The 72,089-nt window shown below is 45.3% G+C and overlaps 1 protein-coding gene across 1 annotated transcript; it reads right to left on the bottom strand.

The window, feature by feature from the left end:
- Positions 1-28,124: 28,124 nt before the first annotated feature.
- Positions 28,125-65,126, bottom strand: LOC147107598 (immunoglobulin superfamily member 3-like). Its single transcript, XM_086007398.1, has 4 exons — positions 64,736-65,126; positions 55,889-56,305; positions 55,503-55,505; positions 28,125-28,324 (listed from the first exon to the last, which is right to left on the bottom strand). The coding sequence occupies exons 1-4, from the start codon at positions 65,124-65,126 to the stop codon at positions 28,125-28,127; spliced, it is 1,011 nt and encodes a 336-aa protein (XP_085863524.1).
- Between the last annotated feature and the right edge of the window lie 6,963 nt (positions 65,127-72,089).

The following is a 72,089-nucleotide window of genomic DNA, read 5'->3' as shown; positions in this document are numbered from 1 at the left end:
ATAGTACCCTGAAAGTCCCTGGCATTGGACACCCACAGGAGCACATCTACTGCCTCAGGAGAAACTATCTGGGTATGTCTGTTCTTTCAGTTGTGTCATCTTGTGACACATGAGCTGAATGGGCAATCCACAGTGAGTGCAGATCTGCCTGTGCCTCTTAAAGTAACCACAATCCTGAAATTTAACTTTTCAGGGCTATTCTGAGCTGTCACAGGTGATTGGATAGGAGTGACCTTTTCCTATTGCAGCGAAGGCACTCGTAAGGTCATCTAAACTCTGCTAAGGCACAAACCCTGCTATGTGGACTTTGGCACAAAGCCATAGGAGCAGATATCCAGGCAGCAAAGCTTCTTTGACATTTGGGCTCCGTCACGTCAAGCCATGGCATACAAATATGCAAAAGGATATTACTCAGTGCGCAGATAGTGCATCAGGTCAAGCTAAGCATGCTCTTTGATAATGCCAGGTATCAGGGGAGCTGCTATAACTCTTAATTTCAACACTCAATCTGTTCCCTGGCAACAGCAAGCTGGATGGATGGCTTCTGGGGAATTCCAGCTATCCTCTTTGACCGTGGCTGATTACACCAGTTGCCATGTCAACCAACAAGGCTGAGAAGCAGTACAATGAGGCCCATGCCAAAACTAGGGTGCTCACTGAGCAGTGATTTGGAGCCTTGAAGCAACAATTGAATTGCCTAGGTCACAGGAGGGGGGAGGCACATTATAGTACACCAGAGAAAGTGTCTAAGATAGTGATTGTGTGCCTCTCATAATATTACAATTGAGAGAGGCATCAGCATGCAAGGACACCAATGATTTGTCCAGAGGATGAGAAAGATGAAGAGGAACCCAAGGGTGTGACTGCTGAGAATGAAGTATTATTGATAGGCACCCAGCAACCTCAGCGGATCACTGTCACATACTTCCGCTGAGCTCCAACATTGTTACTGTTGAAATATCTTGGGGGCAATGATGACTCTCCCTTCCACTTTTCCTTTGCTATTGCCGATGCTGCCCTGCAGCTTACAGGAAAGCTCCTGTAGTTCACTGGAGCTGTGGTTGCCATGTGTTTCTTAACAGTCAACGACAACATTCCTGTAGAATCTCACTGATCCTGGTTGCCTGTAAGAGGCTAGCCATCCTGCTGTTACAGGAAAAACATGTGCCAATCTATCTAATCCCTGAAACCAAATTTCAGAGTATTATGCATGTGACTATAGAGGAGGTGATGGTACTAGTGTCCCTATAAGAGTCAAAATTGGCCTTGACAGCTTCTTGCACTCTGACACTTCCACGCAGCTGTGTTGTAGGTGCTAAGGTGACACACATCATAGCTCTGCTCTCAGGCAAATGATGTCATATGCACCATATAACCAGGCATCTGGGAAAATCCCTGCTCTATAGCTGGTTTGCCTACATTTGTTGACATCTGGAGCATACACTCCTGTAGAGGATCTAGTTGTGCACTCAAATGGTGTTCTGTGGAAATGAGTGGCATATCCATGCTCATAAGATGTTCCAGCATCCTTCATTCCTGGGGAGCTGCACTGAGGCCGCCATCCTTAGGCAACACAGGTGACATGGGCCTCAGCAAACAGCTTGCTGGTCTCTTTGAAGCCTGCATTGAATGCACCTCTTGACCTCTATGCTGCCATTGGGTGAGCTGCACGCTTGCTGAGAAAGTGAGTTGCAAGGACTAAGGGAAAGGTCCTGTGAAAATGTAATTAGGGGTGACTGTGGTTCTGTGAATGCATCTGCCTGCTCACTCCTAGTACCCTGTGATACCGGGACACTGCCTTTATCAATTGAGACAGGAAAAATAAGCCTGCATAATACAAAGTACTTGTAGTCATAGCAATGCCATTGATATAGAAGGGGCCCTACGTGCTTTTGAAGGCTGAACTGACCTAGCATCCTTTTATCAGTAATCATTGTTACACAAACACAAATTTCTGGGGGCAACTCCAGTGAGTGTTACAGACCCAATAAATCCTAGTATGACCTTTTCCCAGGGGTGCAGGGATTTCTCTTGGTATAGGCAAACACTTGCTCCTGTCTGTGTCCTGGCATTATTTGAAACCTTGGCCTGCAACAAGCAGAATGATGGCAAGATCATTATAGAGCAGAGGTTTGCAAACTGCAGCCCCCAAACCAGAACAATTTGGCCTTCAAAACCAAGGTATCTCCGTCCTATTTGCAATTATATTTCTAATTTCTATTAAAAAAAATAGGACCTCAAAGGTAGTAATCTCAGGATTGCTACCAGTGCCACGTGCTAGTCAGAGTAGAAATAGAAGGATATTTCAGATGAATACGTGGCTAGAGGAATGGTGCAAGGGGGAGGGATTCAAGTTCCTGGGACATTGGAACCAGTTCTGGGAGAGCTGGGACCAGTTCAAACCGGACGGTTTGCACCTGGGCAGGGCTGGAACCGATGTCCTAGGGGGAGTGTTTGCTAGTGCTCTGGGGGAGGATTTAAACTAAAATGGCAGGGGGTTGGGAACCTGAGCAAGGAGACAGAGGAAAGGGAAACAAGTATAAAAGCAAAAGATAGGAAGGAGAAAAACAAAAGTGGCAGTCAGAGAAATCAACGGTTTAAATCAAACGTGGCCACAGTAAATAATAATTCTAATAGGTCTAAGAGCGTTAAAAAAACAAGCCTGAAGGCTTTGTGTCTTAATGCGAGGAGCATTCGTAATAAGGTGGATGAATTGGCTGCGCAAATAGAGGTAAATTAATATGATTTGGTTGGGATTATGGAAACGTGGCTCAAGGATGGCCAAGGCTGGGAACTCAACATCCAGGGGTATTCGATATTCAGGAGAGATAGGCAAAAAGGAAAGGGAGGTGGGGTAGCATTACTGGTTAAAGAAGGGATTAACACAATTGTAAGGAATGGTATCAGCTCTGATGATGTGGAATCTGTATGGGTAGAACTGAGAAATACCAAGGGGCAGAAAACGTTAGTGGGAGTGGTACATGGACCTCCAAAAAGTAAGGCGGAGGTTGGGGATGGCATTAAAAGGGAAATTAAAGAAGCGTGCAATAAGGGCACAGCAGTCATCATGGGTGACTTTAATCTACATATAGATTGGGCTAACCAAATTAGTAACAATACTGTGGAGGAGGAATTCCTGGAGTGTTTATGGGATGGTGTCCTGAACCAACATGTCGAGGAACCAACCAGAGATCAGGCCATCTTAGACTGGGTATTATGTAACAATAAAGGATTAATTAGCAATCTTGTTGTATGAGGCCCCTTGGGTCGGAGCGATCATAATATGATCGAATTCTTCATTAAGATGGAGAATGAAGCAGTTGACTCAGAGACTAGGGTCCTAAATTGAAATAAAGGAAACTATGATGGTCTGAGGAGCGAGTTGGGTAGGATTGATTGGAGAATGTCACTGAAAGGGTTGACGGTGGATAGGCAATGGCAAACATTCAAAGACCGAATGGATGAGCTACAGAATTTGTTCATCCCAGTTTGGCATAAAAATAAAACAAAAAAGGTGACTCAACCGTGGCTTACAAGGGAAATTAGGGATAGCATAAGATCCAAGGAGAGGACATATAAATTGGCCAGAAAAAGCAATAATCCTGAGGATTGGGAGCAGTTTAGGATTCAACAAAGGAGGACAAAGGGATTAATTAAGAAGGGGAAAATAGAATATGAGAGTAAGCTTTCAGGGAACATAAAAACTGACTGTAAAAGCTTTTATAGATATGTGAAGAGAAAAAGATTGGTGAAGTCAAGCGTAGGTCCCTTGCAGTCAGAATCAGGGGAATTTATAATGGGGAACAAAGAAATGGCTGACCAACTAAATACATATTTTGGTTCTGTCTTCAAAAAGGAGGACAAAAATAACCTCCCAGAGAAGCCGGGGAACATAGGGTCTGATGAAAGGTTGGAACTGAAAGAAATCAGTATTTGTAGGGAAATGGTGTTAGGAAAATTGATGGGACTGAAGGCCGATAAATCCCCAGGGCCTGATAATCTACATCCTAGGGTACTTAAGGAAGTGGCCCTAGAAATAGTAGATGCATTGCTGGTCATCTTCCAGAACTCGATAGACTCTGGAACAGTACCCATGGATTGGAGGGTAGCTAATGTTACCCCACTATTCAAAAAAGGTGGTAGAGAAAAAGCGAGGAATTATAGACCAGTAAGCCTGACATTAGTAGTGGGGAAAATGCTAGAGTCCATTATAAAAGATGTAATAGCAGAGCACTTGGAAAGCAGTGACAGGATCGGACAAAGTCAACATGTATTTACAAAAGGTAAATCGTGCTTGACTAATCTACTGGAATTTTTTGAGGATGTAACTGGTAAAATAGATAAGGGCGAACCAGTGGATGTGGTGTATTTGGACTTTCAGAAGGCTTTCGATAAGGTCCCGCATAAGAGATTAGTGTGCAAAATTAAGGCACATGGGATTGGGGGCAAGGTATTGACTTTGATAGAGAACTGGTTGACGGATATAAAGCAGAGAGTTGGAATAAATGGGTCGTTTTCTGAGTGGCAGGCAGTGACTAGTGGGGTACCGCAAGGATCGGTCCTAGGACCCCAGCTGTTCACAATATACATTAATGATCTGGACGAGGGAATTGGATGTAATATCTCCAAATTTGCAGACAACACAAAGCTGGGTGGGAGGGTATGCTGTGAGGAGGATGTCGTGAAACTCCAGTACGATTTGGACAGGTTGGGTGATTGGGCAGAAACATGGCAAATGCGCTATAATGTGAATAAATGTGAGGTTATCCACTTTGGTGGCAAAAACAGGAAGGCAGATTATTATTTGAATGGCAATAGATTGGGAGAAGGGGAAGTGCAAAGAGACCTGGGTGTTCTTGTGCACCAGTCGCTGAAGGTAAGCATACAGGTGCAGCAGGCAGTTAAGAAGGCAAATGGTATGTTGGCCTTCGTAGCAAGAGGGTTCGAGTACAGGAACAAGGATGTCTTGCTGCAGTTGTACAGGGCCTTGGTGAGACCGCACCTTGAGTATTGTGTGCAGTTTTGGTCGCCTTATCTGAGGAAGGATGTTCTTGCCATGGAAGGAGTGCAGCGAAGATTCACCAGGCTGATACCTGGGATGGCAGGAATGACGTATGAGGAGAGATTGTGTCGATTGGGCTTATACTCACTGGAGTTTAGAAGATTGAGAGGGGATCTCATCGAAATCTATAAAATTCTGTCAGGCCTGGACAGACTAGATGCAGGAAGGATGTTTCTGATGACTGGGGAATCCAGAACCAGGGGTCATAGTCTAAGGATAAGGGGTAAGCCATTTAGGACTGAAATGAGGAAGAATTTCTTCACCCAGAGAGTGGTGAACCTGTGGAATTCTCTGCCACAGAGGGCAGTGGAGGCCAGTTCATTAAATATATTCAAGAAGGAGTTGGATATATTTCTTGAGGCTAAAGGGATCAAGGGATATGGGGAGAAGGCAGGGGCAAGGTACTGAATTTGGATGATCAGCCATGATCTCATTAAATGGCGGAGCAGGTTCGAAGGGCCAAATGGCCTACTCCTGCTCCTATCTTCTATGTTTCTATGTCTATATAATTTGCGAGTTTGTCTTGTTTGAATTCTGTGGGCCTGGAGGTTTGGAAAGGGCTGTCCTTAGTGCTGCTGCCTCATTGATGGATAAATCCTAAATCAGAACACCAAGATGTGTTAGTATCAGCAACTTAAGATTTTTGCAAATTAATAGGAATGTGAATTTAAAATTGATATGTGGCCTCCCAGGCTTCATGGTATGCTTCTATGTGGCCCACACAGCTTGGGCACCCCCTGCTATAACAGCTATTATTGGCATAAAGAGTACACTTTGCCTGTAGTTAGTTACGTCTGTTACTTTGGTTAACTATTGTGCAAATTTTCAGAGTTCTATTTTCACATAATTAAGCACAAGCCACATAGGAAAGAAGTGATTAGCTGCCATTCTCCAATTTTATAATTACATTCCGCTCTCATATATGCCCAAAGTGCTCAGCTGTTTCCTGCAGCAGATTTCTACTGCTTATATGTTCATTCATTAATAATTGTAGATCCTTTCTCTTTATGTGGTGTGCCTTTGAAATGACAGCTTCGGTCACTTTTTATCTTGTGGCTTACGACATATGTCAGCTGTGCTTCTAGCAACAGGATGCATCTAATCCTGCTGGTTAACCACACCAAAAGATCTCTTTGTATTATACTGTATAATGGACAATATCAAGGTCATTGATATTGTCAAATTTCTTTGGAGCCTTCTTTAATGTCTTTCTGGTTTGTGGACACAGCATTTAAAACTCTGTGTCACCTCCTCGAAACTTTGGAACAGGAGTAGGCCATTCAGCCCCTCGAGCCTGTTCCGCCAATCAATTAGATCGTGGCTGATCTGTACCTTAACTCTTACCCGCCTTGGTTCCATATGCCTTAGTACCATTGCCTAACAAAAATCTATCAATCTCAGTTTTGAAATTTTCAATTGACCTAGCCTCAACAGCTTTTTGGGGGAGGAGAGTTCCAGATTTCACTACCCTTTGTGTAAAGAAGTGCTTCCTGACATCACCCCTGAACTACCTAGCTCTAATTTTAAGCTTATGCCCCCTTGTTCTGGACTCCCCCACCAGAGAAAATCGTTTCTTTCCATCTACCCTAACAACTCCTTTGATTATCTTAAACACCTCAGTGATATTACCCCTTAATCTTCCATATTCAAGGGGATACAAATCTAGTCAATGCAACTTGTCCTCATAATTTAACCCTTTTAGCTCCCACCATGAAGTCAGCAGACCTTGGTAGTGGCATAACCTACTGACCCAAAGAGAACCCACTGGTGAGTCAGCACTTCCTTGACTAGAATAGTCAATAGCCAGAAACCAGGTGAGATCATCTCTAAATATGCAGATAGGGCTTCGATGATGCCATCGGGGCCTATAGTAATCTGGGATGTAATGTTTAAGTTATCCACCAGATGGAGCCAAAGAGTAAGGTTTCACATTCACCAGTATTTAAGGTAATGGGTCATGTACTCAATGTCCTGGTACACCAGTTATTAAGGTAATGTGGCATTGCATTATGGGTATGACTCAGAGGGGAATCCTCCATCTTGGCATCGTGCAGTTAGAAATCCTGTGTTTTGCCTGCCGCCTGTAAGAGCTATGTCTCTCTGCTACACCGTGTAATAAACAGTTGGGTTTTGTTCCTTATATCTCGCTTATCTCAGTTTCGGACCTTACCACTCGGATATCACATATTGGCGACGAGGATCAACTGATCACATCGTGACGGAGAAAAAAAATAACAGAGCGCTGAATAACAGATCATGGCTGCTATGGTAGGAAAGATCTCTGCTTTTGATGTTCAGACACAGACCTGGGATGAGTACTGCGAGGTGCTGATGCATTTCTTTGAAGCAAATGATATAAATGATGTTGGAAAAAGGAGAGCTATTTTGCTCACTTCCGTGGGAAGTCAGACGTATAGTTTCATGAGAAACTTATGCAGTCTTGCAAAGCTGGGAGACAGTACATTTGCTAACTTAGTGGCCTTGCTGAAGAACCATTTCAATCCCAGACCGAGTGAGATTGTACAGCGTTTCAAATTTAATTCACGGAACAAAAAACCGGGAGAGACTGTATTGGATTATGTAGTGGTGTTGAGAAAATTGGCACATGATTGCAATTACGGGAACAACCTGAAAGACATGCTGAGAGATAGGCTGGTTTGTGGGATAATGGATGATCGTATGCAGAGGAGATTATTGTCCGAGACTGGGCTTACGTATGAAAAAGCGTTGGAACTTGCTCAAGCCATAGAGACAGCGAACCGAGATGTAAAAGAAATACAAGGTTCAGACTGGGCTACTACAAAGCAGGTTGGAGATCAAGTTATTGTGCGCAAGTTAAATATGCGTCAGAAACCACAACATGAGCATGTAAAGGCATGTTATAGATGCAATGGCGATCACCTGGCGAAGGAATGCAGGTTTCTGGAGGGAAACTGCCACGAGTGTGGGAAAAAAGGACATATAAAACGTGCATGCAGGGCAAAAGCAACCATGGAGGAATACAAACCAAAAGGGGGAGGAAAGCAAAACCTAGGAAGAGAAGTGAAAAAACAGGGAGCACATCACATCAGCGGAGAAGCTGAGAAAGAAGACGACATGTTCATAATGCATAGTATGGTAGAGAACATTCCAAAAGTGGATCCTATCGCTTTGCAACTGACAGTAAATGACTCTAAGGTCATCTTTGAAGTGGATACAGGATGCGGAGTGACCATAATGAACAGGGAGGAGTACTCAAAATTGTGGAACCGTGCAAAAGTTCCAGAGTTAAAGTCTTGCTCTATGCAGCTTAAAACATATACCGGTGAACGAGTAGTGACATTGGGTACAGCTACTGTAACTGTGCAACACAGGGACACCATGGAACAGCTACCTGTGGTTGTAGTAGTGGGTTCCGGACCAAACTTGTTAGGTCGGTGCTGGATAAAAGAACTTAAATTAGATGGGGGAGCAATAAATCAAATAGAGGGAGGCAAACAGTTGTCTTTGCAAGAAGTGTTGATTGAACATGAGAACATGTTCAAGGAAGAACTTGGCACATTTAATGGCCCCCCAGCTAAGGTTTATGTAGACAAGGAGGCACTGCCAAGGTTTTTTAAACGACCTGTGCCGTATGCCATGAAACCGAAGGTAGAGGCTGAGCTTGACCGTCTTTTGAGAGAGAACATTCTGGAACCCGTGAAATGTTCAGAATGGGCAGCTCCTAGTGTACCTGTTTTAAAACTGGACAATTTGGTAAGACTCTGTGGAGATTATAAATTGACAGTAAATAGGGTGTCTAAACTAAAACAGTGTCCTATTCCTAAAACAGAGGATCTCTTTGCAAACCTGGCTGGAGGGAAGAAATTCATGAAGCTGGATATGAGTCATACATACTTGCAGATTACACTAGATGAGGAATCCAAGAAGTATATAACCATAAATACACACAAGGGTTTGTTTACCTATAACCACTTACCATTCGGTGTCTCATCTAGTACAGCTATTTTCCAGAGGACTATCGAGGGTGTACTGCAAGGGATCCCACATGTTTCAATCTACCTGGATGATATTCTGGTGACAGGAAGAACCGACCAGGAGCATCTGAGCACTCTGAGAGAGGTACTACAAAGATTGGATAAGGCTGGGTTACGGCTCAAGAGGAGTAAGTGCACTTTCCTGGGGAATGAGGCCGTGTTCCTGGGAAACAGAGTGGATGCCACCGGGCTCCATCCAATCAAGGGGAAGGTACAAGCACTGCAGGAGGCCCCAGCCCCTACCAATGTGGCTGAGTTAAAAGCTTACCTGGGACTGCTAAACTATTATAACAGATTTTTACCAAACTTGTCAACGGTGTTAGCACCTCTTCACAAACTTCTGCGCAAGGAGACACAGTGGCAGTGGGAAGAGGAACAGAGGGTTTCATTTGAACAGTCCAAGAAACTGATGCTGTCCTCGGATGTGCTGGTTCACTACAATGCAGAGAAAGACATCATTCTCTCTTGTGATGCTTCACCTTACAGGGTGGGGGCAGTTCTTTCACACAGCTTGGAAGATGGAACTGAAAGACCAATAGGGTTTATGTCTCGAACTCTGACACCGGCAGAAAAAAACTATTCCCAGTTAGATAAAAAGGGGTTAACAGTAATGTTTGGGTTACAGAGGTTTCACAAGTACATAAATGGCAGGAAATTCACCATATGCACCGTTCATAAACCTCTTCTATCTCTTTTTAATGAGATGAAAGCAGTACCACAGATGGTGTCACCCTGGATCCAGAGGTGGGCAGTGGCGTTGAGGGCATATGAGTATGTCATTGTTTACAAGGCGGGCAAGTACCATGGGAATGCAGATGCCTTGAGCTGTCTTCCACTGCCAGGTACACCTATCCGTGCAGCTCCAGAGGACAGAGTTTTGATGTTGGAGGACACGGACACGGCAATTGTGACCGCAGAACAAGTAAGGACATGGACCGGTAAAGATCCAGTACTGTCTAGAGTCCAAGAATATGTGATGAGGGGTTGGCCACAGCATCCGGAAGGGACTGATTTCACACCTTACAGTGTCAGGAAGACAGAGCTGAGTGTGCAGGATGGTTGCGTGTTGTGGGGAGCACAAGTGATTATTCCACAGCCAGCACGACAGTCTATCCTCGGGCAACTACATCAGTGTCATCCTGGAGTTTCGCGTATGAAAGCCTTGGCACGGAGTTACTTGTGGTGGCCAAAGCTAGATGAGGAGATAGAAAATCTAGTCAAGACATGCAGCACTTGTCAAGTACACAGGAAGGCACCAGCAGCGGCTCCTCTCCACCCCTGGGAGTGGCCGGATAAACCATGGAGAAGATTACATGTAGATTATGCGGGTCCATTCATGGGAAAGATGTTCCTCATAATCATTGATGCACATTCCAAATGGATGGATGTGTATCCTGTAAATTCTGCTTCATCTACTGTTACTATAGACTGCCTGCGTAGGAGTTTTAGTAATCAAGGGCTACCGGAGATCGTAGTAAGTGACAATGCCACGTGTTTTGTGAGTACCGAAACAAAAGAGTTCATGAGAAACAATGGCATAGTGCACGTGACCTCAGCTCCATATCATCCGTCTTCAAATGGACTTGCGGAGAGAGCCGTACAAACATTTAAGGAGATGTTGAAAAAAAGTGCAGAAGGGAGTTTGGCAGCCAAGGTGTCACGAGTTCTGTTCAGCTACGGAATAACACCTCAATCTACCACAGGACTCTCTCCTGCTGAGCTGTTGTTAGGACATCGACTATGCGCCACTCTTGACCTGGTTCACCCAGATCTAAAACTGTCATACCTGTCTGTGTCTGTATGTGTATTCCACTAGGTACAGGTCTGGACATGCCTCGGCTGACTCCTCCCACTATTCCAGGTATATAAGTGACTACCTCCCAGTCCCTTAGTATTCTGGACGGGTCGACCACTCGAGACAAGACCTTCATTCTTTAGTTAATAAAAGCCTGATTGTTACTCGCTCAACTTCAGTCTTTTGAGTAATTGATGGCGCATCAATTTTATTAACTAAATTTTTTATAATGGAGAAGATCCTCACACCAGCATGCCTGGACCTGGACAGTCGGGAAGCGGACGCTTCCACCAAGTTTGCTCACTGGCTCACGTGCTTCGAGACATTCCTGACTGCCTCCACTGCGGTCGAAACGGATGCGGACAAACTGTCTGTCCTGTTCTCCAAGGTGAACCACCGAGTGTACTCAGTCATCCGGGATGCGACCTCGTACACAGCCGCCCTCCAGCTCCTCAAGACCCAGTACACGCGCCCTGTGAACGAAGTATACGCTAGGCACCTTCTGGGGAGTCGCAAGCAACAACCTGGGGAATCGACAGAGGAATACCTCCAAGCACTGTCCGTGCTTGGCCGGGCCTGTGGGTGTAAGGCGGTAATGCCCACTAAGTACACGGAGGAACTGATCCGGGATGCCTTCGTAGCGGGCCACAGGTCCAACTACACCAGACAGCGACTGCTGGAGCAGAGTGACCTCACCCTCGACAAAGCCTCCGACATCGCACTAACGCTGGACGCAGCCTTCCGGGGCATGGATGCCTACTCCTCTGCACCGTGGACGCCGCGGGGAACGACAACCTGGGACACGGTAGGACAGCCCCATAGCACCGTGCCACCCCAGCCACAGCCCAACAACGGCCCAACTACCGCAGCAGTGTCCCAAAGCCAGACAGCAGTATCCCAAGGCCAGAAATGCTACTTCTGTGGCCAGGCCAAACACCCCAGAGCGCGCTGCCCGGCGAAGAATGCAACCTGCTCGGGCTGCGGGAAAAAGGGACACTACGCCAGCGTCTGCAAGGCCAAAGCCACCCCGAACGCCAGCAGCGCCGCGTGTGGGCCGTGCGAGCCGCCATCTTGGGCCTCCCCAGCCATGTGCGAACCACCGCAGCAGCAGCCATCTTGGACGACTCCAGCCACATGGGAATCATGGGCGCCGCCATCTTGGACACCAGCCGGGACGCAGCAGACCGCCAACCCCCCCCCATCTGATACTCGCAGCGACACACCGACCCCTACGCTGGCCTCTGTGACGCTGGACCAAACGAGACCGCACCAGCTAGCTCGGTCCAAAATGGACGTTAAGGTAAACGGCCATGCAATAAACTGCCTTTTTGACTCCGGGAGCACAGAGAGCTTCATCCACCCCGACACGGTGCGGCGTTGCTCTCTCCCAGTCCTGCCTGCGCACCAGCGGATTTCTATGGCCTCCGAGTCCCAGTCAGCGGACATTGGCGGCTACTGCGTGGTGACACTAGTAGTAGACGGGACTGTGTTCAATAATTTTAAACTCCTGGTCCTGCCCGACCTCTGCGCTGCCGTTCTACTGGGGTTGGATTTCCAGTGCCACCTCAAAAGCGTTACGATGGCGTACGGTGGCCCCCTCCCCCCACTCACAGTCCGCAGCCAGCAGCCTCCAAATTGCCCGCCGCGCACTAGATGCAACCTCTCCACACTCAGAGTCCCACCCCCCCCACTGTTTGCTAACCTCACCCCCGACTGTAAGCCCATCGCCACAAAGAGCAGGCGATACAGTGCCGGGGACAGGGTTTTCATCAAAACCGAAGTGGAACGGCTCCTGAAGGAGGGGATTATTGAGGGCAGCTCCAGCCCCTGGCGAGCCCAGGTTGTGGTCGTTAAGACCGGCGAGAAACAACGCCTGGTCATCGACTACAGCCAAACAATAAACCGCTACACCCTGCTGGACGCCTACCCACTCCCCCGCATAGCTGACATGGTCAACCAGATCGCGCAGTACCGCGTCTTTTCGACCATTGACCTGAAATCAGCGTACCACCAGCTCCCCATCAGCCCTGAAGACCGCCAGTATACTGCTTTTGAGGCAAACGGCCGCCTCTATCACTTCCTTAGGGTTCCCTTCGGCGTTACCAACGGGGTCTCCGTCTTCCAAAGGGAGATGGACCGGATGGTCGATCAAAACGAGCTGCAGGCCACTTTCCCTTACCTAGATAATGTGACCATCTGCGGCCATGACTTGCAGGACCATGACGCAAACCTCGAGAAATTCCTCCGCACCGCCCAACTCCTGAACCTGACATATAACAAGGAGAAGTGCATATTCCGCACAGACCGCCTCGCCATCCTTGGCTGTGTTGTAGAACACGGGGTCATCGGTCCCGACCCGGACCGGATGCGTCCCCTTATGGAACTCCCACTGCCCCACTGCCTAAAAGCTCTGAAGAGGTGCCTAGGGTTTTTTTCCTACTACGCTCAGTGGGTACCCTACTATGCAGACAAAGCCCGTCCGCTGATCAAGTCCACCTCTTTTCCCGTGACGGCAGAGGCCCGCTTAGCCTTCCACCGTATCAAGGAAGACATTGCCAAAGCCACCATGCACGCAGTGGACGAATCCATCCCCTTCCAGGTGGAAAGCGATGCGTCCGACTTCGCTCTGGCCGCCACCCTTAATCAGGCGGGGAGACCTGTGGCATTCTTCTCACGAACCCTCCAGGGCCCGGAGACCAGACACTCCGCGGTCGAGAAGGAGGCCCAGGCTATCGTGGAGGCTGTGCGTCATTGGAGGCACTACCTGGCCGGAAAACGATTTACCCTGCTCACTGACCAGCGTTCAGTTGCTTTTATGTTCAACAACAAGCAGAGGGGCAAAATCAAAAATGACAAGATCTTGAGGTGGAGAATCGAACTTTCCACCTACAATTACGAGATCTTGTACCGGCCTGGGAAGCTCAATGAACCCCCAGATGCCCTATCGCGTGGCACCTGCGCCAGCGCGCAGATCGATAGGCTGAGGGCCCTCCACAATGACCTCTGCCACCCGGGGGTCACCAGGTTCTTCCACTTCATCAAGGCCCGCAACCTGCCTTACTCCATTGAGGAGGTCAGGACCATGACCAAGAACTGCCAAGTCTGCGCTGAGTGCAAACCGCACTTTTATAGACCTGACAGAGCCCACCTGATAAAAGCCACTCGCCCTTTCGAACGCCTGAGCGTCGATTTTAAAGGGCCTCTCCCCTCCTCCGACCGCAATGTGTACTTCCTCAACATCATTGACGAGTACTCCCGGTTCCCGTTCGCTATCCCCTGCCCGGACATGACCAGTGCCACGGTCATTAAATGTCTGAACAGCCTCTTCACCCTGTTCGGTTTCCCCAGCTATATCCATAGCGACCGGGGCTCATCGTTTATGAGCGACGAACTCCGCCAGTACCTGCTCGCTAGGGGTATAGCCACAAGCAGGACCACCAGTTACAACCCCCGGGGGAACGGACAGGTGGAAAGAGAGAATGCAACTGTTTGGAAGGCTGCCCTACTAGCCTTAAAGTCTAGGGGCCTTCCGACCTCCCGCTGGCAGGAGGTGCTCCCCGATGCGCTCCACTCGATTCGGTCACTTCTCTGCACTGCCACCAATGCCACCCCTCACGAGAAAATGTTTGTCTTCCCAAGGAAGTCCACATCGGGGACATCGTTACCGCCATGGCTGACGTCCCCAGGGCCGGTACTACTGAGAAGACACGTGAGGGCCAATAAAACGGACCCCCTGGTCGAGAGGGTCGACCTCCTCCACGCCAACCCCCAGTACGCTTACATTGCGTACCCGGACGGGCGGGAGGACACAGTCTCCATACGAGACCTCGCACCCTCGGGGACCGCTGTAACCCACTACCCATTACCACCCCCCCCCACGACCCGATATCCAACCCCAGCAGCCGGCTCGCCTTGGACCGTCACCCATGAGGACTACACTCCAGGGCCCCAGCCTACACGGGACGCGACGCCGGAAGCTCCACCACCCCTGCCGTCGCCACGTCGATCACAGCGGCAGACAAGACCTCCGGAGAGACTCCAATACACGAACTTTTAAATACACTTCACCCCGCCGGACTCATTTTTAAACAAGGGGTGAATGTGGTAAACCACTGTCATACCTGTCTGTGTCTGTATGTGTATTCCACTAGGTACAGGTCTGGACATGCCTCGGCTGACTCCTCCCACTATTCCAGGTATATAAGTGACTACCTCCCAGTCCCTTAGTATTCTGGACGGGTCGACCACTCGAGACAAGACCTTCATTCTTTAGTTAATAAAAGCCTGATTGTTACTCGCTCAACTTCAGTCTTTTGAGTAATTGATGGCGCATCAGTCACGAGTTCTGTTCAGCTACGGAATAACACCTCAATCTACCACAGGACTCTCTCCTGCTGAGCTGTTGTTAGGACATCGACTATGCGCCACTCTTGACCTGGTTCACCCAGATCTAAAAAGGAAGGTGGAAAACCGACAAATCAAACAAAAGGAGAACCATGACAGAAGGACAAAGAGCCGCAGTTTTGGAGAAGGAGATGCGGTCCTTACCAGGAATTTCAGTTATGGTCCAAAATGGATTCCTGGCGTCATAGACTCAATGACCGGTCCAGTATCATATACGGTCATGGTGGGAACTGGTCAGGTAGTACGCAGACATGTAGATCAGATACTGACCAGACAAGGGGAAATCGAAATGGAGGTTCCAGAGGAGATATCGGTGGACAAGTTGGCCCCCAGTTATCCAAATGCATCAGTGGTACCACCACCACGAACAGAGCCAGTTCCACCTGGACCCCTTCGTCGAGAGGAAACCATCGTAGCAGAGTCAGATACTCTGAGTACTGCTCAGGAGCAGCAGGTGGCTCTACCACAACCAAGCAGGGACTTGACTGTAAGACATTCACCAAGGCCTCACAAGCCACCAGAGAGATTGATGACGACCTGCTAGATTCATTCAGTATGGACTATCGTTAAAGGAGTTTCCTTATGGGACTTTTTAAGAATGTTGTTAAGAAATTAATGTTCAACTTAAGAGGGGAGGGATATAGTAATCTGGGATGTAATGATTAAGTTATCCACCAGATGGAGCCAAAGAGTAAGGTTTTACATTCACCAGTATTTAAGGTAATGGGTCATGTACTCAATGTCCTGGTACACCAGTTATTAAGGTAATATGGCATTGCATTATGGGTATGACTCAGAGGGGAATCCTCCATCTTGGCATCGTGCAGTTAGAAATCCTGTGTTTTGCCTGCCGCCTGTAAGAGCTATGTCTCTCTGCTACACCGTGTAATAAACAGTTGGGTTTTGTTCCTTATATCTCGCTTATCTCAGTTTCGGACCTTACCACTCGGATATCACAGGGCCCTATCTGACTTTTTAACATGAGGCCTGAGTGGGGGACCAGTGGTGACTTCCCCGCAGGGCAAAACCTGCTGGGAACAGCAGCCAAGGACAGATGGGGCTCAGTAAGGTAAGTTTAATTATTTTTTTTACGGATTTCCTTGTGAGCCAGGAGGAGCAGTAGTGTTTCTCCAGGCCCCACAAGAAAAACTGGGGCCTTCGCTGCCACAGGCTTCCTTTCGCCCTCCTCACCCCCCCCCCCACCAGACTGGGATTCCCCTCCACTTACCTTGTGTGGGGACTGTTCCCCCAGGTCCCCGGCAGTAGCCTGCTGCCCAATTTTAACGGCCAGGCAACTGGTTCCCGCTGACATTCAGCTGTTTTGGTTCAGATGTCAGCGGGTGGCATGTTAATGAGGCCCGGCCATTAAAATCAGTCTCTCTGCTGCTGCTCCAGAACAGGCTGGCCGCTCGCTTTGCTGTGTTCCCGTCCAGGAGTTAAAATCAAGCCTGAGGTGCGTAATACAAGGAGAGAACATCTTGCAAAATGCCTAGCAGCTGCATACAGAGTAGCTTTAGCAGAGCTGTGGAAGCAAGTCACTAATTTAGTAGAAAATGATCATTAATAAATATTGTGTGCCACATGTAGTACACACAGTGAGGCCATATGGAGTTTAACCAAAACTGGGCCAAGTTCTGACAGGGTAAACTGGCCAGGGCAAGAGGTCCATTCTACCACCACGTAGGTTCATCTTATTTCAGACCAAGTCAGAAGCTGCATTTATATTGTCTGGAGATGTCCGAGAGGTGGAATACACTGCCCTCCTAAGACAGCATGGATGGGGTTGGGGGTTGGTGGATGTCAGGGGTTGAGAGGGGGTGTGGGGGAGTGAGGTCTAAAATTCTTGCTTGTTCTAAACATCAATTTTCCAGGAGCAGCAAAATATAGCCTACTCGCACTGAATTTTGCAAGGCAAATTTCTTCCCTTCATTTTAATGGACATTCTGGGCATGGAAAACATGTGCAGGAAGTCAGGCCTGCAAGCTGGTTGGCTGAAAATTCAGTGAGCCAGCAATGTTTCTGCTGAACATATGAAAAAGATGGACAAAAAAAGACCAGCTGGTCCATCGAGCTTGCCCCATTCAGCCATGTTGCAGCTAAGCATTTTGGCTTCAATGCTCCCCACTAACCAGCAGCTATGTAATCTTCTGGTCGAGGAAAAATACCCTAGACTGATTCAATGAGAAAAGAAATAGAGCAATAGATTTGGAAGATCATAATTCATTGGAATTGTGCTGCAGCAAGTGCCACAAAAGGAGACTAGCCCAGTTTGGTGCCAAAGAATGGCCACCTGTAAAATCTCAAGTGCAAGTTAAATGGATCGGGATTGCTAAGTGAATGAATGCAGGCTTCTAGGTCCACAGTACCTGGGAGAAAATGAGGAAAAGGTTCCATGACATCAGGAGAGGCGCCAACATAAGAACATACGAAATAGGAGCAGGAGTAGGCTATACAGCCCCTTGAGCCTGCTCCACCATTCAATAAGATCATGACTGATTATCGACCTCAAAACTTTCCCGCCCGATCTCCATATCCCTTAATTCTTCTAGACTCCAAAAATCTATCCATCTCAGCCCTGAATAACTCAAAGACTCAGCATCCACAGCCCTCTGGGGCAGAGAATTCCAAAGATTCACAACCCTCTGAGTGAAGAAATTTCTCCTCATCACGGTCTTAAATGGCCTACCCCTTATCCTGCAACTATGCCCCCTAGTTCTAGACACTCCAGCCAGGGGAAACTTGTGTATGTACCTTTAAGGGAATAACTGGTCTCAGACTGCAGTACCGGCAGTGACCACCCCTGTATAAAAGGCCCTAGCAGGCTTCTGTAGATTCAGTTTCCAGGTTGTCTCCATTCAGTAAAGACTTGTTATAATCAACTCCTGCAGTCCGTGTCTCAATTATACACGGACATAATACTGGCGACGAGTAAGAAACTAACTTACCTGCAACTCGGCAGCACCTCAGACGACGTTATTGAAGGTCGAAGCCAGAAGAAATAAAAAAAATAAAAATAATAATAATCCAAAGAAACTCGAGAAACGGGCGTCGACCGTGGGCATCCGCCCTCCAAATCATCGAATTGAAAAGTGCAGGAGAGACTGTCGAGAGCCAGGCTTTGTTCTCCAGTCTCTGGTTTCCCAGCTAATCGGGCTGGTGGCAGGTAGTGCACTGATCCTTCCTGGGCTGCGGCGGGCTAGAGCTCGATCAGGTGGCTCTGCAACGGGGCCGGGCAGCGAGTCGGGAAGCAAAGAGAGAGAGAGAGGGTGGAGCACACAGGGCGCGGCCGGTGCTTCGAAGCCGGGCAGCGTTCGGACATAAGAAGAGGGAGAGAAGTGTCCCAGAGGGTTCGCTCCACGACGGGAACGGTTCTTCAATTAACAGAGTAAATATTGAAGCGCGATAGAAAAATAAAAATACCGCGGAGAGCGGTGTTGGCAGCAGCGATCAGGGAGGCACGAAGACCATAGGGCGTCGCCATTACAGGAGAGCAAAATAAATATAATCGCCAGCAACAGCGTTGGCAGCAGCGGCAGCGGCGGGAAAGCGCGGGAGGCGCCATCTTAACTCGGCGGGGAAGAAGGAAAAGCGTGGGAGGCGCCATTTTGATCCATCGGGGATGAAGGCAAAGTGCGGGAGGCGCCATCTTAGATTTTCAAGATGCCAAAGACTGGCGATATCACTGCCTTCGATAATGCAATAGAAGACTGGACCAGGTATGTGGAAAGAGTCGAGGTATATTGCGAGGCAAACGAAATAGCCAATGAGAAAAAGGCATCGGTATTGGTAAATTTAATGGGCGCAAGAACATACGGCCTATTGCGGGACCTGATTACTCCAGCCAAACCGAAGGCGAAGAGTTTTAATGAAATTGTTGCTATCCTACAGGAACACCTAAATCCTACACCGCTGCTGATAGCAGAAAGATTTAAATTCCACAGGAGAAATCAGCATAAAAATGAGAGCAATGCTGATTACCTTACGGAACTACGCAAGCTATCAAAGCACTGCCAGTTCAGAGCAGGACTGGCAGATACCTTACGGGACAAATTTGTCTGTGGACTCCTGAGTGAAGGAACCCAGAAGAGGTTACTCTCAGAGAAAGAGCTGACGCTAGATAAGGCTTTCAGCATGGCAGTATCGTACGAAGCAGCAGCAAGGGGAGCTGCGGAAATACAACAAAAGCCACAGGAATACGGCACCCACGAAATGACACGGGGATTTGCAAAATGTTATCGCTGCGGCAGAACAAACCATGGCCAGAAGGACTGCTGGTCCAAGGACAAAATATGCAGGCAATGCGGAAAGATGGGACACATTGCACGAGTTTGCAGGTCTGGGAAGAAGACCAACGACAACAAAAAGGCTACTAAGGAACCGTACAGGAAAGTACAAAAGATGACGGACAGTAGTTCTGAAGACCAGATGAGCGATAGTGAATCCGGGAACAAGAGACTAAGCTGTCTCAAACTTCACAACGTAATCGCAAAAGAGGATCACCGAACCATTTGGGTCACTCTCACGATAGCAGGGTCCCAAGTCAAAATGGAATTGGATACAGGATCAGCTCTAACCATCATGAATCGACGAAACTACGAGCGGCTATTCTCACACATACCCTTGAGAGAGACATCCATTGTCTTGAGGATGTATACGGCGCAAAAGGTATACCCCAGAGGAAAAATAAGGGTGCCTGTCGAATACAACGGCAAGAAAATACGGAAATTGTATCTCTACATTCTGCAAGATGGTGGACCACCGTTATTGGGACGTGAATGGATCAGAAAGATAAGTTTAGACTGGCACTCCATTCAGGCACTGACGGTGGCTGGTAAAAAGGATGACGATGTCACTCCTGGACAAGTGTCAACAATCTTAGCTGACGCCAAAGAGGTATTTCAACAAGAACTGGGCACTCTTAAAGGCGTAACCGCCTCGATAAAAATAGAGGAGAATGCAATTCCCAAGTTTTTCAATGCAAGACCGGTACCATATGCAATTCGCCCAGCCGTCGAGGCAGAGCTGGAGAATCTGGAGAAAGCAGGCGTGTTATCTAAGGTAGACTGGAGCGAGTGGGCGACACCCATTGTTCCTGTCATGAAGAAAACGTTAAACAATAAGTCTGAGGAGCCAAGGAAGGTTCGCATCTGTGGGGACTTCAAGGTGACGGTGAACCCAGTCCTTCACACAGTACAATATCCTCTTCCAAGGATAGAAGATATCTTCGCCTCACTATCTGGAGGGAAGCGTTTTACAAAAATTGACCTAGCACAAGCATATTTGCAGATGGAGGTTGAAGAATCCTCTAGGAAGTATCTCACGATAAACACTCACAAAGGTCTTTACCAGTATAATCGACTGGTATTCGGAGTAGCATCAGCTCCGGCGATATGGCAAAGAGCGATGGAACAAGTCCTGCAAGGGATTCCGGGGACTCAGTGTTACTTGGACGACATCCTAGTGACAGGTGAAGATGACAGTGAGCACCTTGCCAACCTAGAGCAGGTGCTCACTAGACTACGTGAACATGGGCTACGAGCCAATCGCCCCAAGTGCGAGTTTTTAAAAAAACAGATATCGTATTGTGGCCATGTGATTGATGAAGAGGGGTTGCATAAGTCCCCTGACAAAATTGAAGCGGTAGTTAAGGCTCCAGCACCTGAAAATGTGTCGCAACTGAGGTAATTCCTCGGACTGGTGAATTACTACCATAAGTTTTTGCCGAATTTGTCCACAATTCTGCATCCACTGAACGCCCTACTACGAACGGGAGTAGCATGGAAATGGAGCGATGAATGTAAGCGGGCCTTTCAGAAGAGTAAGGACCTAATCACTTCAAGAGAAGTATTGGCTCACTACAACCCATCACTACCGATAAGACTGGCGTGTGATGCGTCTCCCTACGGCATTGGGGCAGTACTGTCACATAAATTCCTTGATGGTTCAGAGAGGCCGATAGCTTTTGCGTCACGCTCGTTAACTTCAGCCGAGCGTAACTACGCCCAGATTGACAGAGAGGCCCTCAGCCTGGTGTGGGGGGTGAAGAAGTTCAATCACTACCTGCACGGTCAGAAATTTACTCTACTAACTGATCAGCAACCTCTCGTCTCCATTTTCAACCCTCAGAAGGGCGTACCGATAATGACGGCACAACAGCTACAGAGGTGGTCCCTGTTCCTAGGGGCACACCAATATGACATCGAGTACAAAGGAACTAAACAGCATGGGAATGCTGATGGATTGTCACGCCTACCGTTGCCGACGGTGGAAGAAGAACTGGCAGTGGATCCAGTGGAGTTATTCCACTCGACTATAGTCGAATGTCTCCCTGTGACGAATGCAAACATAGAAAAGGAAACACGAAATGACCCGACACTCTCCTGGGTCTATGATTTAACGGTGAAGGGATGGCCAGCACATGGCGAACTACTGCTGCCAGCATTCTCGCCGAGAAGAGAACAGCTGTCAGTGTGCAGAGGAACCTTGATGTGTGGATCCAGAGTAGTAATTCCACCCAAATTGAAGGATAGAGTGCTCAATGAGCTTCATGAGGATCATCTGGGAGGGGTAAAAATGAAGAACTTAGCCAGAGCGTTTGTGTGGTGGCCGGGAATCGATAGAGAAATCGAAGAGATGACCAAGAGCTGTACAGGATGCCAGAAGGTCCAAAACGCCCCACCACAAGCCCCTCTACATCCATGGGAGTGGCCCTCATCTCCATGGCAAAGGGTGCACATTGATTTTGCTGGTCCCTTTATGGACTCGATGTTTTTAATTGCGGTGGATGCACATTCAAAGTGGCCAGAGGTAATAAAAATGTCCTCAACCACCACAGAAAAAACTATCACAGTCTTACGAACCATATTCGCCAGGAATGGGCTGCCTGAACAGATTTGCTCTGACAATGGACCACAGTTTGTGTCTGAAGAGTTCTGGAGGTTCTTAAAGAACAATGGTGTTAAGCATTACACATCCACCCCATATCATCCAGCCACTAATGGATTGGCTGAGAGGTTTGTTCAAACATTCAAGAAGGCTATCAAGACAATGTGTAATGAAGATATACCCCTACAACACAAGGTGGATAACTTCTTGTTTGCCTACCGAAATGCGACACATGCGGTTACCAACCAAACTCCAACCATGATGTTCTTCAATCGAAGACTACGATGCCGCTTGGATTTGGTTAAGCCAAACGTCAGAAGAGATGTGGAGAACAGGCAGTTTCAGAATATGAATGAAAGGCCGACCAGGAGTTTTAAGATAGGTCAACCAGTTTTGGCCTGGGACTACCGCACAGAGAAATGGCAGCCAGGAACGATCTGTCCACGGCAAGGACCTCTAATGTATACCGTGGACATTGGAGAGAGCATTGTAAGATGCCATGCTGACCAGATTCTAGAGTCACTGGAAAACGTCAACTCCACACCACGATCTGATACACCTGGCGATGAAATCGAAGTACCAATTGCATCTACCGCAGAATCGGTGATATTGGAAGCAGACGAACCAAGCAACGACATTGATCCCGACTCAACCTTGCCAGAGAACCTGATATCCCAAAGAGGCGTTATCCAGACAGAATCAGGAAGCCTCCTCAAAGACTAAACTTATAATTGCTTAACTTCAACCAATGTATCTAGCAACCGTAATTGTAATTAGTTATTATTTAGTTGTTAAATGAATGTTATGTACTGTTTATCTAAAAGGGGAGGAATTGTTGTGTATGTACCTTTAAGGGAATAACTGGTCTCAGACTGCAGTACCGGCAGTGACCACCCCTGTATAAAAGGCCCTAGCAGGCTTCTGTAGTTTCAGTTTCCAGGTTGTCTCCATTCAGTAAAGACTTGTTATAATCAACTCCTGCAGTCCGTGTCTCAATTATACACGGACATAATAGAAACAACCTCTCAGCCTCTACCTTGTCAATCCCCTTCAGAATCTTGTATGTTTCAATGAGATCACCTCTCATTCTTCTAAACTCCAGAGAGTATAGGCCCATTCTACACAATCTCTCATCATAGGACAGCCCTCTCATCCCAGGAATCATCCTAGTAAACCTTCGTTACACCGCCTCCAAAGCAAGTATATCCTTCCTTAGATAAGGAGACCAAAGCTGTGCACAGTACTCTGGGTGTGGTCTCACCAAGGCCCTGTACAATTGTAGCAAGACTTCCTTACTCTTATACTCCAACCCCCTTGCAATAAATGCCAACATGCCATTTGCCTTCCTTATTGCTTGCTGTACCTGCATGCTAGCTTTCTGTGTTTCTTGCACGAGGACACCCAAATCTCTCTGAACGCCAACATTTAAAAGTTTCTCACCATTTATAAAATATTGTTTTTCTATTCTTCCTACCAAAGTGAATAACCTCACATTTCCCTACATTATAGTCCATCTGCCACCTTACTGCCCACTCACTTAGTCTATCTATATCCCTTTGTGTTCTCCTCACAGCTTATTGTCCTACCTAGCTTTGTATCATCAGCAAACTTGGATACATTACACTCGGTCCCTTCATCTAGGTCATTAATTTAGATTGTAAATAGCTGAGGCCCCAGCACTGATCCTTGTGGCACCCCAATAATTACAGCCTGTCAACCTGAAAAAGACCAGTTTATCCCTACTCTCTATTTTTTGTCTGTTAACCAATCCTCTATCCATGCTACTATATTACCCTCAACCCTATGAGCCCTTATTTTGTGTAATAACCTTTTATGTGGCACCTTATCGAATGCCTTTTGGAAATCCAAATATACTAAATCCACTGGTTCCCCTTTATCTACCCTGCTAGTTACATCCTCAAAAAACTCTAATAAATTTGTCAAACATGGCTTCCCTTTCATAAAACCATATTGACTCTGACTAATCATGTTATGATTTTCTAAGTGCCCTGATACCACTTCCTTAACAATGGATTCCAGTATTTTCCCGATGACTGATGTCAGGCTAATTGGCCTGTAGTTCCCGGTTTTCTCTCTTCCCTCCTTTCTTCAATAGCCAAGGTAAGTGTAGTTATCTTTCTATATAGGTGTACTCTTTATACAAAGCATGGACCCATTGTAAGAGTTCATCTGTTGCACGCTCAGGATCTTACTTGTTTTGGACATGTTTGTCTGGTGGATGCATTGTAAATCTTACTTCTTTTCTCTTCCTTTGGTTCTTCCAAAGTTGAGGAGGGCAGAGGAAGTGGTAACTTGGCCCCAGGCACTTCATAGCATATTGCATGAAGCACTCCACCTTCCCAAGCACCAGAACAGATACTAGCAATTTGAGGAATGTAATTAGTGAGTTTGAGGAAGGCGCACCTGATGAATTACAAGTCATAAGTGAGGAAGAGCAAGTGGGGGTGACTGGAGAGGAAGACAAAAGATCTAGTTAAGCTGTGGGCCCATGCCAAATGCCAGCTGTATGGCTGGGCAAGGGATTAGCATCCTACTGGGCCTGCCTGCAGATGGGAGTTAATAAAGGAGCAAAGAAATGTTGCAACATCATTTGAGTCTGCCATGAGCAGGCTGCAACAACTGGCAGGGGGCGCTCAGCAGTCCTGCAGGAGGGATTTACTTAAATGCGGAGTGCCATGCAGTGAGAAGCATCTTCACAGCCATCTGCACATAAATCCCAAAGCAGTGAGGGAACAACCTGTTTTTTTAACTTCTTTTATACAATGATAAAATTAAAGAAACCAATACCATGCTGAATCTTAGATAAAAACATATCACTTTTGTCAAATAAATACAGAACACCATTTTCTCATGAATGCTGTGATTGGCACCATTGATATATATATTTTTTTTTATTTGTTCATGGGATGTGGGCCTCACAGGCAAGGCCAGCATTTATTGCCCATCCCTAATTGCCCTTGAGAAGGTGGTGGTGAGCCACCTTCTTGAACTGCTGCAGTCCATGTGGTGAAGGGAGTCCCACAATGCTGTTAGGAATTTGACCCAATGACAATGAAGGAACAGTGATATATTTCCAAGTCAGGATGGTGTGTAACTTGGAGGGGAACTTGCAGGTGATGGTGTTCCCATGTGCCTGCTGCCCTTGTCCTTCTAGGTGGAAGAGGTCGCGGGTTTGGGAGGTGCTGCCAAAGAAGCCTTGGCGAGTTGCTGCAGTGCATCTTGTAGATGGTTCACACTGCAGCCACGGTACGCCGATGGTGGAGGGAGTTAATGCTTATGGTGGTGGATGGGGTGCCAATCAAGTGGGCTGCTTTGCCCTGGATTGCGTCAAGCTTCTTGAGAGTTGTTGGAGTTGCACTCATCCAGGCAAGTGGAGAGTATTCCATCACACTCCTGACTTTTGCCTTGTAGATGGTGGAAAGGTTTTGGGGGGTCAGGAGGTGAGACACTCACTGCAAAATACCCAGCTTCTGACTTGCTCTTATTGCCACAGTATATATGTGGCTGGTCCAGTTAAGTTTCTGGTCAATGGTGACCCCAGGATGTTGTGATGGTAATACCGTTGAATGTCAAGGGGTGGTGGTTAGACTCCCTCTTGTTGGAGATAGTCATTGCCTGTGTGGCGCGAATGTTACTTGCCACTTATCAGCCCAAGCCTGAATGTTGCCCAGGTCTTTCTGCATGTGGGCATGGGTTGCTTCATTATCTGAGGAGTTGGGAATGGAATTGAACACTGTGCAATCATCAGCGAACATCCCCAGTTCTGACCTTATAATGGAGGGAAGGTCATTGATGAAACAACTGAAGATTGTTGGGCCTAGGACACTGCCCTGAGGAACGCAGCGATGTCCAAGTTAAAGGAATCTGTCACTGCAAGATTTGCTAGCCTAGGAGATTATTTGGAAAGAACTGCGACAGTTAGATTTTACCAAAATAGACAACCTGCAGCCTGCTACCTAGCCTTTGGAGCATGGCAGAAGAAGTGTTCGATGATGTGGTTTCCTCCCAAGATGGCAGTACATCCTGCTGAGAGTGAGCCATGTTGTCTGACATGGCTTCATTTTTATGACCCTGCAGCCAGAGAATCAAGGCTACACACATTCTAACAGATTACGAAGTAGGACAAGCACACCTTATAAGGCCACCAATGCAAAGCTTAGAACCCATTAACAATGTAAATGCAACAACAACTTGCATTTATATAGCATAAGGAAATGTCCCAGAGCACCTCACAAATAGGTGGAAGGGGAACAGACGCTTTACTGGAAGGGAGAAATTAGATGGGGCGACTGTAAGCTTGGTCAAAGAAAGGGGTCTTGAAAAGAGTTTTCAAACTGGAGATTCTCCACCTTCCTACCTCTATTCTTCCCCTTCAAAAAATCATTAAAACTCACCTCTTTGATAATACCTCAGCCATCTATCCTGACCCTTATGCAGCGACATAAGAATGTATAAGACCTGAAAAGCGCATCTCCCACCACTGTTCAGTATCCAGTTATTTTTGCCTGCCAAGTGCTTTGGAACACTGTATTACCTTGAAGGTGCAACATAAGGGTAAGATGGTGGAAACCGTGTTGACGGTAACATTTTTTAAGCTAGCCCAATTTTAACACACTTTCTATTTTCAAAGTCTCCAGCTGTGAGTGTCTACGTTCAGTACAGTTTAGAGTTAATAAACCTGCTACAAATAATTTGTGCACTATGTTCAGTATTTCACACCCCTGTGCCTCATTTCGCCTTTCACTGTGCTCCTAATGGTTTTCTAAAATAATATTGCATGAAGGAATAAACATTGGAATTTGAAAATTGCAAGGTCCTTTACCTGGTTTCAAATATTTTTGGGGAGAATTATACAAAAAAGAAATCCTGCATTTTGCTCTTTTTATACTTCCCCCCTTCTCCACCCATGCAACATACTCCCAACTGAGAGCGTGGGAAGCATACCTGCTCCTGGGCAACTGCCAATGCTGCTCTGTAAATGCCTGCTAGGAGGCGTGTATCCCAGACGGACTTCTGTTGGATTGTTTGGCTGAGATCAACAACTCACCTCCTGAGGGATCTCGGGCACAGTCAGCTTCTTATCACTTCCTACTCAGTGCGTGCAGTGTATTGCTATATTACTGTAGTGTGGTGCCAGTTCACTCTGTACCATGTTTAACATCCCTACAAAGATGGAGCTAGTTTTAACTTGTGTCAGCACTAACACTTTGTTTCAATGTTGCTGCAATATGCATTGGTTTCAGAGACAGCACAATGGCACTAAAATTAACATTTCTGGGTATTGAATAAAATCACTGCTAACATGAAAACCTCAGTCTCTAATGTAACAAATATGGAAACACTGTCATAATATATGCAAATTTAAGCTGACAACCAACCTTCATTTTTAAGCAGGGCTTTGAAATGAAAGCGCCAAGCTTCTTGTGTGTGATAATAATCAGCTTTTGGTGGTTATAACACATTCTTAGTTACTTCCACTAAACGCTACAGCCCTACTTGTACTGCATATATTCATATTCTGTTTCAAAGCACTTAGAGATAAAATGTAAAAAAAATATGCGGCTAAAGGCGACACTTCACTTAATTACCATTCTCATTATCAGGCAGATGGTCTTATTTAAACTCACCCCACAACACTGCTATGATCAGACAATGAAGAATCCAGGCAGCCTGCTGACAGCATTTGTACCCCTCGGCCATGTCACCAGATTATTGAAAAAAGCTTAAGCTTTCAAGTGGTAGAGCAATATAGATTGTCAAGAGTTTTAAGAAAAGACAATCTGGATCCTCCTTTGATGTTTCTGTTTGCATGCCGATTGATTCTCGACCAACATCATAGTCACCCAGACTCAGTCCATGTGCATTTAAATTCAAATCACTTAATGTCACTGAATGTAGAGGAGGGGCACAGTACCTGCTCCCCCACTGCTTTGGAGCAAACTTAGACATGGTCACATGGTTTCTGAGGTAAGGAATTCTGGACCACTGGAGGATTGCTTTGTAGTGAAGCAACTTTGCTATCTTTAGCTTCCTCAGCAGGAGTTGCACCGCGTAATGATTTGCTGCCCTGATGCCAGCATTTCTGCGTCAAAACCATCGATGTAACATCAGGGCACTGTCCTGCAGTTTTGTTGTACAGTACTGTGTACAAAAATGAGACATAAGCTATAATATAGCTTAAATTTGGATTATGGTTTACAGTGCCCAGTAATGTAAATCACAGTTATGATGCACAGTAATATAATAACTTAGCACCCTGCAGAGTTTGCATTGCCCAATAACCTTTAACTTGGTGCTACAATGTGGGTTGTACTAAACAGTAAGAAATCATCAAGCACATTTGTGTTATCACTCTCTAGCACAGTTTTGATTGGATTGTATAGCATATAGGCATTAAAAAAAAGTGCGGAATAACTTATACCCTTGGTAAATTTTGGGTTGTAGTACACAGCATTTTAACACTGGTATAGAATGCACTGTTATAATGATTTGCTATATTTGTCCTGCTATTTTTCCCTGTTGTGAAATTCTCAGTAGTCTGGACTATCGAGTGTGATTATTTGCTGCTCACCATTTGGAAGCTCGACTGTGAACCACGGTGAAATAGTAGGTCCAGGAGGAAACAGTCCAACTCTATTATATGGAGAACAATAAGGGAACTTGTCTGCTGCAGAACAGTGTTGCTAAGAGTATCAGCAGGAAATCAAACAGTCCCTCTTCCTTCAGAATGGGTAGTAAGCTCTTCAGAACTGCCCTCCCCCCCTAAACAGCAGCAACAGAATCAGAACTTCAGTAAAATCCAAGGAAGTAACAAAATCAGTAACACATTTACTTTGCTTCGTGAAGCACCTCGCTCTTGTGGTTTTTACCACTTCTTCAGCTCAGGGTTTTGAAGTATGTATGTTTGATTAAAGCCACATTTAAACTTGCTTTGCTGTTTTGCATTGCAGCTTACAAGGCCAGGGACACAGCACATCCTACTTTAGCTGGGGCTATGACCATTGAAAGGTTTTTATTCATTGCATTGCTTTAGGCTGGCTGCAGTATGTAGTATACCATATCATGCTCCGTGCAGGTTGTCAATAGGCCTGATAACCATGAACTTTGTTTGTCCGACATAAGGCCACAGCCTATATTTGGTCAGAGGTTCTTAGCTGCCTTTGTTCACATTTCTGGAGATCCATAGCATCTAGTACAAGAAAATGCTACAATAACAAGTGATGTGAGTGAACTATTTATTCCAGTAAAACCACTGGAGAGTAATTTAATTCACCTGAAAAACCTCTGGCCAGCAGTTGAAGATCAGGGCAGTGGGGGGGGTGGGCGGTGGGAGGGCACCTTGGCCGATCCATTGACACCCAAGGCCCGCTTGATGCAATATTCAGGCAGTCCTGTAAATGGGGGATCAGCCCGCCCATGTGAAACAGGGCTGCTTAAATATACCAATCGAGGTCTTACAACCAGCTGCAGGACCCCGATTACAAAATTCAGTTACATATGGGCAATGTGTGCGCTCCGGCTAGTTGTACTGGCCGATGAAGAGGAAGAGGCCCCAAAAAGCAGGTGAAAAATGATTTTTGTGGGGCCAGGAGGAGCAGGAGTGCTTTGGTGCCGGGGTTCTGCAAACCTGAACTTGATGTGACGTAAGCTCTTTATATACCTGATCTTTGCATAACAGAGGTTCTGTCTACCTCTGTTCTTCACACCACAAGAGTTCCAAGGATCACTGGCCATTGACCCTGACAGATTCTGTAAGGGGTTTTCCTTGAGAGATTTCCCTGAGGTTTCTCTCTCTTGCACAGTAAAACCTTGAGTTGTTCGACCCACTCGCCCCTTAGATTCTGTACTCTGGACTTAGGTGCAGGAACTACAATGTAGAGAAAACTCTTGTAAACCAAGTTTGATGAAACAAAATGAAATTTTATTGCATAAGGAAAAATATCAAATCAAATGCAAGCAGATAAAAGAGTACATGGGAGGGAAAAACACAAAACAAATCATAACGACACAGTACTAACTAAGGCAAATACAGGCATCTTATACTCTACAAAGATCATCATGAAATAAGGAAACACACGGAACATCGAGGGACAACAACTCATGTTAATTGTACCCTTAAATCCACCCCCTTATTAAACCTATCTAGATCTGATTGTGAAGGGCCAGAAACATGCTCACCAATCCCACTAGGAAGTGCAAGGTTTTGAAATCGAGTCTGTGTTTGGTCCTTTCAGGCGTTTCGTCTCCACGTGGATCGTGGAGCCCCTGTGAGCTGCGCCACACCTCTCTCCTGAGGTGGGGGTCGGGGGCGGCTTGACACCGGCGGGCCTGGATGTTGGCGGGGTCGAGGATCGTCGGCTCAACCCTGGTTAGAGGAGCCTTGGGCTGGCTCCCATCGCTTCTTCAGTTTCCTTTTCTCTCTTCTCCCGAGCCGGGGTGGCTGGAAGGTTTCTACTTTGGGGTTTTAATTTTTTTTTGTCTCTTCTCCCAAGTTGGGTCGATGGCCTCTCGTTCCGGCAACGGCCCGGGGATGGTCGATGATCTCCCGATGCGTTTCCCCGGGGTGGGATGCCGGCTTTGAGACGGCCTTCTTGATGTTGGCTTGGTTCTTCTTCCTCCTCCGAGTGCCTGCTTCCTCTTCTGGCTGTGATTTCCGTCTGAGCTCAAGCTGCAAGCTTCTTTTCAACTCAGTAACTCTCCAAGCTTGCCCCAACTGCCGAAAAGTCTCTCTGATATACCTTTCTCCCAGAAACTTCCGTCTCCCGCCCAAAATCAGGTTAGTCTTTGTTTTACTTTTGGCGGGTTGGGAGCACAGCGGGGTAGTTATTATATTTTAAAATGTCTTAAACGGCCGGTAAAGGCCCATCTCTGGTCTGGAATTACCTTCATTGTTTTTAATGTCCTGCTGATCTCGTTATCTAGTCCTGGGTGCTGTTCTCATGAATATGAAATTGTCCCCTTTTGTCTGGGTCAAAATTTAGATGGCCTCTGTCTCCAGGCCGATCTTGACTGGATCTGCATCTAATCCATATGCATACGTGTGGGTCTGGTTTCGTTCTCTCAGAAACGGCTTCCAGAACTTGCTGTAGGTTGAATCCACAAAGCTGTCTGAGGTTGCGCAGGAACCATTTTAAAGTGCCCCAATAAGCTGGTCACATGGTATGGTGGCCATTTTGTATGCCCCTTTTTCTGGGCTTCTTTTAAAACAGTCTTTAAAATCATGGCCTCGTCTGCCATTTGACCCTTATTAATACAAAAGTCCAATTTTGCGAATCCTACAATTCTTTAAATTGTTGACCCGGACATGTCAGAGGTTCTGCAGAAACCTGTGCTTGATTAATGTTTCGACAAACCCACATAGTGCAGAAGATAAGAATTTTCTAAGGGTGGGGAAGTGAAGCAGAGTTTTCTCACTGAAAGGGTAATAAAGTTATGGAATAAGTTATCTGGAAATACTATTGAAGTGAACTATATAAATGGCAGATGTGTTTTTTAGAGAGAAAGAATTGAGGGATGTGATGTGAAGGTAGGTAGATGGGCTAGTCAGTAAAGGGTGTGGGGCTTGTTGGACCCTTAAGAATGACTGCCTTATGCAGATTTAGTGAAATCTATGCAAAAACCAGCCAGTACTGGAGGGAACGTTGGCCATGGTTTAACGGTTGAAAGAGTGAGTGGCTACAAGAACACTGGCAATTAGGTCACACTGTGGCCATTATCTCAAAATGGCATAATGTTGTTTCAGTCAACCTGCTAGTGTTATTTCACATAAAGTTCTACCCAGAGATACCTGACTAAGATAGCAACCTTTAGTAATGAGAACTACAGGTTGCTGCATTGTCAGGTCTTTCAGATGAGACATTAAACCGGGGCATTTTATTGATAACAATACTTCTTCATTCTGCCTATCAATCAAAGTATTGATGGATATTTAAAAATTTTGCACCACACCCGCGCAAAGCCCACAGGGTCCTTCTTTACATATGTATGTCAGGGCCCAATGATGTCATGGAGACCAATGTTCCCTCTAATTTTTTTTTTCATGCATGACCCCTTTAAATTTTCTGCACTATGTATCTCTCCCAGCTGCAACAGCTTGTGAGCGGCCTGCGCGGGACCTCCATATTGATGCGCGGCCACGCACGTTAGGGGGAATGTTGATAGAGATTCAACTGCAATTTCAACTCGGGCCCGAGTGAGGAAGCCACCGTGACATTCCTGCGAGGCCAACAAGAAACAGAAGAGGATCAGCCCCAGAAGTGAATCAGCCCCAGAAGAGGCTGAAAAAGGTCTTTTTCTCTCCTTTGTGGGGCCAGGAGAAGGAAAATATAGGCCTTCCCTGTCCCGGACTTCGCCCCCGCTCCCACCACTTCCCGAATGTGAAACCTCCACAAGATGCCCCCAGAACCCGATCCTGGCACTCACCTTGTTTTGGCAGACAGCCTCTGGGCTGTGTGTTATTTTCCTCTGAATTGGACTGGTGGCATGTTAATGAGGCCTGGGAGTTAAAATAGCCCGGGCCTCATTTGTGCAGCAGCGGGTGAGTTTCCAACTGACCAGCCAATCAACCCACCCAGAGTTAAAATCAGGCCCAGGTGTTGCTAATCCTTTGACTTTAATTTTAAGTCTGGTTTATTTCAAGGATTTTTAGGAGAGATTTGGTTATCACTATTAGCAATGGTCTTGGCACTAAGGCTACTAGCATTTCTCAGCATTACTAGCACAGAATTTACATGTAGCTAAATATACCTCTGGCATGTTTTCATAGTGTCATTAATAGGTGCTGGGTTGGAGCAGTCATACACTGTGCCAAGTTAAAGGGGCCTTACTTTCTCAATGAAATGTAGGAAGCCTCAGCCACTCTCTTCACATCAAACCGATAAACAGAAAATGTAACACAAATCCTTGCTATTTAATAGATTCTTATTTTCACATATTATATTCCCTCTATGCCTGACCAGAACAAGGTGAGCAGGTGTTTAAAATCGAGGCAGCACCTTTATCTTCACGATTGCGCCACACTACCACTCGCTGCCATTTTAACTCCCAGGTTTCCCACAAACAGGCGAGAGTCTCAGAAATATGCAAAACTCAGGGTCCTATGATGCAATTAGGACCCCAACGCCATTTTAACTCGGGATCGAGCCGCCAGTAGAACCTGGTGACAAACTTAATCTAGGCCAGAAGAACCCCAGAAAAGTAAGTAAAATGAATATAATTGTGGTTTCCTTGTAAAGTTGGATGAGCCAGCCCCAAGAAAACCTTGGACCTCCTCTGCACTAGGCCTCCCTCCTACCTCGACCGCGATTGCCTCTGGACCCCGCTTCCCTTTCCCCCCGCCTTCCCCCCTCCCCGCCCTTCCTCTTTGGCACTTACCTTATGCCAGGAACCATTCCCTCGGAAATGGACATCATGGCCCACGGGCGGGAGCGAATACTAGTGACTGGTGGCCACAGCTGGGCACCATTTGGGATGGTCTCTGGCACTGGGAAGGGAGCATCAGCTCCAGTCGGCAATCGGGAGGGCTGTGGGGAGGTTGGCAATCGAGAGGGCTGGGGGTGGGGAGGTGGGTGACTGGAGATCAGGGCTGGGGAGGCTGAAGGCTTCCTTGAGAGGCCTGGGGGGAGCACTCATCCTCCTCCTGGCCCACAAGGAGAGCTAAAGGAGCCACTTTCCGTGGGGAGCCAGCAGCTCTTGCCTCCGATCAGCTGCCGGGAATCCCACAGGTCGGGCCGCCCCTTCAGTTACTATTAAATTTAAGTCATGGTGCTGATGATGTCATCACATCGCAACTTTGGTATGTTACTTAAGCCCCGTCTGTCTTTTGTGGGAGCCTCGTCCATGGCCTGACTCCTGCACTGTAAAATTTAAAGGAGTGGGAATGGGGTCACGTTGGGGTCGACCCTGATAGGTTAATCCTCCCCCACCCCCCCGACCCTCTCTCACCCATTGGGGGAGGTGGGGTTAAAATCGAGGCCAGTGTTTCATGACTATACCCCCTTCAAGCACAGGCCATGTCATCTGTTCTACACAAATTAGGGTTGTATTCCCTGGAACTTAGAAGGTTAAGAGGTGATCTGATCTAAGTTTTCAAGATATTAAGAGGAACAGACAGGGTAGATGGAGAGAAACTATTTCCGCTGGTTGGGGATTCTAGGACTCGGGGGCATAGTCTAAAAATTAGAGCCAGACCTTTCAGGAGTGAAATTAGGAAACACTTTTCACACAAAGGGTGGTAGAAGTTTGGAATTATTTTCTGCAAATGGCAATTGATGCTAGATGAATTGTTAATTTTAAATCTGTGATTGATAGATTTTTGTTAACCAAAGGTATTAAGGGATATGGGCCAACGGCGGGTATATGGAGTTAGATCGCAGATTAGCCATGATCTCATTGAATGGCGGAACAGGCTCGAGGGGCTGAATGGCCTACTCCTGTTCCTATGGACAAGATGAAACAGCTCATCATGACTTACATTATCTAGTCCATTTAGAATCCAAAAACAGCAACTATATCACCTCTCAAGCTTCTCCGTTCCAGTAAGAACATGCACTATGTAATCGCTCATCATAATCTAATCCCGCCATCCCATGAATCATTCTGGTTGGCTCCCTCTATATTCTCTCAATAGCTGCAATATCCTTTTGTACTGTGGAAACCAGAACCGTACAAAGTATTCGAAATGCGGATGCACCAATGATTTATAAAGTGGCAGGATTATCTCACTATTTCGCTCAATATTGACCTTTAAATACATCCCAACATCTGATTTGCTTCACTTACTGCCACAGCGTGTTGTTGCGATAGCTTCAATTAATTGTTAATCATTTTCCATAAACATTGGCCCAGAAATTGCTGTCGGGATGACGACGATCTGGCAGCATTCGCCATCATTCCGACTTTGAAGTTGACCGCAGCCTTGAAGTTGCGGTCTGTCCGAAACTGGCTGTGCTGTGCCCCACCCCCCACCCACAGAGTCGGCAATCAGTGAAATCTCGTAATCATTGAAACTGATGAAAACTTCGGCTCTACTGCAGTAAGTACGCTGTTAAATTCTCCACTAAAAGTTAGACCCAAAGGGAGAAAATTTTGGTTGCTCGGTTACAGAAAACCCGAACTTTGACACAGGATCCTTGTGTGGAACTTACTTCGGGGCCAGCAGCGGACACCTTTGCTTCGCTGTTGACTGCAAATTCCGGGCCATTATTTTCTTTCCAGTTGAGTAATAGTCTCTTCCTGATTTTTTCTCCCCATGTGAAGCACTTTGTATTGCTCTACAATGAATTTCATTTGCCACCTGTCTGCCCAATTCCTAAGTATGTTCAAATCTTTCTGTAGCTTATCTTCCTCAGCTTTGCAGTCTACCATTTTCATTAGCTTTGTAACATCTGAAAATTTAGCCATGCACTTGTGACCCCTAGTTCCAGATCATTTATAAAGATATTAAACAAAAGAGTCCCTAAACAGCCCCGGTGGGACCCCATTGTTAACATTCTCCCAGGGTGATTCAAGTCCCTGTTCTGGGTTCTATCGGTCAACCAATTATATATCCATTGTAAAATATTTCCACTGATTCCGCTTTCTTTATTGGCCAGAATGGAGATGATTGGGTAATTCTTCTGTCAATCATGCCTGGAGACCCCACTCCTGTAATTAACTGGGATTGATTTTATGCACATAATTTGCATTATATGACTACCCTCCACTCACTGCATTTTGCTGGAGAAATAATCCTGCTGTACTCGGGACACTCCGTTTGTTGTTGTAGTTCATCAGCAAATAGAATCTGTTTGCTATAGTTTATGACTAAATTAAGACAACAAGTCCTGCCCACCTCCTACTCATTGGCTGACACAGATGTGTCTTATTCACTCTGTTCTTTATTTTCCATACCAGCCTTTCCAAAGGAACTGTATCAAAGGTCATATTGAAATCCAAGAACAGCACAAACACTGCCTTACCCCTATTTATCTTCTTTGTCGCACCCTCAAAGAAAACCAGTAAATTAGAGCAAGACCTCCCCTTCATGAACTTATGCAGGTTGAGCGTCCTGAATCCAGCAACCTCGGGACCGAGGCCAAGCCGGTTTTTGTTTTTGTTTTCCGGACTTCGGAATGTGTTTCTGATGTCCGAAGTCTGGAAATATCGCAACCTGGGTTCGGGCGTTTCCGGACTTCGGACATCAGAAACACGTTCCGAGTCCGGAAATGCCTAGGCCGCGCCCTGTATCGCTGATGCGTTTCTCCGCCCCTCCCCTTCTGTTAAAGGGGAGGGACGCTGTGAGCTCTGCAGAGCATCCGATGGCCCACACTAGGCCACCAGGGCGGCGTGGTGCTGTGGCCGCAGCATGGCGGAAACACTTAGTGGAGCTCTGCAGATTAAGGAAGATAAAACACAACACTATAAAGTTTTATTGCATCACTCGCATTTTTCATAGGATTTTTCAAAAGAAGACAACAAAAGTTAATGGCTTTTTGAAGTACAGGTTGAGGGTCCAAAATCTGGAGTTCCGGATTCCGGAACATTTTTCGGATTCTGGACGACCCTGCCACCAATTGCCCCAGATTCTGGAACATTCCGGATTCCGGAACTCCAGAATTCAGACGCTCAATCTGTATTGGCAGGCTTGAAGGGCTGTATGGCCTACTCCTGCTGCTGATTCTTATGCTTTTATATTTTATGATTTTATTTCTATCCCAATGCTCCATGATCTTGCTTTTAATAAAGATTTCCATAAATTTACCCACAATAGATGTCAAATGCACTGGTCTGTAGATTCCTGAGTCACTTTTTCTACCTTTTTTAAACATAGTAGTGATATCTGACTTTCTCTTCATGCACTGACTTTGCTTCGAGCTGCTATTATTGGCACTGATGGGCCAAGGCATCACAAGTCGTGCTGCTTTAAAGGGCACTTGCCTCTCCCTGCCCTTTCCACAAAGCCACAGTGTGACATGGGAATGATATGGAAATTGATAGTACAGGAAACTTTGGTTTATCCGGAGGTTGTATGGCCAGAAACCTCGATCTAACGGCAGAAATCAACAGCCATTTTGTTAGGTTTTTTTTCTTTTTTTTTCTTCTCCTAGCATTTTTTTAAACAGTCAGTCTCTGGAAAGCCTCTCTGAAGCTGTTGCTAAGCTACAGAGATGCTTCCAAGGCACGGGCCGACTGTTTACAAGCTGTTGCTAAGCAACAGCGTTTGTTGTCAGATACGGAGATGAAAACCTCCGTATCCTTCAACATTAGCGCTGGTCTGTCTGGAAGTTTTCATAGATCGGCATCACGCCGGTCCCGTCGGTGCTGGATATCGCAGTTTCCTGTACCTGTTATGCTTATGCATCATAAACAGTGTCAGTACCGCACACGGGGATGCTGATTTTATTCTTCAGTATTGTAATTGGAATAAAATTTGTGTGTTTTAATTTATAGGGCAAACTTATAAAACTCATCAAGTGGTAGGTACTAGTGAAGCAGCTCAACCATTCGGCCTACCCCATCATTAAATCCCACATGCTGAATCTGTAAAGACCATTTTCATTTCCTCTTTAAAGTAGTGCCAATTATCAGCAGTTTGTGGAATCTTGACATTCATCCAGGAACATTTGCTGCTGTACCATTAGTGTATCATTAGTCTGTCTGCCAGCATACCTCACTGGTGAATTTTGTAACTGCTATATCTGACTAATACACAAGAGTGACAGTGCTGTTTGCTGGCAATGAGGCAACATTACACAAAGAAACATTCCTAGTTTAATATCTCATTGCCAATAATTGGAAATCATTTTAACAGGTCTGAACGACAGACTAAATGCTTAGGGTTTGATTTTCCTCTCAGCAGGTGGTAAGAATTTCTTGGCAGTTAGTCCGCTCAACTCAACCACTGGTGTCAACCCAGGCCTTCATATCAAAAGCAGCTGGAAGATTAGAATAAAAGTAGCTCAATTAGAAAGAGCTCATGGTATGTTTGTCAGTTTGAAAGTCAATTACAAAAATAATAGACAATAAGCTCTATGTTTGAACAGCTACATAACAATTGTTTTTTTTTTAATTCCAGCAATTTAAATAGCTTATGAATAAACCCTCATCAATCTCTAAGCACGCTTCACTTGCAGCATCACTGCATAATAACCATTGGTGAATTCACCAGAAGTAAGCATAAATCCTGTTGCTGTAACACTGAGATGTCCAAATTATGGCCCATTGGCCATACATGGTCCATGAAGCCCTGGCTATCTGGCCTATGAAAATGCAGTGAAACAATTTCTATTTGCCACAGCATATTAATATGCCAGGTGATACCTTTAATTGCACAAAATTAGTTTTTAATTTAAGCTTGCAGCTGAGGGAGTGTTTTTATGTGAAGTTAATTGCACAAAATAATCTTTTAATATAGCAATGGTGCCTGGCGGATTGGAGTTTCGTATGATAATTGTTTGTATGTGGTTCCATTGTTTGTAACTAAGTGGCCCATGAAGACAAGAAATCTGGAGAACGCTGTATTAATTTGATGCACTCCAAAAAAGTTAAATACATTTCACTTTGTAATACAATTCATTAGAGAATATTGCACAATAGAAACATTCAAAAGCAAACGTATGCAGCTGTCATTATTCATGATGTCAGAGTAGAAGTTTTAGTAGATTTTACTTTTCTTCTTGATGAAAGCAATTAATTGGCTGTGGAGCACTTTAGAAATTCCTGACAATTCTAAGATGGTATATAATTGCAAGTTGTTTTTTCTTTCATAGGAAGTAAGAGAGGAATTTCTCAGAGTTTTTCTGAAATTGGCCACAAGTTTTTTTAATCTCCCCAGAAGTTAGCATCACGACTGATTAGCGAAGGTGGTGTGTGTGTTGACATTGTCGAATGGAGAGGGTAAACAGTAACGGATGATGTGAGATGGTCTTTTCTGGCCCTTTTTTGTATGTTCTGTATCTGCCAGATATGACTATAGGGCTGATCTATGTGGGTTTGATATTTGATATTAGTTGTCTTTGAAATTATACTAGTTGCCTCTGTAACCAACATACAAGAGGTACTGTATATCAATACTGTTGGTTACAGTGCTCGAATGGACCCAAATGCTAATGTATTTTAACCAAAGCCGAAGGAGAAAAATACTGCAAGGAGCATTACATTAAATATGCAGTATTTTCTCCAACAAGGTGCAATGAATAATAAATTCATTAAAATACTCTTACTTGGTAGGGAATGTACATATTTAAATGTTCCCTACCCACATTCTCTGTGAGAACCTTTTATTTGGAATTTACATACAACTGGAAGCTGATCCATTGACATTAGTGACAAGGCCCGTCAGCGAGTAGCATCACAGGGAATTTGTAGGGTGGCTCTGGATACTGATCACAAAGTGCTTGTACCAATAAAGTTCAGTAGTATCTGAATAAGTGACTGAACTTAAATATCTCCAATTGCATAGAAATATATGTTCAAGTATTCGTAAAGCATGTGGATAAAACACTGATGTGTAATTCAAGGCCCCCTACAGTAACACTTTCCTGGAATTCATTATTTGACATTGGTAACTCAGTAAATACAGGAACATCTCCACGTGGGAAATTAGGCTTAAAAGTATCTTTAAAGGGAGGCCACTTTAGTTTTCTCCTTATAGATATTGAATTCTTCAACGTACATTAACAAACTTCATTCACACTGTAATAATTTTTGTTTACACATTTACCTTCAATCATGTAAAAATATTTCAGAGAATAGTCAACTTTATTTATTATAATCAGTGATTCCAGGTTCCAGTGGGATCCATTAATTTGTCATAATAATCTGGACTGTAGGTCTGATCTAGTGTTAGCTGTCTTTATTAACTCACTATGATCCGTTTTATTGAGTGTGGTTAGGTTTTAGTCTTCAATAATCTACCTGTCAGGTTTACTTGGCTCCATTATTCTACTATAATCTGTACTGTTGTGTTCTTTTAGGAGTTGAAATGAAAACAGAAACACCTGGAAATAGGTAGCAGTCCTGTCAGCATTTGTGAAGAGTAAAGACACATTCACATTTCAGATGTAGACCTTTTGTCAAAACTGGAAACTGGAAGCAAAGTGAGTCCCTTAACAGGACAGGTCAAAGCAAAGAGGAAGAGGAACAAGAAGCAAAAATGTTAACTCCCGTGGCTGAGAGGAGATAATTAGTTTAATAGCCAGGAAGCAGGCTTTTTGAAAAGCTAGCAAGAGGTGCAAACTGGTCACTGATCTGGAAAGATCACCTCAGTGAAGCAATGAAAAAGCATTGAAAGAACAAAAGGGCATGAAATAAGCAAATAAGGAATTGAAAAGGCATGTCAATGATATGAACATAAAACACTAAGAAAATTATTTTTAAAATGTGATAAATGAAAGGAAAAACACAATAAATCTAAAATAAAAATAAAAATTGCTAGAAACAAAAGTCCCTCAGCTCCCAAAAAACAGGCCAACAAAATTGATACAGATCTCAGCCAGAACTGTGCTCTGACAAATGTTCTACACCCAAAATATCAAACTGCCTCTCTCCCCCTGAACTCAATAGTCCCACCATACATCCGCAGAACCACCTGATTCTAAGAAATTGGGGGAGGAAGCTAAGGCCTGAAGTCAGTGTTCGGAGCAGAAATCTGTAGCATGCCCACTAGAAAGATGAGTTACTGAAGTTTGTGTGGAGCTTGGTTGAAACAGCATAGAAGACCAAGGATGGAGAGATCAAAGTGGGAATGGGAAGGGAAGGTACATTTTACATGCCACACTGAGCTCTGGATCACACTTGGAGACAGAACAGAGGTGTGCAGCCAAGTGGTCACCTAATCTGTATTTGGTCTCCCGTAGGTAGAGGAGACCTCGCTGTGAGCAGTCAATACTGGGGTAAATTCAGTGACACTGCACTCCCGACACAGATCCTTATTAGACAGGAACTCAGGTTGTAAAAGTAGCCCCATAATATTAAGGTAGATGGTAAGGAGACCTACATCAGAATGTTGTTTATAGACTACAGCTCAGCATTCAACACTATCGTCCCCAACAAGCTGGCCACCAAACTCCAAACTCTTGGCCTGAACACTTCCCTCTGCAACTGGACCCTGGACTTCCTAACAAACAGACCCCAGTCTGTCAAATTAGGTAACCACACCTCCCCCCCCTGACCCTGAACACGGGGGCCCCACAAGGATGTGTGCTGAGCCCCCTCCTCTACTCCCTCTTCACCCACGACTGTGTGGCTGTTAATGGTTCCAACACCATCATCAAGTTTGCAGATGACACCACGGTAGTAGGCCAGATCACCAACAACGATGAGTCAGCCTACAGGGAGGAGGTCCAGCATCTCGTGAAGTGGTGCGCCGATAACAACCTGGCCCTTAACACCAAGAAAACAAAGGAAATAATCGTGGACTTCAGGAAGTCCAAAGGCGGAAGTCACACCCCCATCCACATCAATGGGGCGGAGGTGGAAAGGGTGGCCAGCTTTAAGTTCCTCGGAGTCCACATCACGGAAGACCTCTCCTGGTCCCTCAACACCTCCTCTCTGGTGAAGAAGGCCCAGCAGCACCTATATTTCTTGAGGAGGCTGAAGGGATGTAATCTGTCACCCCTGATCCTCTCTAACTTCTACCGCTGCACTATAGAGAGCATCCTGACAAGCTGTATCACGGTATGGTATGGCAGCTGTAGCTCCCATGACCGGAAAGCCCTGCAGCGGGTAGTCAAAACTGCCCAACGCATTACCGGCACCCGGCTACCGACCATAGAGCATATATATCAGAAACGCTGCCTACGGCGGGCACGGTCCATCATCAAAGACCCTACCCACCCCAGCCACAGTCTGTTCGCCCTCCTACCATCTGGAAGGTGCTACAGATGCATTCGCACCCGTACGACCAGATTTAGGAACAGCTTCTTTCCCAGGGCTGTCATCCTACTGAACTCCACAAATAAACACTAAAGCCTGCACATCTGCCAATGCACTTTATTATGGTCATATTTATGCTAATATACTGCAAGCCAAATGTATAAATGTATGTTGAATGTTTAAGTGTCCTAATCCAAATTGTACACTCTCGGGAGCCGCAAGCCTACATTTCGTTGTACTGCACTTGTGCACTAACAATGACAATAAAAGTTGATTTGATTTGATTTGATTGATTTGATTAAGGGGCCTATCTGTAATTTCCACTGTCATTGAGCGAGGCTCTGTGCTCGGAATACAGCATTGCTGAATTTCCCCTACAGTAGACTAGACTGGAGGAAGTACATATAAATTGAAATCCGTAGCATTTGAATACATTATTCAACGTTTTCCATAATTTTGGCGTGCGACCTGGATGCCAAAGGAAAAGCCTATCCAATAAGAGGTGGCGCATTCTGACTCAAAATGAGCATTCACTTCCTGCGCACATCATATTGGACACCTAAACACCCATTTAGCAGCTGAAAAACAGGTCTGGTACATTTGAATTTCTAGGTCATTAACCCCATGTAAATGCATCATTGTATTTCTTGTGTGTGACATCATCCTAAAAATGGTGCATAACTTTTCTGGTCTTCGCCCTTCCTAACCACAAAGAGGTTTGCCAAACACAAAGTCAGTAACTCTTGAATTTCCTTGACCACTGTACTTTTTCAAAGGGAATCACTTAAATGCAGAGGAAACTGTTGGATGTTTACTTGGCCCAGTATAACAATGGGATTTTCTCCATCAGATGAGCAGCAGGATTGCAATAAAAGGAGAGAATATCTTCAAGGCTTGCACATGCATCCGTGGTGCCGATGAACAAGGATTTGCCCTTGTTTTATAATCTGCAACAGAAATGTATTCTTGTGAGACCAATCTTTGTTTCAATTACCTTTAGAGAACTGAAGACTATGAATTGACAAATATTTGAATAAAGTATCAGCAAAACACTCAGGGGGGAATTTTGTGGGGGGTCAGCGGGCACGATTGGTGGTGGGTCGGTGGGAACTTTTTTTTTTGACAGCGGGTTGGGACTCCGCTGTCAACCCGGTGCCAAGGGCCTTTCCCAAATGTTGGGTCTGTCAGCGCTGAGCAGACCCGACACACAGTGGCAGGGGAGGCAATTGAAATCATTAATGGCTTGTTTACAGTCACTTAACAATGCATTTTTCCCAGCTTTTTGATTTTGACAGGTCGCCCATCGGTTTCCCACAGTGCCTAGAACTCGTCAGTGAAGCTGAGGCAGGAAGTCACTTGCCATTGTTTCAACTGATGAGTTGACAGCTTCAAATGTCAAGTCAAAGCTCCCAGCTGATTCAGATATCTTCCCTTTGCCACTAGCTTCTCTAAACTGCATTTCCACTACAGATTCAGAATGCTGCAAGTCTTTACACAAGTCTCCATCCAGTGTGACCTCATTACCCCTCCCAACATTGACAGATCGCTTCTGTCATCTCTACTTCACCTGCCATCTATTCCATCAGCATCGGTGTCCTTGAAACTCTCTCACCTTGGTCCTCAGAATCCCACCATGATCACCCCCAACACCAGCATCACCAGGCACACCAGCAGCAAAACCAAGCTTCTCCGCAATCAACTAATGCTGCACAGGACACAGGGCATCAGCACCCAACCACATTGCTGCCTGGGAGGCTTGGGATGGCCTTATCATGGCCAGATTTAACATAGAAACATAGAAGATAGGAGTAGGCCATTCGGCCCCTCGAGCCTGCTCCGCCATTCAATGCGATCATGGCTGATCATCCAATTCAGTACCCGGTCCCTGCTTTCTCCCCATACCCCTTGATCCCTTTAGCCTTGAGAAATATATCCAACTCCTTCTTGAATATATTTAATGTATTGGCCTGTACTGCCTTCTGTGGTAAAGAATTCCACAGGTTCACCACTCTCTGGGTGAAGAAATTCCTCCTCATCTCAGTCCTAAATGGCCTACCCCTTATCCCTAGACTGTGACCCCTGGTTCAGGACTCCCCGGCCATCGGGAACATCCTTCCTGCATCTAGTCTGTCCAGTCCTGTCAGAATTTTATGTTTCAATGAGATCCCCTCTCATTCTCCTAAACTCCAGCGAGTACAAGCCCAATCGACCCAATCTCTCCTCATACGTCATTCCTGCCATCTCAGGTATCAGCCTGGTGAATCTTCGCTGAATTCCTTCCATGGCAAGAACATCCTTCCTCAGATAAGGTGACCAAAACTGCACACAATACTCAAGATGCGGTCTCACAAAGGCCCGGTACAAATGCAGCAAGACATCCTTGTTCCTGTACTCAAACCCTCTTGCTACGAAGGCCAACATGCCATTTGCCTTCTTAACCGCCTACTGCACCTGCATGCTTACCTTCAGCGACTGGTGCACAAGGACACCCAGGTCTCGTTGCACTTCCCCTTCTCCCAATCTATTGCCATTCAGATAATAACCTGCCTTCCTGTTTTTGCCACCAAAGTGGATAACCTCGCATTTATCCACGTTATATTGCATCTGCTATGCTTTTGCCCAATCACCCAACCTGTCCAAATCATCCTGGAGTTTCTCGGCATCCTCCTCACAGCACACACGCCCACCCAGTTTTGTGTCATCTGCAAATTTGGAGATATTACATCTAGTTCCCTTGTCTAGATCAACATTAATATATATTGTGAATAGCTGGGGCCCAAGGACCGATCCCTGCGGTACCCCACTAGTCACTGCCTGCCACTCGGAAAAAGACCTGTTTATTCCAACTCTTTGCTTTCTGTCTGCCAACCAGTTCTCTATCCAAGTCAATACCTTGCCCCCAATCCCATGTGCCTTAACTTTACACGCTAATCTCTTATGCGGGACCTTATCGAAAGCCTTCTGAAAGTCCAAATACACCACATCCACTGGTTCTCCCTTATCTATTTTACCAGTTACATCCTCAAAAAATTCCAGTAGATTAGTCAAGCACGATTTACCTTTTGTAAATCCATGTTGACTTTGTCCGATCCTGTCACTGTTTTCTTAGTTAACTTTATACTGTGCACCCATTTGGCTGCCACATGATGTGCCAGGTTGGCACCACCCCACACCAGCACCATAAGGCATCCCTACAATGCCCAAGCCATTCCTTTCACACTCATCAGCATTGCGGGGGGTACCGTTATGTCTCACCATTCACTGCAACTCACTGAGCCACTTCCAAAGGTGCATACAAATCTGTCCAAGAATGTAAAGTGTTGAAAATAAAGATTTCAATATTTGACAGCACATTAACAGAAACTTCACATGAACATTGGCTAAAACACACAAGTGCCTACTAGGATGAGGGCGAGTGTGAGGGGTGGCTAGTGAGATAGGGAAGTGATAATATAGATAAAGAGGGATGGGTGGAGGTGCAAGGTAAGTTGGTGTGAGTAAGGATGTGCAGGAGTAGGGTAGGTAAGGCAGAGTGATGAGGATGTGATGAGTGGCACAGCAGGATGAGGTTGAATGTGGCTTTGCTGTAATGTTTCGTGATCTACTGAGATCATTGAAAGGTTTGCACTACTGCAGCCTGCTCCTCCTGATGATCGGCAGCGGGTGGAGGCGGAGCTGAGCGGCAGAGCGACTACAAGAGGTCCCAGAGGCTCAGGTAGGCCCCAGTGCGGCATCGGCAGCGGGTGGAGGCGGAGCTGAGTGGCAGAGCGACTACAAGAGGTCCCAGAGGCTCAGGTAGGCCCCAGTGTGGCATCGGCAGCGGGTGGAGGCGGAGCTGAGCGGCAGAGCGACTACAAGAGGTCCCAGAGGCTCAGGTAGACCCCAGTGCGGCATCGGCAGCGGGTGGAGGCAGAGCTGAGCGGCAGAGCGACTACAAGAGGTCCCAGAGGCTCAGGTAGGCCCCAGTGTGGCATCGGCAGCGGGTGGAGGCGGAGCTGAGCGGCAGAGCGACTACAAGAGGTCCCAGAGGCTCAGGTAGGCCCCAGTGTGGCATCGGCAGCGGGTGGAGGCGGAGCTGAGTGGCAGAGTGACTACAAGAGGTCCCAGAGGCTCAGGTAGGCCCCAGTGTGGCATCGGCAGCGGGTGGAGGCGGAGCTGAGCGGCAGAGCGACTACAAGAGGTCCCAGAGGCTCAGGTAGACCTCACTAATCTCCAATCTCAGGGAAGGAGAGAGGTAAAAAGTATTCAAGGTGTGACGTCACCACAAAGCGGGTAAGTGATTGGTTGGTAAGTATTTCTCCCTTTTTAAGCTTAAATCTCCTTGGTTTATAGTTTCTAAGGTGTGATATTCACCATCTAAAATCGAGGCAGAGGGTATTTAAGAATAATATTAATAAATTTAATTAACTACATAGAATGGGAGATCAGGCGATGTGTTGCTGCTGCAATATGTGGGAGCTGGTGGACACCATTGATGCTCACGGTGATCACATTTGCAGTAAGTGTTGTCTGCTCGAGGAATTCCGGCTCCGTGTTGAAGAGCTGGAGTCCGAGCTTCAAATACTGAGACACATCAGGGAGGGGGAGAGTTACCTGGACTCTGTGTATCAGGAGGTAGTCACACCAATTAGATTAATTAATTCAGATGTAGTCCGTGGTCAGGGACAGGACGGTGTGACTACGAGTGAGGCAGGTACGGGGATCCAGGAGGTAGTGTTGGAGGAGCCGCAGCCCTTGCACTTGTCCAACAGGTTCGAGGCTCTTACTCCCTGTGAGGATGGGAACAGGGACTGCGGGGAGGATGAGCAACCTGGCCACAGCACCGTGGAGCGGGGGGCCATTCAAGTGGGGGGAGTTAAAAGAAATGTTGTAGTGGTAGGGGATAGTATCGTTAGGGGGATAGATAGAGTTCTCTGCAGCCGAGAGCGAGAGTCCCGAACGCTGTGTTGCCTGCCCGGTGCCAGGGTTAAGGACATCTCCTCTGGACTGGAGAGAAACTTGGAGTGGGAGGGGGAGGATCCAGTTGTCGTGGTCCATGTTGGTACCAACGACATAGATAGGACAAGGAAGGAGGTTCTGCTGAGGGAGTTTGAGCAGCTAGGGGCCAAATTAAAAAGCAGAACCACAAGGGTCTGGATTATTACCTGAGCCACGAGCGAATTTGGCTAGGACAAATAAAATTAGAGATTTAAATGCGTGGCTCAAAGACTGGTGTGGGCGAAATGGGTTTTGCTTCCTGGGACACTGGCACCAGTACTGGGGCGGGAGGGAGCTGTTCCGTTGGGATGGGCTTCACTTGGCCAGTGCTGGGACTAGAGTCCTGGCGGATCATATAACTAGGGCTGTAGAGAGGGCTTTAAACTAACTAGTGGGGGGGAGGTTCCTAGAGAGCAAATAATACAAATGACAACAGAGAAGGTCATAGACTTAGGTAGCAGTGGGGAAATTAAAAACCAGAGCATGTCAGGAAGCGGCAGAAGGTATGGAGTAAAAGGTAAAGTAATATCAAGGGCAAAAGCAGGAACTAAGTGTCACAAAACATCTTTGAAAGTTCTCTATCTGAATGCACGTAGCATTCGTAACAAAATAGATGAGTTAATGGCACATATGGGTATGATCTTGTGGCCATTACAGAAACATGGCTGCAGGGTGACAATGCCTGGGAATTAAACATACCAGGTTATTTAACGATCAGGAAGGGCAGGCAGGAAGGAAGGGGAGGTGTGGTGGCTATGTTAATAAAGGAAGGAATCACTGTAATACAGAGAAATGATATTGGGTCAAAAGATCAGGACAATGAAACAGTTTGGGTGGAGGTAAGGAATAATAAGGGGAAAAAAACACTAGTGGGCGTAGTCTATAGGCCTCCGAACTGTGGCAACTCTGTTGGACGGAGTATCAATCAGGAAATAGTTGAGGCTTGTAATAAGGGAACATCTATAATTATGGGGAATTTTAACTATCATATTAATTGGACAAATCAAATTGGGCAGGGCTGCCTTGAGGATGAGTTCATTGAGTGTATTAGGGATGGGTTTCTTGAGCAGTATGTAACTGAACCGACCAGGGGGCAGGCAACCTTAGATCTGGTCCTGTGTAACGAGACAGGATTAATTAAAAATGTCCTAGTAAAGGATCCCCTTGGAATGAGTGACCATAACATGGTTGAATTCCATATTCAATTAGAGGGTGAGAAGGTTGGATCTCAAACAAGCGTGCTAAGCTTGAACAAAGGAGACTATGAAGGTATGAGAGCGGAATTGAGTAGAGTGGACTGGGAAAATAGATTAAAGGGTAAGATGATACATGATCAGTGGTGTACATTTAAGGAGTTATTTTACAACTTCCAAAAAGTATATATTCCACTGAGAAGAAAAGGGTGTAAAAGAAAAGACAGCCATCCGTGGCTAAGTAAAGAAATTAAGGATAGTATTCAACTAAAAACAAGGGCATATAAGGTAGCCAAATCTAGTGGGAGGATAGAGGATTGGGAAAACTTTAAAAGACAGCAAAAAATAACAAAAAGATTGATTAAGAAAGGGAAGATAGATTATGAAAGTAAATTAGCAAAAAATATAAAAACAGATAGTAAGAGTTTTTATAGTTATATAAAAAGAAAAAGGGTGGCTAAAGTAAATGTTGGTCCCTTAGAGGATGAGACTGGGAAATTAATGGTGGGAAATATGGAGATGGCAAAAACACTGAATGAATATTTTACATCAGTCTTTACAGTAGAAGACACTAAGAATATCCCAACACTGGACAAACAGGGGGCTAAAGGGGGGGAGGAGCTAAACACGATCAAAATCACTATGGAAGTGGTACTCGGTAAAATAATGGGACTCAAGGTGGATAAATCACCAGGACCTGATGGCTTACATCCTAGGGCCTTGAGGGAAGTGGCGGTAGGGATTGTGGATGCATTGGTAATAATTTTCCAAAACTCCCTGGACTCGGCAATGGTCCCGGCAGACTGGAAAACTGCTAATGTAACGCCCTTATTTAAAAAGGGCAGTAGACAGAAGGCTGGAAACTATAGACCGGTTAGCCTAACATCTGTGGTAGGTAAAATTTTGGAGTCCATTATTAAGGAGACAGTAACAGGACATTTGGATAATCATAATTTAATAGGACAAAGTCAGCATGGTTTTATGAAGGGGAAGTCATGTTTGACAAATTTGCTGGAGTTCTTTGAGGAAGTAACATATAGGGTGGATAAAGGGGAACCAGTGGACGTAGTGTATTTAGACTTCCAAAAGGCATTTGACAAGGTGCCACATAATAGATTATTGCTTAAGATAAAAAATCACGGGATTGGGGGTAATATTCTGGCATGGATAGAGGATTGGCTATCTAACAGAAGGCAGAGAGTTGGGATAAATGGTTCATTCTCAGACTGGCAATCAGTAACTAGTGGTGTTCCGCAGGGGTCAGTGCGGGGTCCCCAACTCTTTACAATCTGTATTAACGATTTGGAGGAGGGGACCGAGTGTAACATATCAAAGTTTGCAGATGATACTAAGATGGGGGGGAAAGTAGTGAGTGAGGAGGACATAAAAAACCTTCAAGGGGACATAGGCAGGCTAAGTAAGTGGGCAGAGATTTGGCAGATGGAATACAATACTGGAAAGTGTGAGGTTATGCACTTTGGCAGGAAAAATCGTAGAGCAAGTTATTATCTTAATGGCAAGAAACTGGAAAATACTGAAGTACAAAGGGATCTGGGGGTCCTGGTGCACGAAACTCAAAAGGTTAGTATGCAAGTGCAGCAAGTGATTAAGAAGGCCAATGGAATGTTGGCTTTCATTGCTAGGGGGATAGAATATAAAAATAGGGAGGTATTGCTTCAGTTGTACAAGGTATTGGTGAGACCGCACCTGGAATACTGCGTACAGTTTTGGTGTCCATACTTAAGAAAGGACATACTTGCTCTCGAGTCAGTAGAAAGAAGGTTCACTCGGTTAATCCCGGGGATAAGGGGATGGACATATGAGGAGAGGTTGAGTAGATTGGGACTCTACTCATTGGAGTTCAGAAGAATGAGAGGCGATCTTATTGAAACATATAAGATTGTGAAGGGGTTGGATCGGGTGGATGCAGGAAAGATGTTCCCGATGATGGGTGAAACTAGAACTAGGGGGCATAGTCTTAGAATAAGGGGCTGCTCTTTCAAAACTGAGATGAGGAGGAACTACTTCACTCAGAGGGTGGTAGGTCCATGGAATATGCTGCCCCAAAAAACTGTAGAAGCTACATCATTACATAAATTTAAAACAGAAATAGACAGTTTCCTAGAAGTAAAGGGAATTAAGGGTTACGGGGAGCGGGCAGGAATTTGGACATGAGTCTAGGTTCGGATCGGTCATGGCCCTGTGGGTAGCGGAGCGGGCCCAGGGGCCGTGTAGCCTGATCCTGCTCCTATTTCGTGTGTCTAATTCTGTTAGATTCAGGAGATGGTTCTGTGATAGTAGATTGGCGGTTAGGATCAGATCAGCCATGATCTTATTGAATGGCGGAGCAGGCTTGAGGGGCTGATTGGCCTACTCCTGCTCCTATTTCTTATGTTCTTATGTTCTTATGTTCTTATCCCTGCTTTTGCCCTCCTGTGCAATGTGCAACCAGGCTGTGTTGGTCTCCTGGGGAGGTCTCTTCCGCCCATTGGAAGGAAAGAGATCTTCCCTGTGTGCTGTGACTCCCTCCATAAGTATATGGAGGGAGTCATGGGAGAGCCTGGGTGCAGCTCTGTGCTTCTGTGCAGCGCTCGTCAGTGTTTGCAGCACCTCAATGCTTAGAACACTGACAGCAAAAATGTCAAAATAAATTTGTGCATGGTCCCTTTAAGGAAACCGGCCGATGACGCATCATCAAATGATGTCATCAGACCCGCTTCCTTCAATTGGCTGGGAAACATGCTGGGCAAGCTTAACAAGCCCAATCAGGGGAAAATCATTATACACAGTGGGCTGGAGCCAGCAACAAGGCCGGGGCCCGCCACCAACATTGCCCGCCACAGACCCGCCGAGGTAGGGGAAATTGCAGCCTCAGTTACTATAGTGCACATGGCATAAAAAACTTATAATCAAGATTTATTCAATAGTTTTTGCACCGAAAAGTCAGTTTCCATCTTTTCCTGGTTCTTCTCTGGTGCGGAGGTCATATGAGGGCAGATGCAGTGTCACATAATCATCTCCAAGTGAGAGGAGGTGAGGCTGCTCCCACAGACAAAGAAGCACTCCTTTGATTTTTTTTATTTTTCAAGAAATTAAAGTATGAATACTTGAAACAAGAAACGTGGACCGGAATTTTGCTGGTCCTCAGAGTGCGGGATTGGAGGCAGGATCGCCTCCAATCATTCTTCCCAAGTGTCGGGTCCCTGATTTGCGTATGGACCCGACACCTAACGACGAGAAAAAGGTTATAGCCACTTACCAGGCTGTTAACAAGTACTTGATACTTGTTAACAGGCTCTTTTTCAATTTTGCTGTTTCTACCTCGAGTTCCCCGACATCCAACACCACGCCAGGTAAGTGTGGCATGTTGTGAGTCTGCTGTAATGTTTCTGCATTGATGACAGCTGCAGAAGTGGTGTGAAGGATCCAATGGTGCACTGGTGAGTTTCAGAGGTAAGAAAATGTTGGGAAAATCAGTTTTAATGCATTTACACTTTTCTGTAGGTAACAAGTTTTGAAATCCATGTCCAGTGCCACCTCATTGGGAGAACCTCTTTCACCAGTGACAGGTCGTTTCTGTAACCTCACCTGCAGCTGCCATCTGTTCTAGCCTATGGAGGGAGTCATTGGAGAGCCTGGGTGCAAGAGCTCACCTTTGTACAGTGATTGTCAGTGTTTGCAGTACCTCAATGCTGTCAAACACTGAGAAATGAGCTGTCAAAGAAAAATTGTGCATGGTCCCTTTAAGAAAACCAGCAGATAACGCGTCATCAAATGATGTCATCTGACCAGCTTCCTCTTAATTGGCTGGCAAGCCCGCAGGGCAGGCTTAACAAGGCCAATTGACGTAAAATCACGTCCGTGGGCCGGATGCAGTTGGAGGCGGAACTGGAAGCCGGAAACCAGCTGACCCGCTCGCAAGCCGCATCCATTTGCAAAATCGAGGCCGTAGTGTCTAGGCAGTGTAGGACGTGGGTTGAAATCGGACTCCAAGCGCTTTTCTGCTGTAAATTTTCTGCACAAAATGAATTTGGGAAGCGTCAGTTCAGTTCCTTTTGAGTATAGAACTGCCCATAATCTGATGCAATTCACACTAAATTAGGCCAGATGTATGGCAGGTGTGAAAAATGGAAATTTAGCATTATTGCAGTAGGAGACTCTCTTCTGAAGTACATTGTTTGGATAATGTGCTACATATCCAGAAGTGTTTAACACTGGGTGACAAAAGTGAAGGATCTTATCCCCACTGCGGATATCCATCACATTGATGTGCACAAAAATTTATTCAAAATATAAATAAAAAGTTAAACTTAAGTTTTAGATCATAGGAGGATAAGATCATCTAACAATTTCTTAAAGTCAGGTAAATACTGTGAGACCATAATCTTCTATACATGAGGAAGATAAGCCTAGTCTATATAATTAAATGGGATGTGTGAACTAAGCTCAGTTAGACATTCACTTCAGTGTGAATATGTAATACAGCCTGGCACCCAGCAAACAGCTACATAAAATGGGTTACCTGAAATCCCAATTAACTGCTACACAGATGGAGGCACAGACTACTGTTGCCAGTTTAATCCACAAGCGTGACCCTGGGCTTCCGGTCGCGTTGCATTTGAATTTGCCACCCCACTCCCTCTCTGACCTCTCTGTCCTCGGTTTCCTACACTGTTCCAATGAAGCTCAATGGAAGCTTGACGAACAGCATCTCATCTTTCTATTAGGCACTTTACAGCCTTCTGGGCTCAACATTGAGTTCAACAATTTCAGATCATAACCTCTGCCCCCATTTTTCAGGACAGCAGCTGTTGCTGATGATTCTGATATTCCCATTTACACCTCCTTTAGACCCATCTTTTATTTCTTTACTTGTCCCATTACCATCTCCTTTCACCTTGCACCATCATCCCTTTTGTCATTTAATCTCTCTTGCCTTCCACCCTATCACAGACCTTCCCTTTTGTTCTTTCCTCCTTTCCTCACTTTCCCTGCCTCTGTAATTGCATTAAACCTGTTACATCTCTAAACTTTCCATTTCAAACGAAAGGTCAACAACCTGAAATGTTAACTCTGTTTCTCTATCCACAGATGCTGCCTGACCTGCTGAGTATTTCCAGCATTTTCTGCCTTTGTTTAATTATATAGACTAGGCTTATCTTCCCTCGTGTATAGAAGATTATGGGTGATATAATTGAGGTGTTTACAGAATCACAGAATCACAGAAACCTCACAGTACAGATAGAGGCCATTTCGGCCCATCGAGCCTGCACCGACACATATCCCACCCGATCCCCGTAACCCCTACACCAACACATATCCCACCCTATCCCCGTAACCCCACGTATTTAACCCCCCTAACACTAAGGGTCAATTTTTATCATAGCCAATCAACCTAACCCGCACATCTTTGGACTGTGGGAGGAAACCGGAGCACCTGGAGAAAACCCACGCAAACACGAGGAGAATGTGCAAACTCCACACAGACAGTCACCCGAGGCCGGATTCGAACCCGGGTCCCTGGCGCTGTGAGGCAACAGTGCAAACTATTTCCTCTGATTGGGGAGTCCAGAACAAAGGGGTATAGCCTTAAAATTAGAGCTAGGCCATTCAGGGTGATGTCAGGAAGCACTTCTTCACACAAGAGTAGTGGAAACCTGGACCTCTCTCCCCCAAAAAACTGTTGAGGCTAGGTCAATTGAAACTTTCAAAACTGAGCTTGATAGATTTTTTTTAGGCAATGGTACTAAGGGTTATGGAACCAAGGCGAGTAAATGGAGTTAAGGTACAGATCAGCCATGATCTAATTGAATGGCAGAATAGACTCAAGGGGCTGAATGGTCAATTCCTATTGCTATGTTCCTATGATCACTGCTGGAAGTACATGTGCATGGACGTCAGATATAGATGAGATGAGGCTAAACCATGATGCTCTTTCCAGTTGAATAACCTGCCAACAATTACTGTCAAGACTTATACATGAGTATTGGCCACTTGGGGAGGCTGCTGGAGGACAATCAGCAACCATGGAACTGCACCCCTGTGAGAAATCAATGCCTTACAAAGGGAAGGAACAAATTAGCAGAGACTTTTTTTTATAAATAAGGGCAGTCTGACAGAATAGCAAAGTGTGCCAAGATATCACCACATACACATGGGAATAATTATAGCTTGCCAAAGCCCCAATGATCATACTTTATTTTTTTTGTCCATAATGAACATTGAAATAAGGACAATTATGATATTCCAAAATGGGATGTGTGAACTAAGCTCAGTTAGACATTCACTTCAGTGTGAATATGTAATACAGCCTGGCACCCAGCAAACAGCTACATAAAATGGGTTACCTGAAATCCCAATTAACTGCTACACAGATAGAGGCACAGACTACTGTTGCCAGTTTAAAAAATCTTTATTACCCTGGTATTTCTCCATTGGTAAATAGGCTAATTAACACCTAATCCAGCAGTTTGAAGCACATATCTGCCTCTTTTAAACTCTGATGATGGGCTATTATAAATGCAGATTTGGATTTCTCAAACTGGGCCAGCAGCAGTCAATTTTTTTTTAAAGCCTCAAAAAATTCTGCCTACCGACGTGTAAAATCTTTTTGAGTCTGTAATCCTGGCTTTTTTTAGTATTTCTTTCAGAAAATAATCACAATGATACTTTTTGAGAAAAAATGTTACCGAAGTTACTATGGCAGGTTTTACCATCAAAGTGAGTGGGCTGTTGGATGTCACCCTTTGAAGGAGATTAGGCGGCTTATTCTTATCTTAAAACTGAGCTTCAAAAAGTCTACTTTCCATTTGTGTATATTTTCCTTGAGGCAGGAGTAACAGCCCATCAGATCTGCTGTAGCTCGCCACAAAACTACACTGGCTGCAGCCAATTTTATTTTATTCCAATCCTCATTCAGCTTTGGAACTTTTTTGCCTGGCAGCCTTTTAAGTAGGTCAACAGATTTCAAATGTTAGCCATTAATATATAAATGCAGTTATTACATTTTTAGCAGATCATCATATTTTTCAACAGTAAAACAGTTCATCTAAACTGGGTCAAATAAAGAAAATGCCATCTCCAAAAATGTATAGCCTGGCCATGTGAATCCCATATGTGTGCAGTAGTGATTTAAAAGTAAAATAAGAGCTGGATTTATACTGAGCCATCTATGTTTCAGATTTGGCTTAGTTGAATAGAATCCCTGAAATTCTAATCAGTTCAGGTAAGAACAGATCAACAGAAAGATAGTTACGTCCATAACAAGGTCTAACTGCCAGAAAAAGGAAACTCACTTGCTAAAAAAGAGTGAGAAAAAAACAGGGTTATTGGTAATCTGCAATTTTGTAATATTGTACAGTGCACTGCTCGGAAGTGCACAGCTATTCATCCTCAATACTTATCTGGATTAAAGCGTATATTTGTAAAAAACAAATTTACTATTTACAATAGAAATAGCATCTTAATACAGATTAGAGAATTTAACAGTATGACATTTACAATGGCTAGACACTAGACAGTAATGGATACTGACTTTAGCACTATTACTAATCGTAAAACATGGCGTATATACATTTTGATGTCTGTAAATACATAAACAAAATGTACATATTTTAAACTATTTGAACAATGGTGTTATTGGTAACGCCATCACCAGAATAGTATCTATTCAAATACATACCTTGTAATTCTGTTGGTTCTATATACACTGTTGTATTATCAGTGAACTTGTGGGAAATGTTATACCAGGATTTATCTGGGTCTTGGATCCACTCCCTAGCCTCACAGTGGAACTCCCCCTGATCAAACGCCTGCAGTTTGTAGATGGTTAGTTTGAATGAAGTGGCTCCAATCTTGTCCAGCCGCACATCTCCTGATGCCTGTCTCTGCTTATATGACTCTCCAGGACGTAGGATGAAATCTCGTGTTAGCGAGATGACCTTGAGATTCTGATCTCCCTTCTGGAGGTACCATGAGACAGCCACGTGCGTGTGCTGGGAGGTTTGTTTGGATACTTCACAGACCAGCTCCAGGGAGTCACATTCTACTTTATTCAGGGTCTGGGGTACCGATATTACACTGAGCGTGTCTGGAATGACTGAAATAAACAAGAACAGTGATACTTTTCAATCAAATATGACAATAATTTATTGAAAAGAGCAAACTGCCAGCTAATGCATTCCAACTATGTACTAGAAATTAGTTGATGTAAAGAAGAATTAGAACAATATGGTGAAGCTTCCTTATTATAAAATTACATTTTCCTGCAATTTGACTGTGAACAACAACACCAAATTGCATTTACAAAGTGTCTTTAACATTGAAAAACGTCCCAAGGCACCTCACAGAAGCGTAAGCAAAAAAAATCAACACTGAACCAAAGAAGGAGATTTTGGAAGAAGTGACTAAAAGCATGGACAAAAAAACTGGGTTTTAAGGAGGGCCTTAAAGGAGGGGAGGGAGGTGGAGAGGCAGAGCGGTTTAGGGAGGGAATCCCTTGAGCTTAGGGCTTAGCTGATTGAAGACACGTCTGCCAATGGTGGGATGAAGAGATTTCAGGATGCATAAGAAGCCAGAGTCGAAGGCACGTAGAGTTCTTGGAGGGTTGTCGGGCTGGAGCAGGTTACCAAGATTGGGAGGGGCGAGACTACAAAGGAATTTGAACAGGAGGCTCAGAATATTAAATTTGAGGCTTTGGGGGACCAGGAGCCAATGTAGGTGAGCAAAGGCAGGGGTGATGGATGATAATTCACTTATTCAGGAATCTTGAGTTGCCATGGCTCTTTTTAGTTTAACAGTTATGGATTTGTTGTTGCTTTCTAAGGCCTAACGTTCTGACCTATTTTGTAACTTAAATGAAAATGACAAGCTTTGCATAGGATTTGTTAGAGATTTCATGGCAACCCATTTACTTTAAACAAGAGCATTGTATGTCCTTACAAAAAGAGCTGTGCCCAATTTACTTCTTCCTCGATTTTCTCACCTTGTGTCTTGAAAGGAGTGAGTCATGCTAGTTTACAGCAGCACCAATCCCTCTCGTATCTTAAATAACAACCGAAAATGCTGGAAATACTCAGCAGGTCAGGCAGCATCCGTGGAGAGAGAAATAGAGTTAACGTTTCAGGTCTGGGACCCTTCATCAACCCCTCTCGTATCTTGCCTGAGCAGCCTAGACAATGAGTGTTAGTAGGCTATTTCTCTGGCTTCATCCAAAGACCCCATGTGCACTTCCCAGGACTTGGCCCTTGTTAAGTCTGTGTGTTATAATGAGAATTATTACACAGACCACAAGAGTAAATTTTAACAGGTCTTTACTAGTTGAAGGTCAGGGCGGAACTGCCCAATAAATCATTACACAGCACTTATATACCGGTGTGGTCACCACCGGTATTACAGTATACAGCAGCCAAGATAAAGTAGTGCAACCCTTAAAATAGTTCTCTTAAAGGTGGAACGGTTACATACACTACAGCCCCGAACTAGCGATTATGAGTTAACTCAGGAGCACTGGGGCCAAACATAGTGCCCAAACTGCTGCTCTGTCTGAAATCAGATCGATCCACATGGACTAGGGATTGAAACTGTAAGGCTTTTACCCACTGAGCCATCCGGAGGAACTTATAAAATTCTAACAGGACTAGACAGACTAGATGCTGGAAGGATGTTCCCGATGGTCAGGGAGTCCAGAACCAGGGGTCACAGTCTAAGGATAAGGGGTAAGCCATTTAGGACAGAGATGAGGAGGAATTTCTTCACCCAGAGAGTGGTGAACCTGTGGAATTCTCTGCCACAGAAGGCAGTAGAGGCCAATTCATTAAATATATTCAAGAAGGAGTTGGATATATTTCTTAAGGCTAAAGGGATCAAGGGATATGGAGAGAAGGCAGGAACCGGGTACTGAATTTGGATGATCAGCCATGATCTCATTGAATGGCGGAGCAGGCTCGAGGGGCCGAATGGCCTACTCCTGCTCCTATCTTCTATGTTTTCTATGTAACACAAATGCCAATAAATGCAGGTTTTCCTTCGCTTGTACTGATCAGTAGAAATCAGTTTTACTTCTCTCCATTAACCAGCAATTTAAACAGCTGAACCGGAGCAAACAATAAGCAGTTTCAATGAATTGCTTATAAAACTAGGTCTACCGTACAATGTTAGGATGCATATATCTGGTATAAATGTATTTTAAATTGACGATCTTCCATTCTATACTTATCTAATGGCTAATAACAACAGAAAATACCGGAAACACTCAGCAGGTCAGGCAGCATCGAGAAACAGAGTTAACGTTTCAGGTCGATGACCCTTCGTTAGAACTGGATAAAGTTGGAGATGTAACAGATTTTTAAGCAAGTGTAGGGGCAGGGAAAGGGAGGAGGGGAGGAAAGAACAATGGAAAGAACAAAGGGACGGTCTGTGATAGGCTGAAAGGCAGGAGAGATTAAAAGACAAAAGGGATGATGGTGCAAGGCAAAAGGAGATGGTAATGGGACAAGTTAAGAAACAAAAGATGACTCTAGATGAGGTGTAAATGGCAATAGCAGAATCATCAACAGCTGCCATGTGAGAGAGAAAAAAATAGAAAATAGAAAAAAAAAGAAAAATGATAGGGGCCGAAGTTATGATCTGAAATTGTTGAACTCGATGTTGAATCCAGAAGGCTGTAAAGTTCCTAATTGAAAGATGAGGTGCTGTTCCTCGAGCTTTCGTTGAGCTTCATTGGAACAGTGTAAAAGCCAAGGACTGAGAGATCAGAGTGGGAGTGGAGCGGAGAATTAAAGTGACAGGCGACCAGAAGCTCGGGGTCATGTTTACAGACTGAACGGAGGTGTTCCGCAAAGCAGTCCCCCAATCTGCGTTTGGTCTCCCCAATTTAGAGGAGACCGCATCGTGAGCAGCGAATACAGTATACTAAATTGCAAGAAGTACAAGTAAATCACTGTTTCACCTGGAAGGAGTGTTTGGGGCCCTGGACAGTGGGAAGGGAGGAGGTAAAAGAGCAGGTGTTGCATCTCCTGTGCTTGCACGGGAAGGTGCCGTGGGAAGGGGAAGGGGTGTTGGGGGTGATAGAGGAATGGACCAGGGTGTCGCGGAGCAAGTGGTCCCTTAGAGGGGTAGATGTGTTTGGTGGTGGGATCATGCTGGCAGAAATGGCGTAGGATGATCTGTTGAATGTGGAGGCTGGTGGGGTGAAAGGTGAGGACAAGGGGAACCCTATCATGTTTCTGGGAGGGAGGGGAGGGGGTGAGAGCAGAAGTGTGGGAAATGGAACGGACACGGTCAAGGGCTATGTCAACCATGGTAGAAGGGAATCCTTGGTTGAAGAAAAGGGAAGACATGTCGGAAGCACTAGTATGGAAGGTGGCATCGTCAGAACAGATGTGGCGGAGACGGAGAAACTGGGTTAATGGAATAGAGTACTTACAGGAAGCTTACACCACCACCCTCCTCCACCTGGCTGAACTCGTTCTCACATTGGGCAACTTCTCCTTTGACTGCAGACACTTCCTCCAAATTAAAGGTGTTGCTATGGGAACCCACATGGGCCCTAGCTATGCCTGCCTTTTTGTGGGATATGTGGAACATTCATTGTTCCAGTCCTACTCAGGTCCCCTCCCTCACCTCTTTTTCTGGTACATTGATGACTGTATTGGTGCCGGTTCCTTCTCTCGCCCTGAACTAGAAAATTTCATTCACTTTACTTCTAATTTCCACCCTTCCCTCACTATCATATGGTTTAACTCCGACTCTTCCCTTCCCTTCCTCGACTTCTCTGTCTCCATTTCTGGGGATCGGCTATCGACAAACATCCACTACAAGCCCACTGACTCCCACAGCTACCTGGACTACACTTCCTCACATCCGGTTTCCTGTAAGGACTTTTTTCCATTCTCCCAGTTTCTCTGTCTCCGCCGCATCTGTTCTGACGATGTGTAGGGGGTTTTGCACAGGCGTGTTCGGGTCAGTCAGCTTTGCCTCTGACTACCTTCCTTGAGCAGTTTGAATCGTTCGCCCCCTGGGTTCTGGACACCGGACTTAGATACAGGCAGCAATACAGAGAAGACTCGAGTAGACAGGTGGCTGGATGCAAACAAAACCAAGATTTTATTGAAGAGGAAAACTTGATACAATCTTATGGAAAATTATTAGTGTACACTTCTACAGGCAAAAATTACAAGAGAGTCATAATAATACTATACTTATACAGGGAATGGGGAACACACGGCACATCGAGGGAAAACAACTGTCTTAACAATCCCCTTATCCTTAACCCACCCCCTATACCTAACTAGGAATTTATGCTCACCAATCAAAAGGGTTTGTTAGACTCAAAACAGCAGTTGGGTTCGGGGTTTGCTCTTGGTACTCTCTGGAGCCTGCCGTCATCACGTGGGCTCTGGGTGCTGCAAGGGCGTTGTCCAGGTTCGAGTACCTCAAAGTTAAGTCTCTGCTTGGGTACTTTACCTTGCAGGGATGATTCTTCGCCGACAGCTTGAGTTTGCATGAAGATACTCGCAGGTCGGCTGAGGCTGAAGGCCCGATGATTCGAAGCCTACCCTCAGTTGGCCTTCTCCGGGTGGTCTTCCCTCCTCCTCCCCTTGTCGCGTCCCGCTTCGCCTGGCCTGAATTGCCCACGTTCGCCTGACCCGGTGTCGGGGCGAGTCCAGATGGAGTTGGAGAGGGCACGGGCAAAGGCCAGGGGGTAAGCGCGGGACGGGGGAAGAACGGCAGCCATGAGGGCGAGGGGCAGAAGAACCGGGGAGTGGCAATACCGACAGCAGCAGAGCAGCCGAGCAGGAGTTCCTTCTTCTTCTCCTTGATTGCTACCTGGGGGCCTTCAGTTATGCCTTCGTCAAAAACCCTTATCTGCCCACCAAATCAGGTTAGTTCTTTGTTTTAATTTTGGCAGGCTAGTTAAAATAATGGTAGCAATCTATACTGACGGTTTTTAGATGGCCAGTAATTGCATCTACCGGCCCGATAATTGACTCGTATTGTCCTGAAAGTCCTTGAAGAGCTTGTCCAGCCTCGATGGATGTGTTTAATCTGTTTCCGATTATGTATGCAGACTGTTTGATGGCTTTAACTGTAGGCCTCATTGAATTTAGATCTGCCTCTAATTTGGCCTAATACATAATTCACAGTTTGTCTGGGTCCCAAACCACAAAGTTCTTTTCACAGGAAACCTGCAGCCTTAGTTTCGATTTACCTCAAACTGCCTGGGCTGCAGAATCCATTTTGGAGACCCGTAGGCTTTCTGCCACGAGGCACGGACGCCATCTTAGGTACCCCTTTTAATTTCAATAGAAATGTCCACGCAGGGTCCCTTTTATCGATAATAACCTTCGGGGAAATGCACAAATTTTGCAAATCTTACAGATGCCACCTTCCATACTAGTGCTTCCGATATGTCTTCCTTTTTCTTCAAACGAGGATTCCCCTCTACCGTGGTTGGCATGGCCCTCAACGGTGTCCGTTCCATTTCCCACACTTCTGCTCTCACCCCTTCCCCTCCCTTCCAGAACCATGATAGGGTTCCCCTTGTCCTCACCTTTCACCCCACCAGCCTCCACATTCAACGGATCATCTCCACCATTTCCGCCACCTCCAGCATGATCCCACCACCTAATACATCTTCTTATCCCCCCGCTTTCAGCATTCCGAAGGGACCGCTCCCGCCATGACACCCTGGTCCACTCTTCTATCACCCCCAACACCACTTCCCCTTCCCACGGCACCTTCCCGTGCAAGCACAGGAGATGCAACACCTGCCCTTTTACCTCCTCCCTTCCCGCTGTCCAGGGCCCCAAACACTCCTTCCAGGTGAAACAGTGATTTACTTGTACTTCTTGCAATTTAGTATACTGTATTTGCTGCTCACAATATGGTCTCCTCTACATTGGGGAGACAAAACGTAGATTGGGTGTCCGCTTTGCGGAACACGTCCGTTCGGTCCGTAGGCGTGACCCCGCGCTTCCGGTCGCCTGTCACTTTAATTCTCTGCTCCACTCCCACTCTGATCTCTCCGTCCTCGGCCTTTTACACTGTTCCAATGATGCTCAACATAAGCTCGAGGAACGGCACCTCATCTTTCGATTAGGCACTTTACAGCCTTCTGGACTCAACATCAAGTTCAAATAATTCTGACTATAACCTCGACCCTTACATTTTTTTCTTTTTTTGCTTTTTTCTCTTTTTTTCTCTCACATGGCAGCTGTTGATGATTCTGCCATTGCCAGTTACACCTCATCTAGAATCATCTTTTGTTTCTTAACTTGTCCCAATACCATCTCCTTTTGCCTTGCACCATCATCCCTTTTGTCTTTTAATCTTTCCTACCTTCCAGACTATCACAGACCTTCCCTTTGTTCTTTCCGCCCCTCCTCCCTTTCCCTGCCCCACACATGCTTAAAAATCTGTTACTTCTCTAACTTTTTCCAGTTCTGACGAAGGGTCACAGACCTGAAACGTTAACTCTGTTTCTTTCTCCACGATGCTGCCTGACCTGCTGAGTGTTTCCAGCATTTCCTGTTGTTCTTTCAGATTTCCAGTATCCATAGTATTTTGCTATTGTCTTATCTAATGACTATTTTAGTATCATATGATTGAGCTGCAGTATACAAGAGGAATTACCTGTAAAGATCAGCCAGTTATAGTGATCACTTGGGCAACTGGCTATATCGATCATTGTAACCAGGTTCTATTGTATACTGTGATTTGTACTTCCCATTTCTCATTTTTTGATTTACTGTCTGCAAAATGAAGCAGAGTATTCTGCAAGGCTTCTATTTGTTTGCACTGCATTCCCAGATAATAGGAACATTTATAGTTTCTTCATACTGCTTTGAGCCCTAAGTTTATTGCACACCATCTTGAATCTTCTAGGTTACAAAGAATTCAATCAGTACTCATAAATGTCACAGAACTGTAGGAGATTCAAATAAGCTAGCAGCAAACACCCCTGAACAATCAAATTCTGTTAGAACTCAAATTGTCTGGAACACTTGCCAAACAAACCTTTCAGACTCAATATATTTTCATATTGATTTTAGAAATGTCAGCTGTGCAGAAGACTGCATATGAATGCTCCATTGTTCAAAGTCAGTATATTTAACTCAGTTGATTCACTTTCTGATTTATGAGAGCACATCAGCAGCTTATTATTTGATTTCTCTAGCACAGCAATATAAAACATCTTGTTTGAGTACGATAAATAAGGAATGATGTGCTTTCTCTTCCAACTCCTCTTTGTGTCACTGACTGTCAATATAATGATACAGAATGTAACATTCATTGTGTTAAACCACATGTGAAGAAGAACACAAGTACCAGCATAGTGCATGTTTTAGCTGTAAATGCAGGTTATAATTTGGCAATTAAAAAAACTCCTTTAATTTTGATGAAATACAGTGCCATAATTACTGATAAAATATACAATTATTTGTGTTAGTTTTATTTCATCTTGGCTTTTCAGATAGACTGAAATGAATATTGTGAGTTTAGGCCTTCTGTGAAGTTTTTATTGAGATGTATATGTTATATTTATATGTTTTATCATACCAACATTGTACTAAGCATTACAAATCAGGTGCACTCCACATATTAGGTCTGCTTGCACTGGCAAACACAGGCTTTCTATGAACCAAAGTGGGACCTTATGCGCAAAGCAATCTGGGATTGTCATTCTTCGCATAAGGGTAATAAAGCAGCACATGTACATCAGTTTATATATTGCATAGACAGCATACAGTGACCACATGCTGTAGGAGCAGTAACAAAAGAGTTCTATCCAAACATGTGTTGATGCATATATAGCATCTCCTAACATTTAAAACATGCCAGACTGCTCGGGCATTTAAGAAAATAGGTTTGCACTGGGCGTATGATCTGGAGTTATACAGCAGCCAATACAGACTTAAAATGGTCTGAGATGACCTCTTGGAGTGGCCTTAGTCTGCTCAAGTATCAGGCTGGGATAATTTTACACCAGACTGTAGGAAAGTTCCGAGCCTCGACAATCATTTCCCCTTTTTGACACAAATGAGATGAGGAACTCAGGCATGTGGTGGAATTGAAGCATTTCCCATAACCGATGGGGCTGCATGTTGCTACTCCAAAATTTGCCACCATTATTAATTATATTTTAATGCAGTTTTGCTCTTTACTAAATATCATTCACTATGATAAAATACACTTTATATGTCATTCCCCACTATCCTTATAGTAAATCTGTCCTGCTCCTGGTATGTCCTGTAACCACTTTTAATTATAAATCTGCTACAACAGCATGGTGATTAATTGCTAGTATGTTCAAACATTTATCATTATATCTTGAAATGTCATATAAATACAATATTTTCTCCCTCTGTAGTTGTGTCAATCAATTGGATTGTCAGAAAGTGATCACTGCACATATCAGTAAGTTTCATCCCATCTTAGGGGCTAATGGGGATTGAGGGAATCCGAATGAACACAAGAACCACAAAACAGTTTTAGGTTTACTGAAGAAATATACAAATACACTTACCTGTCAGTGTCATCATGGCACTGTAGGACCCCCAGTATGCACTGTCTGTGTTGGGGGTGTAACACTCATACTCCCCTTCATCTTGTTTCTGCAGGTTTGTAATGTGTAACAGCACAGAGTCTCCTTTAATTCTCTCTATGTAGATCTCATTATTCCACACCCTTTTTTCATAGACAGCATAAGGGAAACTGGAATCACTTGTGCTGATGATCTGCATTTTCATAGTTGGACTCTTAATAAACCACTCGAAGTTTTGTTCTGATGATTGCTGATACCCACTCACATCACACTGGATAGTTATGTGGTATCCTTCAGCCCGGACTAGGGGGCTTTCTTGTACTTTCACCTGTCTCTGAGCAACACATAGATCTGAATCAAGATATAAATACATGCTTTATTTAATGTCCTTTCTGTACATCAACCTCTTTCTGAGAAGCATACACCCAGTAAAAATAAAAAAGTACAGAAAAATCAATTCCGTTGAGTGAATGGTATTGAGTTGTGTTGCTTGTGAAACTAAGGACCATCACCAAGTGAATTATCTCAATCTCAATCTCAATCCTAAAGTGACTCAATTTGCGGTGCATGTACCTCCATGCTGACAAATCCATCTCACCATTGTAATCAAAATGTACAACAGCTTCACAAAATAAGTACTGCATGTTTAAATGTTTTATTTAAAAAAAAAACAGGAACTGAGCCAGAGTTGATGGCTTAAGTGGCTGGCTGTCACGCTAAAGGGACAGCAGACCAGGAGGTAGAAATTGGACAGAAACAATACTATTGAGGAAAATACTGGGCCTGGATTTTTCTTTGTTATACCACCTAAAACTGGGCGGTCTATCAAGAGGACAAAGGTGGCGTTTATTATTTTGTTGGTATGAGAAGCAACAGAGAATTTGTTAAACCGCACTGAAAACTGTGATCTATTCATTCAAATATTTCATGTAAAAATAAATTGATTTGTTGATTTACACTTGGTCTCATCTTCCAGATCAGTCCACCTTCCAGGAGATAGGAGATACTCATATGGGTGCTGGTATGAGATCACAGTATCCAGTGCACACAATGCTATTATTGCTATGGCTCTCGGGTCATGCTATCACATAACTAGATATCAGGCAGTGAAAGTATACACAAGTATATACTTGATTGTAGGGTCTTGGGGTCCACTTACAGGATTGACTGGTGACACTGAACCTGTGAGAATATCTAGTGCTGACCCAAAATTTGTAACAGTCTTATTCGAGGTAGGGTGACCTATAGTCTAAATGTGGCCTGATCTGTAATCTATACAATCTTAGCATAATTTTTTTTTAAACTTATAGTCAAATATTCTCAAGATGTATCCTGGTATTTGACTTAGCAGTTTAATATTGACTCTAAGCATATGCGACCTATCACACCAAAAATATTTCTTTTTGCAGCTTTGATAGAGAACATACAATTTTAGTTTAGTTTTGGCAGCGGCTCCTGCTACAATTTCAAAGGCACCCATCCCTCTTTTACCAGCCAGTTGTGACGATGCTCACAGTGTCAGCTGTGGCTCAGTTGGTAGCACTCTTGCCTCAGAAGGTTGTGGGTTCAAGTCCCACTCCAGGGGCTTGAGCACAGAAATCTAGGCTGACACTCCAGTGCAGTACTGAGAGACTGCTGCATTGTTGGAGGTGCTGCCTTTCAGATGAGATGTTAAACCAAATCCCGTCTGCTCTCTCAGGTGGATGTATAAGATCCCATGGCACTATTTTGATCGATAGATTTTTGAATATTAAGGGAATCAAGGGATATGGGGATAGTGTAGGAAAGTGGAGATGAGGTAGAAGATCAGCTATGATCTTATTGAATGGCAGAGGAGGCTCAAAGGGCCAAATAGCCTACTCCTGCTCTTATTTCTTATGTTGCACAAGTTCTCTGTACAGTACAAAACTATGCTTGCTGTGAAATTATCTTTGTGTTTTGTCTTTTTCATGTTCATTACTAATAATTATCTAAAAATATTGCTTAAGTTCCTTTTGAGCTGCATTTGGTTGATATGTGTATTTCATTCACTGAGTGTCACAAAGATATGGTGTGATGTTTAAAACAGAAATATATGTTAAAATAATGTCTGGAGTGCAGTTTGTTTAAACCTATTGGTTTGCACCCATTAAAGCTGAAGTGAGGTGGAAATGGTGAAAGTGTTCAGCCAAAATATTCATTATGAGGCAGCAGATAAGCAAATAAGAGCCAACCTACCCCAGAGAAGTGCAAAAAATCCCAAGTGAATGATCCAAACAAGTTGAAGCATGTTGATGCATTTGGAATTTCTCTCCATTACCACACTGACTCTCTTCCAACGACTAGTTTTACAGCAATGTTATTTGGTTTGAGGAACCTTCGCAGATGGGCTATCTTTACGGAACTTAGGAAATTCATCTTTGATGATTTTCATTATAGGAACTACAATTGAGATGCAATTTAAAGAGTTGAAACTTTTAATGGCATTCACTAAAATTAACATAGTTATTTTGATCAATTTGTTCTGTATAAAGCTCATCAGCAAAACCCAGCTGTATATTTTCACTGTTTACTCTTTCATGGACATTGAATGTGCCATCTTTGCTGCGTTTGTTTTGTGAGTGTTCATAGAAAATCAATGAAAGATGAAGTATTTGTCCAAGCATTACTTGTCTAATCTGTGCCGAAGATTGCATTGGATCATCAACTTGTTCTATCTCTCACAGCAGAGTCAATAAGGAGAGAAGGAAAGTATCTGGCTAATTAAAGAGTGTGATCAGGAGGACCTTAACACCTCCTCCTTATCAAATACTAATTCATCAGCAAAACTATCACACACGGCAAAATATCCAATCTTTAATTCTGTAGATCTTTAAGCATCCAGATAAACATGATGGTAATGATAAGAAAATACAATGATATCATTCTAATCATTTGTTGTTAATATTTTACAAAACCTATAAATATAGAACTCCAATCATCAGTTTATAAATGTTCGATAACATATATTACCTGTATTAATTTGTAATAACCTCTGGTCATGAAACATTTAAAAAATGTGTTAATATTTCCCTACATTACAACAGTGATTACATTTCAAAAGTACCTTGTTGGCTAGAAAGCACTTTTGGAACATCCTGAGGCCGTAAAAGGCACCATATGAATTGTAAATTCCTTCTTTCTATTATTTCTGGGTGATGAAGTATCAGATTTTAAAACAGAGAGCCTTTTGAACTGTTCCCTTTTATAATATAAGAATTGGTTTTGGTTTGGCAATGCATTGTAGTGGATGGTGGGGGGCAGTGTTTGTAACTGAAGTACAGAGATGTCATCAATTTGATCAGTTAGTGATTAAAGTTGAGCCTTTGGGGGAAAAATTGGGTACCGCCCATTTTGGGGCGCTAATTATCGCCTCCGACGGCAAAATTCACCTCTATCGCCCCTGGAGATGATTTGAGCGCTAAATCAGGCGCTTCACACCTCTCTTAAGGCGCAAACATCAGGGAGCGAGGCGCTACCACAGAACGCTACCAAAGCTCAGGCGATGCCAATTACCATGGAAGCCAGACAGACTGGCGCCATCCAGTTCTTAAAGGGGAGGGGCCATCTTGCTGGCCAGCCACTCCCTGCTCATTGCAGCCTTGAATCTCGGCCTGGAGAGGCCTCAAAAACAATTGCGTTGGAAAGAGCTCGGCACTGAGGAACCTCAAAAGTGGTGCAGAGGGCAAAAACTCCTTAGGACAGTGTTAAAACCAAAAATTTTGCTGACAAGAAAAGGCAGGAAGCGCCTGCCTTTAAATAGCGCTCCCCCAGCCCCTTCCCGACTTGAAAACATTCCCCTCTACCTGTCATTCCTAGTGGCAGACGCTAAGGCAGGGGGCGCGACTCAATATCCGGTCTGGGGCACTACTGGGGTGTTGCACGCTTGACTGACGTCATGATCTGTGGGCGCAGAAGATCGTGGCGGTAGTGTTTAGCGCCGCCGCAAAACGACTGGTCAATTTCACGAGGAGCGCTAAAATCGCCACGCTCGGGCACTAAGTTCCTAGCAGCCTGTTAACGCCCCCGGAGGCGCTAACGGGAGGCACTAAGCAACCGAATTTCTCCCCTTTTATCAATAACTCTGTTAGGGAGTCCCAGTAATGATGGTGCTGTGGGGTCTTTGATAAATACTTGGATTCATACCTCAAGAGCAGTGGCAATCAGCATGCAGCAACAAATACATGATCACAAATTACAATTTATTTTAGTTTATTCCAGGAAGCCTGTGGATTAAAAAAAACACATACATCTTTAATTGTGGTTTCATTCAGCTGTTGAAAAAAAAGTGAAATCCTTGTCTAAAACTTTCCTCTTCCTGTCCCTTTCACATGCAGGGAATTAACTTCCTTTTAATTGTTTTAATGGTAAATGATATTTTAACAGAGTTCAGGTACACAGTGACCAGACCAGTCTGCCTATGTAGAATCATAGGCCGCGATTTTGCCGGCGCTCAGGGGACGGGTTTGGAGGCGGGTCAGGTTCTGATCCCGCCGTCAACCCGCCTCTGTGCAACTTTGCCAAAGGCGGGCTTGCAGATTCCCGTTCGGTCCCGCTACCAAACGGCGGGATAGACACTTAAGGCAGTTAATTGCTTGTTAACTGCCTGGATAATGCCATTTTGACAGCCGCTGTAAATTTTACCACTTTCGCTGCATGTTCCACGCCATTCCTAAACCACGCCAGCTAATTGTGTCCAGTTCACAAGTGGCTGCCTTCTTGACAGCTGCAGCTCCAACATAAAAATGGAGCTCTCAACAAGGCTCAGTTGAAGGTGGCAGAACTTTGTTTTTTCAGGTCTTGGAAAACTTTTTGTAGGTCTACTGATCTTGGAAGTGGTGAAGCTGAGATCCATCTCCAGTGTGGCCTCCTGGGAAAACTCTCTCCCCACATTGACTGAGCATTTCCTCAACTGAGATATCAACCAGCAGCATGGGAACCATTTATATCCTCTCACCCTGGTCCTCAGATTCGGAGGAAGAGCAGCCGCGGCAGCAGCAGAACCAGGAACAACAGCAGCATCAACAGCAGGAGCGCCAACCTGCTCCTCACCCACCTGATGCTGCACAGGGCAGAAGGCATCAGTGCAGGGATGCACGTCGCCGCAGGAGATACCCCCAACACAGGGTTTACAGGCCGAGAATGACCTTCCTCACCATGACTGAGCAGCAGTGCCAAAGGAGGCTGAGACTTTCATGAGAGGTAGTCGGTGACATCTGTGCAATGCTGGACCAACACCAGGAGCCCAGAGGAGCGGGTGGACACCCCTTACTAGTGGCTGTCAAAGTCACCACCGCACTCAATTTTTTTGCTTCAGGGTCCTTCTGGGGATCATCAGCAGACATCAGCAGCATCTCCCAGTTGGCCGCACACACTTACATCACGCAGGTAACCGATGCCCTCTTTGCCAAGGTGCACAATTACATCCACTTCTTGATGGATCAAGCAAGTGTAGCTGTGCGTGCGGTTGGCTTTGCAAATGTGGCAGGCTTGCCAAGGGTGCAGGGCATCATAGACTGTACACATGTGGCCCTTAGGGCACCCCATCACAACCCAGTTGTCATGACTCGTTCATCCTGCGGCAGTCTAGTGTACCTCCGCTCTTCAATCCACCAAACCAACTTTCCGGGTGGCTACTTGGAGACAAGGGCTATCCCCTGAAGACGTGGCTGATGACGCCGTTGAGGAGGCCATCGAGCGAAGCTGAGGAGCGCTACAATGCCAGCCTCATTTCAACCAGATCCATCATCGAGCAAACCATCGGCTTGCTGAAGATCCAATTCAGATGCCTTGACAGATCAGGTGGAGCCCTACAGTATTCAGCAGCCAGGGTCTCCAGAATCGTCGTGGTCTGCTGTGCACTGCACAACATCGCACAGCACTGTGGCTTGCAGCTGCCTGAGGAACAAGTGGCTCAGCGCACAGCCTCCTCAGATGAGGAGGAGGAGGAGGAAGACCTTGCAGAGGCAGATGTGCCAGTTCCAGCAGCATGCAAGCACATTGCTGCCTGTGATGCAAGGGATGCATTAATCTTTGCCAGATTCGCTTAAGTAGACGAATCAAACAAATGTGGCTGGCACCTTCTTAACACACCATACACAATGTACAAGAACCTGTGGGTTCCTATCACTCTCACCACCATCATTACAAATGCAAGTCGCCCTCAATGTGGAACTTCCATTTCTGAGATCACATAGGTCAGAACTTCAACTGCTTGCCATCACTTCTGTTTAATCCATTCACAAAAGGATGACAATGTCAAAAATTATACACAACAGAACAGAACAGAGCACCCAAGTGACTATCCTTGTGACTAATCGTGCTTTATCTTCCTCTTACGCATGCTTCTACGTGGTGCTTCCCCTGTGGCTTCAGCAGATGTGGAGGCACCTTGCTCACTTTCATGCTGCTCTTGCTTTGACACCTTTGGCGGCCGTCCTCTGGGTTTGCGAGCCTGTGAGGGCTCGGCAACAGTCTGCTCCTCCTACGTCTGTGCAGGGGCTGAGACGCCCATCTCAGTTGGGTAAGGACACTGGTGGGGCTCTGACCAAGGGCTACTCAGTGGCATGGGAGTGTAAGCGCTTGGAGAGGAGCCCCCACTTCCTTGTTGCCTGCCACCAGCATCCCTCTCATGGGTCAACCCCACTTCAGTGCTAGCACCTTGCTGCACATCAGCGGAGGCCATGAGGACCCGTATCTGCACTGGCAGTCCTACTCAAAAGGACTTCCATGAAGCTCTGGTTCCTCTGCTCAATAGCTGCCCATTGCTCCGCCAGAGATGTCAGTCTATTCTGAACATTCACCATGTTTTCCTGACTCTGGCAACTTATTTCCTCCATGGCCGTAGCCAGCCTATCTACGGAGGTTGCCATCCTTTCCATGGTGGTGCGTTCATGCGCCATTGCCCCCACAAAGGCACTGCTCATGTTAGACATGGACTCCTCCACACTCGCAGTAACCCTGGAGACAAAACCTGCCAGAGACTCCTGCACCTGTTCCTGGATTTCCAGCACCGCTCTCTTTCTGGATGGACCCGGAGGCACCGGGTCCACATGCAGCTGAGAAGAGCTGAGAGCGCCCTGCGGCCTCTGACGGGGACTCTCCACTGCTGTCCCTGTCTCCACCATCTGCTGATGCTCACTTGTGAGCTGTGATACACCAGGTGACAACACTACTCTATCTCCCGAAGGTCCCACTGAGGTGTGCGTATCTGCGCTGGTGCTGGGTGCGCTTAATTCTGCTGACGCTGCGCCCTCAGAAGTTGCATGTTCCTCTGAGGAGTCTTCTAGCTCCGGCTCTCCCTCCTGGACAGCAGGGA

This window comes from Somniosus microcephalus, chromosome 14, assembly GCF_052327205.1.
Source record: "Somniosus microcephalus isolate GS21.2 chromosome 14, FLI_Smic_1.0, whole genome shotgun sequence".
Lineage (NCBI taxonomy): Eukaryota > Metazoa > Chordata > Chondrichthyes > Squaliformes > Somniosidae > Somniosus > Somniosus microcephalus.
This window is presented reverse-complemented; position numbering and strand designations above follow the sequence as displayed.

What these genes read in the sequence shown, in the direction of transcription:
- LOC147107598 (XM_086007398.1), bottom strand. Translation starts at nt 65,126, where the DNA reads ATGTATTTATATCTTGATTCAGATCTATGTGTTGCTCAGAGACAGGTG. An exon ending in TGCCATGATGACACTGACAG is followed by an intron (nt 56,306 to 64,735) that starts GTAAGTGTATTT and finishes TGTTTATTTCAG; the next exon opens with TCATTCCAGACACGCTCAGT.